Source organism: Hetaerina americana, unplaced genomic scaffold, assembly GCF_022747635.1.
Source record: "Hetaerina americana unplaced genomic scaffold, ioHetAmer1.1.p SCAF_4, whole genome shotgun sequence".
NCBI lineage: Eukaryota > Metazoa > Arthropoda > Insecta > Odonata > Calopterygidae > Hetaerina > Hetaerina americana.
Genome location: NW_027286985.1, coordinates 25,752,245 through 25,806,022, shown reverse-complemented (window position 1 = coordinate 25,806,022; position 53,778 = coordinate 25,752,245). Strand labels below are relative to the sequence as shown.

Here is a 53,778-nt window from a genome sequence, read left to right as displayed (position 1 = left end):
GTATTCGTTTGCACTACACTGCAACCTTTGATTAATGATTCTCCAAACTTCCTTTGCTGCATGCGTAAATAAACTTATCATCCTATTGCTCTCACATCAACTAACTGATTTACAATTTTTCAGGATGGGATCAAAATTGATCTAAGGCCAAACCCTGGCCTTAGTTCAATCAGGACCCTGGCCAAATACCTTCTACATGAATACAACATATAAATTAGAAGAAAACCTTTCATTTTTCTTGCAAGAATTTAGCTCTTCGTAATTCTGGTGGGATATTATACAGGTATAAACTTCATCTCCCTTAGCACTTTTTCTATCTTGATATCTTCTTTTTTAACAACTTCTCTGCCTTATCTGTTACTGTATTTTTTACCTTGCTTTCGTGTACATCCAGATAATTCTCTTACCTTCTTATATAGGTCTACTTATCATTGTATTTGAAATTTTCCAAAATATCACACTTATCTTTCCACCACATTTCCTTGACCCTATTATTTTCTCTCCTAAGTTTATTATTTATCTATCTGTACATTCTTCTCCTTCCTTTTTATTTCCATTAAAACTTAAAAACTCCACTTTGGCACACTCCTACACAATCCTTTTAAACTTTAAATTGCCTTTAATTACAACTTAACTATGATCATCCACACAAGATGATGGGGTGATTAACATTAAAGGATGAATTTGATGGTTTCTGGTTTAACTTTGTGGAAATTCATGTTCATTAAATGATGAACTTTGGAAGTGCAATAAAAACCACTAAGAATTATTATACTCTATAACATTTTAAAACAACTGCTCAACCATCCCGATTTTGACTAAATACCACTCAGTAGTGGCCTGTTAAATAGGATGTCCCACTCCAAAACCATTCACCAGTCCTACAACTTGTAACCATGCAAAGTTAGGCTGGGCTCAAACTTTTCTGCTGTGTGCATACACTTGGGAGTCACTCAGCTATTTATTATTGATGATTTCATATAATTTCTTCAAGCTAAGTGGGCTGATGTGCAAAAGAATTTTCTTCCCATAAATGGAATCGGAAGGATTGGCTCTAGAGTGAGACAATAACCTTGTGAGATAGGGGATTCATGTCCAGCGTTTGTAATTCACCACCAGTAATTATGGACACAAATAATTAAAGATGGAGCTAAGCTTTAGTAAGATTACAAAAAGAGAATAAGTGAAACTATACTTATATATTCTATTGTTTCAGGCTTCACTTCGTGGAAGTAATTGATATCCATTATTGAAATAGAAAGAAAGACTCGTACTTTTCCACAGATTTTATTATACGGCACGACGCGTTTCACCGACTTGCGGCATCATCAGGTACAAATTTGCAAAACAGACAGAGCAAGCATATATACCCTCAGGACAGAGTGGGGGCGGGGAGGGTTGGAAGGATCCTTCCAACCCTCCCCGCCCCCACTCTGATGCTTGCTCTGTCTGTTTTGCAAATTTGTACCTGATGATGCCGCAAGTCGGTGAAACGCGTCGTGCCGTATAATAAAATCTGTGGAAAAGTACGAGTCTTTATTTCTATTTCAATAATGGAAACTATACTTGTTTACGTCATGTCATTTGGTAAAACATCATGGAGAACCCTCCACCCTCCTGGCCAACAATATCCATTTGAAAACATTATGGGGTATGGTTTTCATGAAGCATCTGGTATTGTGGCCCATCTTCCACAACTAGCAGTTAGATGCTGTTGAATTTATTGCACCAAGGCAGGGTTTTCAAACTGCTGCAGAGGCAGGATTCTTGGAAGTGATGCATCAGGAAGAGGTAAGATTCTTTAGTAATTAGTTATACAAAAAGTACATAGATAATGATAGAAATTTGTCATAAGAATATAAAAAAATTGTTTAATATTTAATTTTTATACAAAATTACAAGAAAACTGTTGAAGTCCTTTGTTTAAAGAAAATAATATAAGGCACTTTCCAAAAGTAAGGGTCCATCTGTCATGTATGGTGATTGGCAACACTTATTGTTGTGCATATGCACAATGATAAGTGTTGCCAAGATGTGCTTCTGGTTGATATTATGGGGCCTAAAACAACCATCACATCAAAAGTCTATAGCGAATTACTTGGTGAAAAGCACCAAGCCATTCCAAACCAATAACAGGGAATACTTGGGTCATGAATAGATATTCGTCATGATAATGCACATTTGCACATGGCTGCCCACCAAATAAAAACAATTCAATTATTCTGAAGGGATATTTTTGATCATCCGCCTTATAGTACTGATTTTGCACCCTGTAAATACCACCACTTCCTAGACCTCGACCTGACTAACACCTCAACAATTTGATGAAATTGAAAAGTTGAAATTCTCAGTGCAAATTAGGCTGCAATGCCATACAGCAGAATTTTATGCAGGCTTGAAGAAGCTTGTTTCATAGAGTCAAAATAGTTTTAAATGAATGGTGGTTATGTAGAAAAAGTTAGTATTGCATTTGGAACCACTAATGAACTTTTAATTTTTTCAATTGCAATACATTTATTACCAACCTGCCATTACTTTTAAAATGTGCTTCATACCTTACAAATCAACACTGAAATACGGGGGTATCACTAGAAATATGTTGACACTACAGAATAATGCCATCATCCTGAGCATTTAAGGATTTGAGACATACAAAATGAGTCCGTCATCAATTAAAAAATATATATACAATCAGTAGAATGAAGTGAAATGTTAAACTCCCAAAAAAGGAAAGGAAGTGCTGTAATAGATGCAAAACAAATGTTGGAGCAAGTCCATGCAGACTGGTATATCCACTAAAAATAAATATTTCTTGATACTTTAAACATTAAAAATGCATATTATATAAAATACGTGCATATTCTGGTTGACCCTGAATGGGTGCAATGCCATTTATAGATAAAAATATTCACACGGCAATTTAAAATTGTGAATCATATAAAAAGGGTATCGCCAGCAGTTGAGCGTTAGAAATTTCATAAAACAAAATTCCAGTACGCAGACAAGCTTTTTATACCTTAATGCTAAATTATTTGTATCATAATTTGATTTCACACAGAATCTATCCTTTAAGGAAATCATTTAATTGAGGAAATAAGTTACTACTACTGTTAAAATGTTACTTTGATGACTTTCAAAGGTATTAGCTGATGAACATGTGCAGGCTGGTATTCTCACTTGCCCTTTTTCAAGTTTCAAATAAGGAGGCAGCCTGATTACATTTTAAAGCAATGCAAAATGGAATCATTTCATGATACCGAGAAGTTAATTACCAAATGAGAGTAACTCAACAGTGAGAAGTACAGATGAATATGCTTCTACTTGTTTTGTTTAAAAAGCTGGTTGTGGGACATAATCAAATACTTTGAATTATTTCATCTATTCTTCTCCTCATGAAACCAAGGACTGCAGGAGGAAGGCCTCAAGCAGACCTAAGTAACTACATCATAAATCTTCTAATTCCTAGGGCAGCTCCCATTCCAAACAAAAGTGAAAGAGAAGACGTAAATGGGGCAGGAAAGAACTCCATGCATGACAAAAGAGAATGAATGGCAGGGTAGGATATTCCAATCTTTGCCTCATAATTTCATCATGGACTGCAGTTGAAATTGTCCATTTTCTTTGCAGGGTAATATTTTCTCATTCCTTTATTTTAAACTCACTATTCCAATATGCAGTTTTGACCGATCTCCTCCCTCTTTCTCATTTCTGACCATAGATTAGTGGAAGAGAAGGTGTCCCAGAAGGTGGGAAATTAGTAATGAATTCTTCAGATCCTTCTTTCTTTCACTCATTGCAATTGGACATGAATAAGAAGAGAGAGATGCTGAGGGTTCACTCACCATGCTGTTGATCTGTTCTCTCAACAAATGACATAGCACACACCACCACTGTTAACGCATGCATAGAGATCTGAGACAGAAAGGGTTATTCAGCCATACTTGCAAAAATTCCAGGTTTGGAAGGGGATGTAAGTTAAATATCCATCCTCCTGTATCTTTTAGAGGTTTTTGTTGTTCCATGAACCCTGAGGTGTCTAACACTGGGCCAGACTCAACTTTACATGGTCTTTACACTGAGTCAGCATGAAACTTTGCTGACTGGGTTATGATATTAAAAAATGGGGTATCTTCTGTAATACATACAAATAAGAATGGATGTCAACGTAAAACAGCAGGGATAGGATGCTTAGCAGCATAAAATGACAACCAGTGATCCAAGGACACTTCTGCCAGAGTGTCTAACATCTGGCAACCCCATAAACATCAAAAGCCTTTCTGTTTCTTAAAATGTGGCAGTATTTTGCTCTCTTGGATTTCTCAAGTTCCACACCTCTTGCTTTCAAGCATGGAATATGATGTACATTTTGCATTAATGATTTAATATTTGACCCTTGACACTTTTCTATTATATTGAAATTTTTGCGGTCAATTATTTCACATAAAGCTTCTTGGTTCAGTTATGTTTTCTTGGAACTACATCCAGCTGAATCATCTACTGACTCTTCATTCTTCCTTTTGTTGGATTTAAGGCCATTAATGACCCACTCGTGCAAAAAGGAATATGGAGAATTTCGATCACACAGTTCCACTTGTATGCAATTTGATTCCTTTGGATTCCAGGTAAACATCCATAACTGCTCATCATATCCAGAAGAAACCTGCTCCACAACGAGTTTTAAAAAATTTACTAAATATTCCATGCACACATTTGAATCCCAAAAGCCCTGAAAAGACAAAAAATGCAGTAATTATAGAGATTTGAAATGAGAGAGGTAATGACTTGTTGAAAATATATTTAAGTCTTATTACTGAAATAAAGACACTAGCTCAGTTTTTGTATTGATACTTGGTAAAAAAATGACACAAAATTAGATGCTATTTCCAAGGTCCCTGACCTTTTCTTGGCCATCTTAAAAAGGACTTAAGTGTTGAATCATAAACCCATTTTCATTTTACTACCTTGATCAAAAAGTTCCCGGAATAACCACCGTGTGGCGCTCCCATCGTTCCGATTTGAGTTCTGTTTTTTTTGTTAAATTGGTACATCTGTTGTTGATATTCCCTTTAAATCTTAGTGTCATAACTTGACATTTGCAAAAGTTACGTAGCCAAGAGTACATCTATCTCTGTGTGTGTTGGCGATTTTTTACAATTTCAGAAATGGATTTAAATTTGCAACAACGAACTTGTATTAAATTTTGCGTAAAAAACGGATTTAGTGGCGCACGGACGTTGGAAATGTTGGAAAAGTGTTTCGGCAACGATTCTCTAAAAAAAACGGTCGTTTACCAGTGGCACGAGCGGTTCAGAAGTGGTCGTGAGTCAATCGAAGATGATGAACGCAGTGGCAGACCATCGACATCGAAAGTCGGTGAAAAAATTGATAAAGTAAAAGAAATGTTGGTCAATAACCGCAAATTAACCATCAGAGAAATAGCGGAGGACTTGAACATTGCCTATGGATCCGCCCAAGACATTGTGGTTAATGATTTGGGTTTCCGTCGTGTAGCAGCAAAGTTGGTTCCAAAAGACCTCAATTTCATGCAAAAAAGAGACCGTGTTGACGTCGCAAAAGACATGATTTGCGAGGCTGAATCCGATCCCACATTCATCAAAAGGATCATTACTGGAGACGAGACGTGGGTTTATGAGTACGACACGCAATCCAGACATCAGGCAAGTGAATGGCGTTCACCAAATGAGCCGAGACCAAAAAAACCACGTCGTTTTCAGTCAAAAAAGAAGGCAATGCTGACGGTTTTCATGGATTACAACGGTGTAGTGCATCATGAATTTTTGCCAGAAGGCCAGACAGTAAACAAAGAGTATTATTTGGGCGTTATGAGACGTTTGCGTGAAGCAATTCGCCGAAAGAGACCAGAAATGTGGGCAGAAAACTCGTGGATGTTGCACCATGATAACGCACCGTCGCACAGTGCTATCATTATTCGTAATTTTTTGACGAAAAATGCAACAAATACCATCCAACAGCCACTGAATTCACCTGATTTGGCTCCCTGTGACTTCTTTCTGTTCAATCGAGTTAAAAAACCATTACGGGGAACGCGTTTTAGCAGCCGAGAGGAAGTAATGGAAAAATCGCAGGAAGCACTGATGGACATACCGAAAACCGAATATAAAAAATGTTTCGAGGATTGGATCAAGCGCTGGCATAAGTGTGTTGCAGTCGATGGGGATTACTTTGAAGGGGACAATATAGATTTAGATGAATAAACTTGTATTTTTAATTTTCTGAATAAATTCCGGGAAATTTTTGATCAAGGTAGTATGTCAGAAAAAAAACTAACAAGCACTTTAATTTCATTAATTTGAAAATGCTTTGAAGTATTCATGAAAATTTGGATAACACACATGAACTTCAAGGAAATGAAAAAAAGGTCTTCAATAAATCTGATCACAGAGGTGTTTTGACTTAATATACAATCAAGAAAGGCAGTTCATTCTTACTGACAACCCATGCAGTTGATAATGTACTTCAATGAACTCCCACTTTTTATTCAGTGAATGCAAATGACCTTAGCTGTTGGTGACCTCCCCTAACAACCACTTATTCAGTGAATGAACTTTACCACAGGAAGACAGAATTTTTTCATTGACCAAGATAAAATTTAAATGACTGCTACTGCTTAATGATTTGAATGTGAATAAGAATGCCTGAATTTGGACACTGCAGAGCAATGCAAATAATAGTTCAAAACATCTGATGTAATAATGTTTCCTACAAATAGACAACATTACATTATTCTTCACAGTCACATGGCTTCTTAAAAATAATGGTATATCAAACTCAACTATTTTATAGTATATATCCCATGATTTTCAATGCTTATTATACTGAGTTATTTATGAGAGTTTCAGTGGATAATAACACAGCTTAAGTTGAGAGAACACCTACATACTATTTTGAAGTAGTAGTAGTATTTAGGGGAGGCGACAGACTGCTGAGGTCATTTGCACCATAGGGGATGGACAGGAAAGGATGAAGGGTGGAGAGAAACCCGACATCAGCATTAGCCTACTCTTTAGGGGGTCCGCAGCTTAACGTCCCATCCGACGGACAGCGTGGTCACTCAAAATGCCCTCCACAAAGCACCTCAAGTAGGGATCGAGATACCTCTGAAAAATATTCAATACCACCGGGATTTGAACCCTAGCCCTCTGGGTGGGAAGCCAGCACGATAGCCACCGCACCAATCCCGATCCCCTACTATTTTGAAATACTAGACAAACCTTACAGGGAAAGAACATCACTTCTTGAATGGCAGAAAACGAAGATTAGTGGAGTAGAAAAATAACAGAAATAGTGGGTGAAATACTCAATAAAAAATAAATAAATAATGTACATTTCTGAAGTAGAATTTGTAAATTTCCCCAATATCACTAATATAATTTGATAAAATTTACAACTTTCATTAAACATGATAACTACAATAATTAACCAGAAGGTTGATTTGATAGGCTCGAGTAGAGCTCACCTAATGCCTCATACTAAGCCCAATAATGTGAGATGCACACATCAGGCAGGGGGACCAGATCCTTTATAACTTGAAGTGTACCAGGAAGATCTAGTCCCAAAAAATAGCACAGCTCTGCATATTGAACCCTGGCAATCCATCTAGTAGTCCTATCCTCTATGGATTAGAATACCTTTCTCCTGCATCCAAGTACTAATTTGCAGAAGAATGAAAACTGCATTCTTCTTCTCTGGAATTTGCCCATCTTTTAACCATATTGAACTTTTCAATCTCAAGCTTAAGTCATATTTGTTCACTTTGGGCCCTTTTTTCTTTCCTTCATTCTCTTGCTCATCTTCCTTATTTTATCCTCTGTCATCACTCTCTTCTTTCTCTTTGCCTCCTTCAATCTATTCCTGCAACTGAATCTATTCACCATTATATTTCCTTCCGCTGAGGACCTTCCTTCTGTAAGTCCATTATTTTTGCTTCGCTTAAGTCTTTCCACATTTCTTTCATCCTCAAGGGTCATCATCTGCAACCCTTTTGTTAAAATTGCTATCCTCCATTCTCTTCAGGTGTCCATAGAATTTCAATGTCCTTCTGTGAATCGTCTTAATGACCTCTACAGACTACCCATAAGTACTTGCTTATCCCTCAACTTAATCCAAATCTTGGTTAGTGTCATATGAGAGCCCAGGATCTTCTTCTTCTTTTCCAAAACTTCCTTCTCTCCTAGTTTTCTTATTGTGCCACACAATTCTTCAGGTTTCACCACAGTATTGTAGTGCCTTATTTTAGGGTTGATCAAGATGTTTTTCATGCTAAACTTGCCCACAGTGAGCCTAGATGCCATCTCAAGCTCATTCGTCCTTTCCTTGTTCATCTGCTTACCCAGCCTGTAGGTTGGATTTATTCTCCCAAGTATCGGAATTAGTTGACCCTGGAGATTTCGCCATACTTCTCCTCAGGTCTCCACCCTCACCTTTGCCGCTTTCAATATATTCCATCTTTTGGTGCCATAGCCTCAGCCCTGCATTCTTAGCTGCTTCATGGAACAGTTTAAGCACTTTCTTGGCTGACTATCTTACATAATCAATGTGAGGTCATCTGTGAAGGTCAAGCTGTTTACTCTGCGGCCATCTTTCTTCTTAGATTTATCATCTTACCCACCAATCCCTTCCATTTATATCATTTTCTCCCAAGACCTCATTATCCGCTTCAGGACTAAGTTGAAGAATGCCGGTGACACCCCATCTTGTTTCACCCCAAACTATATCTAATATGAGGTCAATATTATGAGGTCCCTAGGTCTCAACCCAGAGACAATGTCTGCATTTGTGTCAAGATAATGTTCTGGATCTTCCAATTCACTCCAAAATCCTCCGGTGTCTCTCTGCTGATGAGAGTCATATGCATTTTCAAAATCTATTACGACCAGTGCTGTGTTCATATTCCCCATCAGCCTCGTCTGCAGGATACTCTTGAGGTTAAGGATTTGTTCCGTAAACAATCTACCATCCAGATCACTGCTAGTTACTTCCCCATCAAATGGTCCTCTGTGTCTCTAGCTTGTTTAGTAGTGCCCCGGACAATATTTTATAAGTGACTGGCAGTAGCGATATTCCTCAGTAAATGTTGATGTCAATCTTCTATCCCATTTTGTGCATTATAAAAGTTACGTCAGCACTTCTTTCCAATCCATTAGGATGCTTTCTGTTTCTCATACCTTTTCTATATCGTCAGGTGCTCCTTCCATAGCTTTATCCCCACCCAGTTTTTAAATTTCTGACCTTACATCATTAATTCTAAAAGGTTTATTGCCCTTGAGGCTCATGATTATCTCCCAGATTTCTTCTGAGTCCGGTGGTTTTGAATCTTTATTCACTGCCATGCCACCCAAATATCTTTAGTTCTTTGTTTACTTAATAGTAATGAACATATTCAGATAAGTTTTCACTAAATCACTGAATTCTTTGTGAGGTCTATTGGTATACACAATATTAGACTAGGCTACTTTTAAATTTATAATGGCAATTTAAATACTACAACAAATAACAAAAAATGTCTAAATCCTGACTTCTATTAAACATGGACTTCATTAATTTTATCATACATCATGCCAAAATTGAGTATATTATACCTAAAATGCTTGTGAAATGTCATACAAAGAATGAAACTCTCAAGCTAGTAATTACAGGTAACACTTACCCTCCCTAATTGTGGCAATTTTCTAACTGAAAACTCATCCAGCTTTCTCACAATTCCTTCTTCGTCCCTATAGCCACATATAAGTTTGTCAATGCCCACTAATTGGCATTGCGCCCACCATTTGCGTGACTTGAACCTACACAATGGTTGGAGAGAATATATTAAAATAATTAACTAAAAATAAGTGTTATACATATAATAATACAACATAATGTACAGGTAATCACTAATAGCTTCCTAATGAAATTTTTCCAATGCTTAATAAAAGTTTTTTTAAATTCATAAAACAATCATATTGTTGCTTTTTCTCATTATTTAAACAAAATTTACATATTTACCTTAATAAATGCAATGAAGCTTTAACTTTTCACTATTATAGTAACTGATTACATTTACACAAGTTACTGTTCTGAAAACACACGAATAATTTTAATACAATTAACTAAAAAAGTGATGATTGTACTTAATTTTATGTTCATTTGAAAAGGCAGAATAACAGTACCTCCTATTAGGGCTAACTTTTTGTAGCCAAAATGGCACAATCAAAACAACGACTAACTATCAATTGTGAAGCAAATTTCACACAACCTACCTGCGTATTTTCTGCCATTCTCGATTATTTGTTGATGCATCAGCAGACGTCTTTAATTCCACAAATTCAGCCTTTCCATCATTAAGCATTTCTTTCAATCTCTTGGAATCATCCCCAAAACCAGCAAACTTCGGTCCTCCATTCCTGAATTGAAAATAATCCAAGGAACAAAACAAATTATTGAGCTTCTCCAACTCCTTCACACCCATAAAAGGGATTGTGTGGTAAGGTGGAAATCACTTTTTGTGTAGCCTATGGGAGACATGGGGAAAATTTTCTTTAGGAGCATATTGTCTATCAGCTCACTTTTGTAGTCATTTTAAGAGGTGATGTTCATGATGGTTTTTGAAGGGCACAATTGATATTTTTACTGGAGTATGGTCCTGATCTAGAGATAAATAAAGGAATGGACGGGTTCAAGCTTTTGGGAACGGTGGTGGGAAGAATCAGAGGCTATCACATGGTCTATATCAGATGGTATATAGTACACGGAAAACTCATGATGGCCACCTGATGTTGATGTGCAGAGGCCCAGAAAGTTAATTATTTCCTTTTGACTTGAATTCTTAATACTAAATTTAGATTTGAAGAATGTGTCATAACAAAACACTGGTTTAATTTATTGGGCAGCAAAAGTGAGAGGGAGCTGATATGGGGGAAACAACCGGCCTGATGGGAATACTATCTTTAGGCAATTCAGGTAAGCCATAAAGTTGGGAAAAATGAGGTTTCATCTGACTCAGTTCGAATTTCTCCTGCCTATTGAAAACTTTTGCTTTCGCATGCACCATTTTTCCTGCATTCTAAAAGGACAGGGTAATATCTTTTGGTGGTTTCAAGATGTTATCACCAGAATTAATGCCTTTGAATTTGCTGACGTAGCCCCTTCCATACAGAATCACATCTATTACCTTTGTCTGATTTCTGGATGATTAGGTCTTTAGAATCAGTTAAGTTTCAAAACTCTTTCAATGCCCAGATATCCACAATGGTGGTCAGGCTGCTAAGTTAAATATTTAAGAAGGGGTTTATAAATTAGAGCAGGTAGAAGAGTTTACCTATCTTTGAAATTTTCTGGCTAAAAATTATCGCAGTAGTAAGGACATAATAAGAAGAATCACATTGTGCAAAGAAGCTTTCTCAAGGAGGAGGTAATTGATATCAAGGACATTGAGTAAGGAGGTTAAGAAATGGCTTACCAAAAGTCAAATATGGAGCATAGTTTTGTACAGCATGGGAACAGGGTCAGAGAAAATGGAAGAGATGAAATAGCCAGAAAGGAAAACAAATTAGAAAGTGCTAAACATGGTCAGGGAGGAGAGATGATAGTTAGGAGAAATCCAAAGGAGGTATGAAAGATGGATTCATGGTGTTTTGATAGGGAATGGAATATTCAAGACCATTATAGAGGAGAGAATATAAGAAAAACGAGGAAGGGGCAGGAATAGGATATCCATGTTGGATGGAATGAAGGGTGGAAAGATGAATGCAGAAATGAAGAGGGGCTTCTGAGGGTGGTCTGAAAATTTCTCTGTTTCGCCCATAGAAGGCATCACTACTTGCATGATATTTTCCCTCATGTTGTCACAACTGTGAACATACGCTGTGAGAATTTATAAGCAAAATATCCCCAAGAATACTGCAAAGAACTTGTAAAAAAACTTATAAGACACACACTGATTCACCAGTAACAATGGTGCACTTAAGAAGAATAACAGGACAAACACCTTGGACATAGGATATATTCTCACACACGTGAAGCAATTAAAAGAATTTACGCTACCAAAGTTGTGAGAAATTGCAATGGCGAAGGTTATTAGGGGTAAGTTAGCTGTGGGCAAAATAATTGATTAGTAAATGGGAAGTCTACCTTTAAAATTTGGGCAATGCCTCATTGCACTCTTAGCTAAATGCAAACTGTGTGGTTTTCAGTGAACCATGTCTTTCCGATGATTCACAAGTGGTACAGGGTAAGGGTTTGATTTCTATAGTTGGTTGCTCATAGTCAGCAGCACTTCAATATGAGAAGTGATTAACTGAAGTCTCCATTCTTCCCTCCCAGGTGGTAACTCCCTGAAAGTTCTTCCTCTCCATATATTCCTATTTATTTAGCTCATGCAGTTGCTCCTCAGTATCACCTTCTATTATGTTCCCAAAATATTCATAATCTATTCCTTCTCTTAAAGTCCTTGGACCACCTATTGTTAAAATTTCTCTTAAATACTTCTTTTGGGGTAATTGATGATCCTAGGATCTTCTTAATGAGGTCAGCGAAAATCACCTTTGCCTTCTCACAAATGATGTTCTCGTTAATAGCTTTCTTGAAATTTGCGTTCTGTTTATCCATATGTGAAGCAACCTTTCAACATCATTGAGAATATATAACTATTGCACTGATACACTTTTCACTCCCTTTGAATCATCTATCTCCTTAATTTTGTCCATCTTCTAGATAATAGGGCAAATAGTTGATGTCGAATGATTGCATCTGCATGCAAAGGAAACAAATTGAGTAAAAGAAATGTGGAGGAAGATTCAGTGTTAGAATATGGAAAGTTTACCAAGAAAGGGCAGAATTGGTGCACTATACAGCATGGTGAAACCATCACCAGGAGAAATCCATGAAAACAATTGAAGTTACGTCAAGAAGGTTATTAACTGAACCAGGGAAGATTCAAGAGAGATGGAAGGAATATATAGAAAAACTATATGGAAAAGACATAAGATCAGCGAGCTAAGACATAGAAAGACAATATGATGTACATGGGGATAGCTTAGGACCAGGTTTACTCAATTGTGAGATAAAAAAGGCATTAATGTAATTGAAATGAAATGTGATGATGGGGGTTGACATCATTCCAGTGAAACTACACAAAGGTTTAGGAAAAGGTACAAGGAGGAGTTGTTATGGACTAATTCTTTGTATTTATGAGGGAGGAATTTGGCCGGAAAGTTTTGTCAGACCACTGTTAGTTCCTATTACAAAAAAGGGAAATGAAGGCATATGTGAGGGCTAGAAAACAAGAAGTTAACATCATACACATGCATAAAATATATGATCTCATCAGATAGGATAACTTAAATAAGTTTTCATTGTAAATGAAAATTGATGCAGAGTTTAAAGATAAAAACATGGTACAGGTATTGATAGTTCAAGTCATTGATGGCCTGTATTGAAAGCAGGCAATATGGCCAGCATTGAAATTATTGACATGAACAAATATGAAGGTTTTTACAGAGGATGGGTCATTGGTGAGGAAATATGAAACAGGAGTTAGTGTATAGACATGACTTAATATGAGGCTTCCTTGAATTTGCCCAACCTGAAAGGATATGACATAAAAGGGTATTGTTTGGGTGTTGTATTGTTTACTTTTATTTCTAACCTCAGATTAACTCCATCCATTTCAGCGGCATAAACCAAATTGTATGGCCCTATAGTAGCCTGAAACACACAGGAGAATTCTTCATTTTGATTATTTGGAGTCTCAACATCTGGAGTTCCTCCGGGTTGCTCTGAAAAAATGAATGTTTAAATTATAATTTTGATTACTAAGTTACACTTTTGCTAAACTCCACTCTTTCATAATCATATAGTCTGTAACCTGGGCATTTTTAGCTTCACTAAAGCTGTGTGATTTTTCAGATACAAGAACTTCCTGGTAAACCAGATGGCACCAAGAAATGAACTGACCCCCTATCCTGATGTGAATTTTGCATGCCATTGGGCCTAATACTAGGTGAGCTTTTTAAGTAGGAAATTTGTGTCAGATTAAAGAGTTAAATTTGGAGAACACGTAAATCTGTCACAGATGCATGGATTTTAGAAAGAAGTAATGAAGCCCTAGGTCAGAACTATTATAATAAAATACATGTTATGAAAAAAGCATTTTTTTCAGTACATAGAACTTCATCCAACTGCACCCTTGTCTTCCAGGATTATTACACTTTATTTTGCATCATAAAGTACTATACAGTACTGATTATCCCATGTTTGGTTATCTGAAGGATGGATTATTCATTGGTCCCAGTGAGATATCACTCCCCTGCTGTGAACAGCCATTTCTTCCATTTCAATGTCAGCAACTAATGGCATTTAATCCATAAAAATTATAATTCCACACTCAGGTAATTTACTCACATCAATTATTATCATATAACTGTCAAATGATGAGCCTTCTAAAATATTAAGCTGAATTAGATGGATCCAATCGAACAACTGTACATGTTTTTCAACCATGAATCTTATATTAGTTTCCCCAAGAAAGATTTTTTCAAAAGGGAATTCAACACTAATTTGTCGAAATATTCAGCGAGGGGGAAAATAACATCATCAAAAACTAACAAGAAAACGTAATTGACCATTAGTAAGAATTAGCAGTCTAACATGTTTCCATAATACCACACAAAATGCTGACACTATGACAAAAGAATTAAACTTTGCAATCTGTTGCTGATGGTGTCAATAGTGATGTGCTGAACACATAGCTTAAGTCTACAATGCTTTTTCAATCCTAATTTCTCAAGTTATCTCTCTTTGAGAATATTCTGAGCTTGTTAAATTCTCTTATAAACATCTTACAAGTCATACTAAGACAAGGTGGCAATTTTATTTCCTGCAATGGAAAGCTTCATTGCATGGCAGCTGTTGGTCTCAATGCAGGGAGAGAATGTCTTATCTATATTACTCCATTCTAGTCTAAAATACATCAAGTGTGTGTGCCAATATAAAAAATTTAGTATGCAGATTTCCTACATTACGGGGAAGTTACCAAGCTATTCATTCACATTCCATAAAACATAACCACCAGAAAGAAAGCACTGAGAAGAAATTGATGCATTTTTTTGAGTTACAGTAACAAAAGGAACCACAGTTAATTTAGGTTATAGTTACATTTTTGATAATTGCTTTCAATACTAGGAGGTTTAACCTAATCTAAATTTTGCAGATGTTGTCCTTTGCTTTTAATTTTGCTGTTACCCTGCATTGCTAAATTTTACCCTAAAAAACTCAGATACACTTTGAAGACATTCTCAGATGCTCCACTATGGTTGTCACTAACTCATGACTGACTGCCACCTGCAGTTTTTGAAACAGTAATGCCCAACTTCAGCCCTAAAAAAGTCATAGCACAGTATTTACATTGTATAAGATCCCATAATGTCATTGAGATCACATCCCCTACCATCACAAATCATCCACACGCTCCTTTCCTAATAGCACAAAATCTTTTTGGGCCAGCTTCATTAATATCATTTTGCTTTTTGGCTGATTTGGTCATAGGCACTCTGGCAAATTGCAGCCCAATTTCTCATTTAACATTCTTTCTGCTCCTTTTCTCCCTTCTCAATAAACTCTAATGGGACAGGAGTTGGCCACTCCATTTGGTTTGCCTAAGCCCTCAAATTATGTCTCTGCATGATAAAATATGGTTTTGACTTGCAGTGCTGAAAAAAGCTACAAGTCTGAACTGTGAGAATGTTTATTAATTCCCAATTAAGACTAAAAATTTTACTTTACCAAAAGATAGGTGTTTCTCATAGAAAAAACAAAGAAGTGCCACAGCTCTGCAATACTTATTAATGAGCCACCACTACTAATTGAGATGTTCAAACCAAATAGACAATATTTAACAAACCAAACGGTATTAGGGTTAACACTGTGAAATTTATCCATGATGGAAAGGAAACAAACTATGCAAATTCCACTAGAATAGAGATTTATTCACGACCTGGGTTTCAAACACTTAATGTCACCTGAAGATGACATTAAGTGTTTGAAACCCGGGTCGTGAATAAATCTCTATTCAAGTGAAATTTGCATAGTTTGTTTCCTTTCCATCAGACAATATTTACTTTTCTTCGATTGATTGTCCACAATTACATCTTTCTTTATTAATGTTATTGGAAATCCCTACATTTTGATCATGAGTTGATAGATGAGCCCATTTCAGAAGGTTATTATTGTAATTGAAAGAGAGGAAATCAAGCCAATGCAAAACAATTTAATGTTCAGGCTGAAAGCAGTGCATTGACAAGTGGGTGCTTGAGCATCCAAGAGCAAAAAAAAACTCTTTTGCTCTCATTCACCCTTTTATTTTCCTTTCAACTAGGTCGGGGACGACCATGGTGGGATGAAATGCGCTCACCCTCATCGAGCGATAGATGTAAGCTAATGAGGTAAGATTACAAGTCCTTCATGAAATAAAATGGTTGGAGAAAGCGAGAATTCTCTTCAAAACAACGAGGAGTTGTCAATAGAATGCTTGCCATACCTGAGGACACAATTTAATATGGAATGCATTTACTTTTATTTGGCGTCAATTGAGCATGTGATGAAATAGAATCCATCACTTTCTAAGGCTTGCCATTTTAACTAGCTGCACTTGAACCTTCCTTGAAAATATATAGAAATTTATTTAAATGAAATATGAAAAATACACCTGCAGATTTCATGAGGGTAATTTGTTTGAACAAATTATATTGGTGGCTTTAACTCTGGTTATTTTTTTAATTTTATTTCATCAAAAAAGTCGTTTCTTTGAAAGAGACCAACTGGGAAAATTTTTCCCTTCCTTCGCGGTACAGAATAGCTTGTGGATAATCATTGATACACTTGTATTTCCATGTTGATTTCATCAAACAGTACAATGATACAAAAAGATGGCGATCAAGCTAAGAATGGGACAACAAATAAAATTCAGTAGCTTCTAAGTCCAGCTCAAAATACTCATTGATAGAGTGCAGTGGTTTGATGCACAACTTTTTTTCAATGACATTTTTGTAGCTTATTGAGTAGGCCTTGCCTAGGACCCTGTACAAAACTTTTATTGCAAAATTGTCAGATTGACAGCAGGTCTTAGACAATGGTTTATATCAAGATTGTGATCTGATCTTGTGTCATGTAAGTGAACTGATGACTGGATTGGGAATAGATTGAGTTTCTTTAAATATCCATGAGGCTGCTGCATAGCACAAACAGGATGTGGTTAGAATTTTCAGGTAGGCAGGTTCAGGCACACAATTTTCAGGCATAATCTAGAAAATTCAGTAAAGAACAAGGCAGAGACTCCAGGTCTCCCTCTGGCATTCAACTCTGCAAATTCCTTCACCTGCATTGTAAGTCACTGGCATGTAAAAAACTTGATTCATATTCATGAACAGCAGTAATAATAATCACAATTGTGCCCACCTTTCAAAACTCTAAATCAGTCAAGAAGCAAACATACTTAATCCTATGATTTAACCCACAAAAAAAGTTCACAGTCCACAGAATAAATGTTATGAACTTAAACAAAATAATATCTACTAAAAGAGAAAATACTTACCAGAAAGTAAAAACTGCTCAAATTTGTAACCCCAATCACACATATCCTTTTCTCTAGTTGTCCTGGATTCTTCATTCTTGATCTTTTGTGGAGTGTCATACCTGCATAGGTAGATTGTTCCTGAGATATCAAAATAATTTTAATAAGGTAAATATCCTGATGTTTCAACTACAGGGTGCGGCAACATAACCTCCTTTTTTATAAAGTAAAACCCCTTTAAAAAAAGAAGTTTGTCTGCAACATCCTGTGCATATGAAATGTTTGCTCACAGAAATGTAGCACAATATTCAGTGATTTAGTCAGAAAGCATCATTATCTTTTAACATGTGAATTGAAAGGTTAAATGAGGTAAACGCCTGGAGTATCACTGAAAAAATGGTCCACAGGTAAGCATTTAACCTTTCAAAATTTACTTCATCAAAAATACATTAACAGATAAAATTATAATTGAAACATTTTTAAGAAACAAAACGATTATGCAGAGGTAATTTTTATGCATTGGTAGTTGTTCTACAATTGCATTAAAAAGGATGATATTTAAATGAATGATTAAAGGAGAATTTTTTATTCTGGCTAAGAAGGTAAAAGGACAAAATTAAATTATATCAACTGTAAACTATAAATTTCAACTGTCGCACTGCTGTCCACATAAACCTTTTTCACCATGAAAATGACCAATTTCTATAGTTGGGCTTGGATGGAACTAAATTTTTTCAAAATTTAAAACAATATTATGGAAAAAAAGAATGAGTGCTTTTCATAAGAGATAAAACTTATATTTGTAGCCATATTGAAACTTATGCATTACTAAATTTCATGGACCTCTGAAAATGTGAAAATCAGGGCATGTGAATTGTTAAGAACGTCTCTTACAGAGTTGAAGGTGGCAGGGAAAAATTTCAAAATTCTTTTGATATTTTCAAATATGGAACCACTTATAAGTTGCCCTTCAGGAAACTCAAAAATTCACATAATTAGTTTTGAAACAGATTTGATGATTTCACATTGAAAGATCCAATTGTTGAATGAGGCATTCCTCATTCAATTTGTTTTCAGGGTAATACCTATAAATGTAAGTTTACTCATTGAAAAAGCTGATAATGTATCTCTGGCATGCTTAAAAAGTAATGGCCAGAGCTTTCTTCTATTCTGTACTCCCATTACCGAAGTAGCACGGAAATTTTTCGGGTACCAGATCTTTCGGGGAAACCATAACCGGCACAGGGAAAGGAACTGGCCCTCCAACCTTGATGTGTGAATTTCACACACCGTCAGGTTTAGTAATAGGTAAACTCTACCATCACCTACCAAACCGACCTTCGGGTCGATTACTCTGTTTATGGCTTTACAAAGTTGGAAGGGAATTAAAGGGTGTTGTCCTTAGAAATTGAGGTATAAAGTAACCAATTTATTGGTTAGCTTGAGGCTTTATAGTCAGAAAGGAACCCCATGTTCCACTGGGTACAAAATAAAAGGATAATAGGGATAAGATTTAGATTGAAAAATTGGGGGACCACCCAACTGGAGTGAGAAAATACATAAACAGAGAAAAGTGCATCCACAGGGTTATGGATGGTGGGTCAACCTATAGATATGGAGGTTGCCTATGACATGTCCTCTCTAACCTTCATTCTCAAGTAGTTTACCTATGTGTGTATCAACTTTACTCCCTGTAGATTTTGGCATTTCAACGGGCGAAGCAATGTAATTTATTATTATTTACTCAATGGCCATTCCCAAGAAATCTGAAAACAACAACACTAATGTTTCGTATTATCATTACTTTCAGTCATTAAGTGACATTGAGATATTATTATCATTAGATTATTTCAAATCTCCCATAAAAAATACATAGGTATGTAGGCAGGTTCGCAGACAAATGCGAGACCATATTGATCGGTTGAAAAAAATTTTTCCTAGGGGTAAAACTTTAATATGAAAGAAGTGAATTACCCCTCATGGCCCTTTTTGTACAAATACATTTGCTGGGGTGCTATTGAATACCCCAGGTATATAATGAGTAGGAATAGCAGTTCAATTACGTGGAGAGGGTTAGTTATTACCTTTAAACTTGGTTGCACAAACGATCCAACCTTCAAATTTTTCGTACGGAGTAGACATTATCATCGACAGCACTCCCCTAAATGTCACGAAATCAGGTGACCTAAAACGAAAACGGCTGTTGTTATCAGCGGGAATAGAACTTTTGTTTTTAATTAGAATTAATAATAAATATATTTGCCTTTTGTCCAAATGCATGTGCTCTTGGCCGTGGGAAATAACCCATCTGAAAATTGAATCCAATTTCAACTCGTTAGTTGTTAATATCTTTCGTATAATTCTCTCCGAATTCATTTTCAAATCGAAGAAAACACTAGGATCATGAGGTAGGGTAAGATATCGCAGCTGCGATATATCATCGCAAAATTTGTATTCAGAGTTCATCGAATAAAAACCCAATATAGACAATCTCTTAATTTCTGTGGGAGCTCTTGAATGCCTATTATTCCAGCTTAGTCTCACCGATTTTCTTTTAACATTAGAGGTTACTCCAAAATCCTGTTCAAGGGAAGTCATGGTGTACCACCCCACTTAAAATGCTATTACAGATTGTGTCCGTATATACTATAATTTCCTTGCTCCACAATCAAAAATCAGTGTATCAAATAATTTTAGTCCCATGCTTCAATTAAGGACATTGACAATGTTCATCGTTATGCAATTACGGTACCACATGCCCGATGGCATGAAGTACAACACAATACCGCATTCAAGTTCTAACAAATACAAATGAATGTGGTAAGGCGTAGCTACCGGCGAGAATCCAGTTCCTTCTTTTAACTGATGACAATCAGTTTCGACTTATAGTCAGTTAAGTCCTGTTAGCAGCTCAAAAAAATCAAAATAAACTTTCCAAAACGTAAGTACTTTTATGGTCCTCGGTAGAATCCTTTTTCTATGTGGGTCGCTAGATAAACTAAGTGAGCCCAAATTAAAATCTAGCTGCCTTGTGAAGTCATTACCCAATTAATTCTAACAAAGTATAAATACAAATAGAGGTAGTTAAATAGTATGGGCGGGAACAGTATTTGAAGGAATGAGTCTATTCAAGATAGTCATGTAGTTCAGAGGTATCCCTCGTCAGTTTAGGTGACATTATAAGGGGGGGGGGGGGTTATGGTGCATCTTTTGCTCAAAGGGTTTTATATCGATATTTTGGTAATTTTAATAGCTACTCTCAATCCTTCAGGCACATAAAATTTCACCAGACATAAAAGCAAGTTTAGATCTGAAGCAATTCACCGCAGTTGTTTCTATTACAGGTTCCACTAGGACATGCATACACAATAACTTATGCCAACCAGTTCTCCATAACTAGTTGACTATTGTCAACAACTAAAATGTATATGCTTAATTGGAATACCGAACTCTAACATTATGTTACCAATTCATATTAATCATTGTGGCCTTTTCCAAAAATATTATCCCGAATCTCGTTTTATCCTGCATTTTTATAGGGAAACGAGCCCGACTTTTTCCAACCAAGTTGCCACCTGTTTTAGTATTTCCATTTCTCTGTATTGTACAATATTTCACGATCTTCCCAAAAGGTAAAATTCGAGATCTTGCTGGAAATACTGGTAATTATTTAAGGAACTAGAAAGAAGACACTTGATGCAAGCATGCTTTCTAAGAATTTTTTGAGGTACCACAACTTAACGCTTCCGACTGAAATATTCACCTTTAGTAAAGAAAATAAGGCAATACTGGCCCCTTTTAGAAACCAATTTTAAAACTGGAAGTGGACAATTTGGAAATAGGCAAAATAACAGCCTAAAAATATGAGTGAGATCAGAATGTAACTGTGACTCTACTGTGCCCACACCCAAATTAAAACCACTAATTACACTATTATATAATCTTCTCTGCGTACTAGTTTCTTCCATACTGATTCCAAATTTGTTGCTATAGGTGTCCCACATGACTAAAGGTTTCCCCACAAGGAAATTACCATGATCAATTATTAGCAAATGTACACAAAATTACTACTTTTTCCATATAGGATGAGTGTGAATACATCCTAAGAAATGGTTGATATTACTCCGCTCATTTCAGGATCGATGCTAATGCCATAACTAGACATGCATGATTCATTGCATTACAAAATATTTATTGGCACAATTTTATTTCAATTGAGCCTTAAAGCATGGAATATTAGTTTTACAAGTTTATCGTCAATGACAAAAGACTACATTTATTCACAGTTACATGAATTCAGAATGAAAAACTGATGAATAAAAAGTGTTACCTCTTTGATAAAATAATATTCATAAAGAAAGCTGCTCTGTGCTTAAATTAAGTTACATGAGCTGTATGTATATCGATAAGATTACAAAAATACTTCACAAATCATTATATATGCATATAATTACCTCATTATAACATACATCAAGATATAAAAATACCTCTAAATCAGTTATAAAATCACATAATTTGCAAATGGTAGAAAAATAATTTTTTTGTGAACATACCAATGTAAAATTATTTCTCACACAAAATAACAAGAAGCAACTCCACTGAGACTTATGACTCCCTTAAGTGTAATAAAATTAAGCCTCTACTAATTCCTTTTGAACAAATGTGTCAAAATTGAATTTGGAGATTCCCTTAGAACAAATGTAACAGGGAACACGCTCATTCCAACAGTATCTAATGCTTATGGCCAAAAGCATTTCATATAACCACCAAATTGAAATTATAAATTTCAGCTAAGAAGAGCATTTTTTCAAGGAAACAGTACAATTTCAACATTTATGAAATGTTGGTTGGCAGCGATGACACTTCGCATGCACTGAACACCTTTTTAAATTAAAGAAATAATGATAGCACAAGTCAAATAAATTTTTATCTTTAGACAAAATTTAATTTAGGAATTGAAAGCTTGTTGGCACCGTAAATAGTAGTTAAAAAAAATTAGAAGCCCAAATTATTTATCTTATATACTACTATAAGTTTAGAATCTTGAAGGAAAACAATTTATTTATTTCAAGAGCATAATGGTACCATTAATTTTATTAGCATTACTGACGTTTTTAACGTCCTCAAATGGCTTTTAGACTAGATCAATATGTCTACATCTTAAAAAATAACGTTCTCTGTTTATGACAATATATTACAAAATAAATGGAAGAATGAAAGACACTGAGAATAAGTCACAAAAAATATTGTAAGCTTGCATGTTTTGCGTACAGAAATGGCATACTATGTCCAATCAATGTGGAAGTCCCATCTGTTTTTTCTGCAAACTGATTTGAAGGAGTTGACATCCGAACGAGTGAGTTGTCTGCATTCCCAAAGTTTAAGAGACTTCAGAGGTCCGGGAAGATTTAGCAGGGAATAGACAAACTGAGAAGTTATATTGTGACACTGTTCCAACTCCATTTCCCTGAGATGGGTAAATTTTTGACCCTTGCTCAAGACTTCCCTCAGAAGTTGATCAGTTAGAACTGACGATTCACGAATGAAAACCGCTTCCAGGGCAGGAGATGATAACAAGCTCTTCATGTGCACAGGAGGAAGATCTATTGAAGGCAAGTCGGGAGCATTCGCCTCAGGATTTGGCTGGCTGAAAACAATGATTTGTTAAAATGTGACTAAAGCACCAAAAACTTAAAACTAAATCTGTTACAAGTTTTAGTTCCATAACAGGCCAATATATTTACAATACAGAAAGCCTAAAGCTCAAATAAAGTGTGCACTTAATGTAATCTAATAAGGTGTTGTGACACATTGGACATACAAAAGTTGACATCCAGAGCCAAAGTCAAATAAACTCACTGCCCATTATCTTGCCCCATACCTCACTGGTATATCACATTACATGCAGGCAATAAATACCATCAGAGATTCAATATTCACATCCTTACCAAGTGATTTGCACAATGTTCTCCTTAACACTTTTATCACCCCCAGTTCCACTTTCTTCAACTTACTCTTCAGTCACTACTGGCATTCCTTACCCAAAATATCACATAGTGCACCCCTGGTGATCTCTGTAATATTCATTATGATTATTATGTTTTCCACTAAAAAGACAATCCTTTTTTGACCTCCTGAAACCCTACTTGTGTATTCCCATACATGCACAGGCAGTCCCCAAGTTACCTAAGCCTCTACATCCTTAAATCTGCACATAAATTGCACTTGCCCACAAAAATGCCATACTGCTTTATCAAATTGAGTATCTTCTGGCATGATGTGGCGGAAGTCGAACATAATGGATGACTGATCAAAGCACTTTTCCAATTGACAAAATTTTTTATTTTATGACCAGGTTAAGATGTATTACATCATCATCACCTGATGATGATGTAATACATCGAAACCCGGTCATAAAATAAAGCGGAAGTCGAACATAATGGATGACTGATCAAAGCACTTTTCCAATTGACAAAATTTTTTATTTTATGACCAGGTTAAGATGTATTACATCATCATCACCTGATGATGATGTAATACATCGAAACCCGGTCATAAAATAAAAAAAATGTATCAAGTGGAAAATTGAATCGGTCAGTTATTCATTGCTTTATCAGTTTCAAACACCTATTCTACAAATATCTTTGGTGCATATATTTTTCCTTAGTTATGTCCAGTGGGTAGAGCGTTGGACTGCTGATTGGAGGGTCCCAGGTTTGATTCCCGGGCAAGGCCTTCTGGGCACCTGCAGCTCCACCCAAGCTAAAGTGATTTTTCGGGTACCAGGTCTTCCTGGAAAACTATAAGTGGCACAGGGATTGGAACTGGCCCCCCTACCCTGATGTGTGAATTTCACACGCCATACACGGCTTAGTACTGGGTGAACTCTACCATCACCTACTAAACCGACCTTCGGGTTGATTACTGTGTTTATGGTTTTTTTTACTATGTAAACACAGCAAAATACATCACAGCACCCTAGGATGAAGTTATAATTCAAATGAATGGTTTCTCATAAAAATTGTCTTAAGTTTGTGAGTACCACAGTATATTGGCAAATAACTTTGACCAAGTCCCATAAATTGTTGAGCTTACTCAAGTGCTTGATATGGAAGATGTAGAGACTTTGTTTGCATAGAACCATGTCCCATGTACACATTTTTTTCAATTATCCACAAAAAAAAGGTGGGCATCTTAACGAAATGTCCAACCCTTCTTTCTATCTGCCCCCCTCAGGCTATCCATTCAAGAACATCAGGCACTAGATAGCACTCTCTGATACCCTTCCAAAATACATCATCTATTCTTGCATAATATTAGGGGCAGTCAAATGAAAACCGAACACCTGCCATTACATACAGTCTCTGCATAAGGTAGCAACAATGTAGTCACATATCTACACAGCCATTGCTGTGGTAGAACTGTATAATGACAATTCACAGGTGCACACAGTTGTTGGGTTATGCCCTTGTCGGTGCGAGGACTGGCCTTGTGCATTCGACCAGCTTTAGAAATGGAGGCAAGCAATGAAGAGCAGATGTGTGTGGTTCTTTTCTGGTGGCTGAGGGTGCTGGCATATGCAAATTTCATTATCACATGTCTGCTCTGTAGAGTGCACACTGCATTTCCTAGACTAGTGTGCACAAGTGACATCAGAGATTCCATGAAGGGCGCACATCACTGCCAGATGATGCATACCTGGTTCTGTTCGGATGAGGAAGGTCAAGAGTTGGTGTGGTTGTGGATCTGTCAGCGACCTACCTCATTCTATAGAACGAATTCAGCATCTTGTCTCCCAGTAGGATGAATGTATCAACGCTTTTGGTCATTACTTTGGAATAAAACCATTCCACCGTCACTTTTTAGCAAGTGTTTGGTTTTCATTCGACTGCCCTTTATACATATATTTCAGCAGCATCATTTGCCCATAATTCCTGGAATGACTTGGTATAAAACTTTATGAGCTTTTATGGAAAGGGAAAAACTAAAAGTAATCAAAGACTAAAGAAACAGGAAATCATCCAGCAGGACAAAAATGATTCAATTAAAACATTAAACATTATTGACAACTTTTGATTTTGAGATCAAAATAAAAATTTTTAAGGGATTTCAGGCTTTTCAAACTTGAATTTTTTCACAAGTATATCGAAGTTTCAAAGCATTTAATTATATTTACAATTGTAATTTTATCTAAAAATCTGAGGTGCCAGAGAGAATAGCATGGATAATCCACCAACTGGAAAATCCACACATGGATTTTTGATGCAACAATTTCAGAGCGTAAAAATCATTTGCCTTGACCGGGATTCAAACCCAGATCCCTCGATGTCCGGCCAAGTACTTTGAAATTTTTGCATTGAATTGTATATTAGTGGATGACTCCAATAAAAACTACTGCTGCGGCATCTCTCGCAGTTTCTTGGAATGGATTTTCAAGTTCACTGTAAATATTTTCTATGAAGTACAAAACACCATGCTGATGGAAGCCTTGCTTTGGTTTTATTTGCAAGTTACTTATCTCAATTACAATTAATAGTGAAATTATCAGGAATTTTTAATGGTTTATTTAAATTTTTTATGAAGGGAACACACAATATGAGATCTTGAATTTCAAATTTTGCTGTGAGTTATTCTTCTCAGCAATTCTCTGTCTCTATAATTACTGGAGTGCTTTTCAACTTATATATTGTGACTTTCTCAGTCTATGTTGGAATGCATTAATTACATAACTCTGGGATCACCAGTATCTAAATATTTTTCAATAATAAAAAAGCTAATGCAAAGAAATTCATAAAAATTTTCCTTACCTTAGGTCTTTGAATATTACAACGTTGGAGCATATGAATACTAAGTTGAGCCTTTTCAGAGAGGAGAAATGTGTGTCACACGATGAAGAAACCTTGCACGCACTATTTTTATATCCTTTGTTGAAAGCTAGGTTGAGCTCTTGGAGAAATGGACAGCACATGCCTATGATTCCCACATCCACACCAGGAGGAAATTCACCAAGGGAAATGTAAGTTATTGATTTACCACAAGACTGTAACACCGGGGTGACTGCGTGAGAGAAGAAGTCCATATGTGCCTTGCTATCATCTTCTCCACCATCATCTACAATTATGTTGAGAACTCTAAGGTACTTAAGTTTACATAGTGAAAGAATGCTATCGGGATTATCTCTAAACCTGCAAAGAGAACACAACTGATGTAAGTAATTCAGCTAACCGAATAAAGAATGTTTTAATTTAATGAGCTTAAACCGAAATTTTAATGCTTTCGGTAATTCATGAGCATCACACAGAATGTTTTGCGAAAAAGGAAGAATTTACAAATAAGCATTTACTGTGAAAATTTGAATTTACGTATCCTGATTTTACAGAATGCTTGAATATATGTAGATGATTTATTACAGACTGGTCAACATCAATGCAGGATGGGCACCAAATCTATGTTCCTTGACACAGAAGTTATTGAATTATCACTGTCCCTGATTATGAAATGATTTTAATTCTACATTTCTAAAGTTCTGTTCATTACTGAGACCTATGCCTATGTTATTTCAAATGGTTCATTAAGTTAGTTTATAGTAATAAAGCTTGGTTTAGAAGGCATACATTCAACAATTTTAAGGAAGAATAACAGAAGAAATTAATTTAATGCTCAGTAATATGAATTGAATTGAAAATGTATTTTTGCTTTTCTGATGAAGGTGAATTAAAAAGAAATACTTCTGAAAGTGTTTCTTTTTAATTCACCTAAAATAGCATCACAACTAGCCTCGGCATGTAACTTTATTTTAATGCCAATTCATTTTGTTTGAAAAATGTTGAAAGAAAATGAAAACAGATTTAAAATTATGCAGAAACTTGAATTTCACCAGGAAGGTGCCGAAGAGAAGAACTTGCAAGGAAATTGATAATATTACTCTCTCAGATAACTGGGAACTAGATCCAGATTATTTAGGACATCTAAAATAAATTTCTAAACTACATAATATGTAACTTGGCATCAGATAAGACAACCCCTTGAAAACAATGCACTAATGTCAATCCTACACTGGTTTTTATATTCTGGTTTGAAAATTTATTTATCACCACAAATGAAGTTACAGGTTTTACCTTAAAATTGCACTTAATTAGGATTAAGAGCTGGTTTTTAAGTTGAAAAGTTCCTAAGTTCAAGTTCAATAATCCCCTGATGCCAAGCAATTATCAAAACCACAATTTTCTGCAATGAATGTAACCTGAGGTCATGGCTTTTTATAATCATAAGCAATGATTAATGGAAAGGATATATTGAGCTTCTTACGGCCTCTTTTCAGACTGATTATATTAAATAATATTTTCTTAAGCCAAATAAGGATTTCTACAGCACTGTGAAAGTAAGAAGGGGGGAATAGAGATTTGTGTGGTGATTTTTGGGGAAAGTTAATCCCTTGCCAGTGATCAGACAAATTCAAAATATTAGAATGATTACACGTACCCAAGGATATTTCTTGAAAAGGTTTAAAAGGAATTAATCCTATTGCCAGGAACAGTATTCGTAAACTTACAAATACACACACAGTCACACTGGTTACGCAAAGTGGTTTATGGGAAGTTCATTCCTTACCAGGTCAGGGATTGGTTCTGGAGACCACATAGGTTCACAAAGAAATACAGATGCCAAAGACCTACTTCAGAGGAATAATACACTCACACACACACTCAGTCAATTAGGTATTGCAGCAAAGCAATGCAAACACTCGGGTGTATGAAGTGATCATTTGATCATGCTGCATTTGACATTTTGTATTGCTAATAAACTATGAGGGGCTCAAATATGTTATCTATTAAGGCACACAATTAAGCGGAAGCTCAGACAAAAATCACAATAACTCATGCCATTCATTCACATTCAATTGAATGGACAAGGAGGTTGAGGAAAATTTGAAAAAGAATATTACCTGTAAGCCAATAAATGTGCATCAGTGGCATTTGGGCACACATCTGTAGCCACTGACAATGATACATCAGGCAAGTCACTGGAGGGGTAGTTATTTCCAGAACGATAATCTGCAAAAAGTGACTTGAGACGATAGGGAGGTATTGTCACTCCTGCTTCCCAATCAGCTCTGTGCATTATGTCAAGTGCTGTCACCACCTTTGGATGATTCAAATGCTGAAGGTTTGGCAACTGTCGTAATGCAGCTTCAACTCCTGATGCTGATACCTAGAGTTATGAAAATGTAATACCATAGATCCTGAATTACTTCTAGCTTCTTAATGTAGTTTCTTGGGCAAAATATACAATTGATTTCTTGAAAGATGCATACAAGGTTTGTATAAAAAGTATTGGGAAAGGTTTCTGAAAAATAGATTTATTTAAGATATTGAAATGAGACTCAAAATTCTTCTATGTACATCCTTTGACCATTGACACACCTTTGCCAGCAGCTTTTTCAAGACTCGAAGGTTCCCTGGTTGGTAGATTCGAAAAGGTCCGTATGTGTATGAGTGCAAGCTTCTTTGATGGCACTTAGGTGGTAGTGGGCACCATGGTGATCTCATTTGAGGGAGGATTTCACTTTTGGGAAAAGGAAACAGTCTGCTGGTGCCAAGTTGGGACTAAGGGGGTTGGGGAAATTCGGTGATGCCATTGCAGAAGGTCTTTGAAAGCAGATACTCAACTTGGCTCTCAATTGTTCATCAAGACCTTCGAGATGAGTTTAGTGCAGATCTTTTACATCACCAAATTTGCAGCTATAATGGTGCACACCGTCATCTTATCAATGCCAATATGATCTGCGATCATCCACACACTTAATGGACGGTCTAGATTCAGCAATTCATGCATAAGTTGCACATTGTTGTAGGATCTTGACACTGACAGGCATCAAGCACAGGGTTCATCCTCCACACTATATTGGCCAGCTTTGAAGAGCTTGTGACACTGAAAAACTGCAGTTTGTAACATTCTTTCATCCTTGAACAATTGGCAAATCATGCCCAACATCCCCTTACCTGATTTTCCCAGTCCTACACAAAATTTGATGGTGTACCACTGTTCAATTATTCGCTGCATTTTGCGCTTGCACTGAGGGACTTGACAGGGACCACTAAAACATGCTGTAGCCTGAATGAATTCTCTCAGGCGATCAGTCACATCAGGAAAAATTTGTTCTCAATACTTTTTACCCATACCATGTGTGACATCAAATACAAAATTAATTTTTATTCACATTCTAGGTTATTTAGGAAAGGTGTTACCTACCCTGGTATCCTGTATATGCAATTTGGTGAGTGCTTTACACTTGCCGAATCTATGATCCCAATCTTCATCATTAAACAGGTGGTTAATTCCTCTGTCGGATACATAATGTGATAATGAAACATCCAATTCCCTGAATTGATAGATATTTAAAAAAAAATTAATTGATTAACAAAAGTAAATTATCATAATTACAAAAGCATTAACAGCATCATGAATAATCACCTCAATTTTGAACAATTTGCTCCAACAGTTTCCAGTATATCGTCATGGACATTAATCCAACTTAAATCCAAAACTTCAAGATTACCAAGCACAGAAATCATATTTTTTAAAACTAGCCGAGGTATTCTAGAGCAACGAGCTAAACTTAGTTCTTTCAAAGAATCCTGAAACAACAAAGAAAAAATATATTGAAAATAGTTTTACATGCATACTTTAAAAAACTCTAGTAACTCAACCAGTTGACACATTTCAAATCTCCATCAGTCAACATTAAATAAAAATATTTAGCGCATATTCTGGGAACGGCAGCAGCTGGCTATGGCATGCCTGTGCCACTTGATCATTTGAGGTTGACAAAGGTTGATTGATTACACATATGTCACTAATAATGCTAAGAGTTTCATTGCTGTTAAAGTAAGGAGTCATTTTGTCATGATGGATGAGACTACTATCATTGAGAGTCCAAAACTATCAATTGTAAAAATAGCTACTACTCTTATCTCATTGTATTGGGCAATTTCCAATGTTAAACCAAAACTTTCAAGAAAGGTTTTGATTTACCTCAAACAAACTCTGGCATTTCAAACAAAACTTTATGGATTCAATTCATATTAAAATGAGAAATTAAAACTATGCGATTCCACAGTATTTCATTTATACACTAGCTGACCCGGCGAACTTAATACCACTTAATAATCAATGAACATTTTAGTTACAACATTTATAAATAAAGAATGACTGTAGCGATTTTAATCATCCTGTCATCGCCTGGGTACCTGCTGCTATCAATCAGTAGTTTTTTAAACTACTAATGACTTTGCGAAATAAAATAACTAAACATTTATGGAAAAACATCTTTGGAGTAATGTGCTACTATTAGAATATCTTCTCAACTTCAACAATGAATTTATGGAATTCAAGTCAAAACCATATTTATAAAATTAGGAATGTCCCCGTTTTCGTAGTCGGAACCAGAGTTTTGGATGATTTTCTGTGGATTAGACTATCTGGAGGTATGTAACAATGGATTTTAAAAGCCTGATGGAGGTATTCCATCTAATGGGCTGATGGAGGATTGAATGATTATGAATTGGGTTTCCTTGGATTACAAAAATTTTATATTTCTGGAGTGCACTAGTTCTGTTTTTCAATCACTTGGTTCATGTGCTACAGTCAGTGCAAATTTAATCTAGAGAGTAAAAAGTAGGCACTATCGTGATCGATGTGGTGATGATGTTTAAAGGTTTTGAATGGTGAATTCAACGCCCATAACTTAGGTATTGTAATTTTACCGTAAAAATTATTTACAATTCAAGTGAGCTTGCTTTGACACTCGACAACATTTAACTGTGAATACTCTACCAAATAGTGCAAATTCTATTTATCATGAAAATACAGAGGTCTTTCTAATACCTTGGTGCGTACGTATATAGAAAGCTGAAAACATTTTTATCGGGAGATTGATAGGGGTGCTTTTACACAGTGGACTAGATGAGCTGACAGACTGGGACTGCTGCTTTAATATTGACAATTATATTTACAATAAGTGTTTAAGTGCAAGGTAGAAGGATTAGGACTGTTTCAAGGTAAATACTTAATAAAAATGGTAAAACCATGGTATTTACTCACCCTAAACTTCACTGGACAGTATTAAAATAATACAATTATAAATTAATTAAATTAAGAAAGAGAAAGAATAAATTATTAAGTTAATAAAATATGAAAAGCAATACACCCAACTTTAGCCAATGCATTTGCGGATTCCATGAATAAATAAGTATGGCTTCAACTGCCTCCTGAGAAAATATATCTTCACTCAAATGAAGGTAAACGGGAAGCTTTCTGTTAACTTTGCAAATGTTTGAGGGGTGACCTGATAAATCAAACGGGCTATCAAGAAAGCACAAGGAAAGTGAAGGTGTCTTCAATGTTCCACTGAAGTCCATATTTGCATTGTTCGTTTATAATTATTTTTCATAGCAAAGTCTTTTATTCCATAAAATATTTTTGTTTCATCTTTAAAAAAGCATTCAGTTCCATGCTCACAATTGTTTTATTTCATAAGTGCAAATCAATTTTCCTATCAGTATCATCCCCGTTTCCCCACACAATGACTTATCTTACTACTAACAGTTTAGGGGCAGATTGAAGTTCTTGTAGTTTAAATCAGGAACTGTATGAACCTGACCTGCAACTAGCAGTGTTCATTGAAATGCATTCATATGTGATGTGTAGATTACCTATGCACAAATAACCTTGGACAGGGAAGTGAATTGGAAAATCTATAGTTTATTATCTAAGGATATACTATTATTGGCATTATAATATAACTAGCGGATATGCCTGGTTTCGCCGAACCAATTTACCCATCCAGCTCTAACTACATTTAATTCATATTAGAGGCTTTTTTTACATATGTAGGCAGTTTCTTTGTCATGGTGTCCTCTGCAAGTATGCAATTTTTTAGATGCTTTGAACAAATGTGATTTGATTGCTGAGAGCTCTGAATCCATCTTTCTTGCCTCCTTTTGATTTCTTCCAACAATCGTCTCTTTTCTCCCCTACCATGCCTAGCACTTCCTCATTGGGTTCCCCTTCCGTCCAATTCACCCTCTCCACCCCCGCATTTCAAAAGCTTCCAATATATGCCTACCATGTCCTTTCATACCCTTTAACTTTCCTTTTTCTTGTTTATAGCCTTTGATGGGCAAACACTAAAAACTAAGGGTATTTGATTTACCTTTGAGAGAGTGAATGTTTTTCTATAGTATGTATTTATAAAATAATATTCATATTACCTAATATACTTCAAATTTCTTTGAAAATATGTGGTATTTTGCCCAGTAAGTCTTTATATCCTTTTCAGTATGGCATTTCTGAAAGAAAATGTAGGCCAGTTGATCTATGGCTTCTTCTGAGCAATGATTTTTTCATTTAAAAACTTGTATGGTTTGCTGTATCACTGTCACGTCACCATATTGCATTTATAACTCATCAGACTAATGTTTTAAGGTTTTCAAAATTTTCAGCTGTTTTCTTTTTCGGGAAAGATGTAGAAGGTAATTTAAAAATAAATATCACCATGTTACCCTTTCTATTTCATTTCCCCAATAGCCACTAGAGTTTGAGATATGATTTAATTTGTACTCATGATTATGTGTGGGTCACGGTAGTCCAGGGATAGAGAGCTAGACTACTGACTGGAGGGCCCAGGTTTGATTCCCGGGCAACCTCAGCTCCACCCAAGCTGTGCGATTTTTTGGGGACTAGATCTTCCTGGGAAACCATAACTGGCACAGGGAAAGGAACTGGCCCCTACCCTGATGTGTGAATTTCACACGCCGTTGGGCTTAGTACTGGGTGAACTCTAACATCACCTACCAAACTGACCAGCGGGTGGATTACTGTGTTTTAATCCCACAATTGAATTGGTAACCAGGAGAAATGTGCAATATATTTCACTAATTTATGATAAAATTAGGTACCATAATACAACGTCTTGATATAAGTAAGTTGCAGGGTTTAAAAGCTGGTTTCAGGGCAAAGAAGTCTACAAAAGAATATAAATTAAAGTTATCCAATGATAAATAATGAAGTAATTACCTTGCAACGGAAAGATATCAAATTTAAGATAGGAGCCATATCAGCAGTATCCTTTGATAAGTCCAACCTCTCTATGTTCGAGGTAATTAGTAAATGCAAATGGTGGCGTTGTAGCAAACGCTCTTTCTTCAGTATGCGGAGTAAGTCACATACCAAGAATCCAGCTGCAAAAACAATTTTAAGATTTTAACACACATAAAAAATAAATCAAACCTTGTAACCAGGCATGGAAGTACACTGCAAATAACTCCTAGTTATGGAGCATGGAGATTAATATACTGTTCATCAAGGTGAAAAACTGGATGATTGTGGGAAAAGGCTTCAGATGGGGGGGGGGGGGGGGGATGGGACCCTGACTTTACGGAGAGGCCAAGCCCCTGGCTAGTATATCAGTTGAGCATTCCAAAAAGCCTTAAAATCTAAGTTTTGCCAAAAATCAAGGAAATGGTGACATGGTTGATTTTGGGGGTTGTTGAAAAGAAAAGACCTTCGCTAAGAAGTGATTTTTCACTTGGGGTCTAATGAGTTGAAGACTTCATTATTAGATGCATGTTTGGAAAGGTCTATTGTATGGTCAAGAGGGGCTGGCAGATTGAGGAGGGTTGAGGAGTGAATTTTGAAGGAAACAAGGCATTGATGATGATAGAGATGGTAAATGAATGCGGGGCACGAGGTTAGATTTGGAATGGTGAAAGGGAAGGAGGAGGAGGGTTGGGAATTGAGACATACAATGGTAATGACAGACCATAACGTAGATAGGTGTAAAGAGTAGAAATTTTATCTCATGAGTTTTTTCAGTTACTTTTAAAGGAACAAAGTGCTCTCTTAATTTTTTTTTGACATTTGGGAGGAGCTGGAGAGTACATAAAGTTATAATTTTAATAAGGGACAGTACAGATGGAGAGATTGTGTTTATGTGAGATTATTGTATTGTTCGTGAACAGAAACGGAGTGATTGTTGTATTGTCAGTATGGAAGAAACAAGGTAGTTCAGGCAGCAGACCAGGAAGTGGGAACTTTATAAATTGAAAATCATGAGGAGAGGAATTATTCAAAAGTTTTAAATACTCAGTCACTGAAAGAGATCTTTTAAGACAGAAGTTTTGCAAAAATGTAACACTTATTAATTTAAGTATACGTGGGAGTACCTCCAGACTAGGAGAGGAGAGTTGTGTAGAGTTCTGAGAGAAGATGGAGTTTGGAATAGTCTACAATATTCAAATGAATTTCCCATCTGACTTGTCTATACAGAATTAATGCCAATCAAATATTTCCTATAAGTGAGGATGACAGCAGGACTAATCACATGGGGCACAATCAGATAGTCCAGATGTCATGTGGCCCATACACTCAGGCGTCTGACACCAAATTGCAAGCGGGAATTAGAACAAATCTGGTGAAGCAGAAAGTAAATAAAATGTTTGCATAGCTATTACACATCCTGAAAATTGTAGCAACAGAGTTCCTAAGTTTGCTGTAACCCTTTAAACTAATTCCAACCTAAAATAAACAAAAAATACAGGAACCCATGGAATGGTCAACAGACAGGGAATTTATAGAGATGTATGGTGACTGCCCATTTTTACCACAAAACATGCATGTGAAATACCTTGATAAAAAGGTTGGGAGGAGGGATATGACGACTTAATCCAGCTGAAACGGCTCTTTTCTCAATGCCAATACAAAGATGCTAAAATTAAAAATCTAAACCTGGGTTATCAGATTGAAATCTATGCTGTTCATTCACAGGTAATCCCTGAAATATGCTTTATGTTCCTGCAACATATATAGAAAGGTCATGCACCCATAAATACTAATCACTTCCCAACATTCAGTGTACTTGGTACAATACTTTCTTTCTCCTTATTCAGAGCATATCATGCAGACAGTACCCAGAATGACAGAAAAATGCTTTACCTTCGAGGAGAGCCTGTTTGGAGCACAAAAGCACAGCAAGTGTCATTTACATGAAATCTCTACAGATATTTCATACCCATACACAATATCTATGCCATGCCATCCCACATACACAATACTTAAGCCATGTGATGATGGTCCAACTGGTAACTAGATATATTGGATTGTACAGAGTTAGGACACTAACAATAAGATTTATCCCTCTGGCTGTATTATCTGATAAGTGCACCATCTGGTTCAAAAGTGCTAATGTCATTATTCTTTCTGGGGCATTTACAGTTATGACCACTGCCTGGAATGGGGTATTGAGTTGCATCCAAGAAATGTATTCGGTATCTTGAGTGGCAATCATTACTAAAATTTTTACATACATGGCTTTCACATTCCATTGTCTATAATTTAAGGACACACACAAAGTAGATTAAAACCTCATATGAATGCCATTTACAGTTCCACTGTATACAAGTCATTAAAAATTAGGATAACATATAAACATTTCAAATTCAAAACATGAAGAGATCTGCACATGTACTCGGGAAGAATTAGTGTCTAATGTGGTGCTTCTTCCCCTTTTAAGTCTTTCTATTTCAACAATGGATATCAATTACTTCCACGAAGTGAAGCCTGAAACAATAGAATATATTCTTTCTATGAGGTCTGGAACCTCTGATATACTGTCAATGCCTTCCACTGGTTCCAGGTAAGGGCTTCAGACCTACTATCACAAAGGAACCATAGTAAAAGGTATTTTTGACACCTGCCAAGTGCAACCCTGATTATATTTTCCTTTGGATTTGTCTTTGAGGAACCAGGTAGCTAAGGATTATCTTTGCTATTGGTAGGATTTTCCTTTGCCTTAGATTGCTCGACTGATTCTGGGGGCAATGATGGTTCATCATCTTCATATTTAGGACCTAATTTATTTGCATGGAGATGGGTGCAATTTCAGATAGTTAGATACGTTCATAAATTACTCTCAATTCACAATCTGCATTTTCTATCAATCCTGGTACTGGTAGCCAGCCAAGTAAATAATCCTCAATTTTTATTACTAAATAGTTTTTGGTATCACATTTCACTATTTGTTTACATTTAATATTTTATCAATGATAATGCTTCATTTGATATCAATGATAAAATTCATTTGTTCATTTATGAATAGGTTCCTTTAGTAACTTAATCCTCCTAAGCAAGCAATATATATAACTGCAGTAATATTCCACAATGTATTTCTTTCTCAAGTATTCAAACGCATGCACAAATGGCCTTTAACAGTGATTAGCTAAGAAATAAATAATTTGGCAAAGAAGATATAAAAATATTTCCATTAATGAGTACAATTAAAATAGAAAAGCAAGTAGTTTAAGCGTCCGCTATACTCACGAAGGAATTCAAATGGTCCATCAACATAAATAAATGCTCCTTGGCCCAAAAAATTATCTTTATAATTTTTACACCACACATTATCCATATTTTTAGTGATATTATGCAGGCATGCTGCTTTAAGAGATTTCACCGGCTTACACTGAGGCATTATTTCTGGAGAATTGGCACCTGGAAAGAGAAAGCATATTTTAACATAAGTATATTACCATGACACAATATACACCATAAGAAATGTAAGATTCCAGTAGACACTATATCAAAAATCGCAAAACATACTTGAGGTCGGCCATGCCAGCAACTTTAAATTACAAGTGCTAAACATGTTAACTAATGGAAAGTCAAACATGCTGGAACAATTGTAAATTGTCCAACGTGTGAAGAATAACACCCCTTCCTTAATGACAGTTCTCCTTACACTTTGTTCCTGCGGCTGATAAGGTGCACCGAAAGTCATTCAAGGGTGGGAGGATATTGTTCTGCCATATATACAAGACTTTTTTAATTGTAAACTTTTGCTACACATTGGTTTTTTGCATTTTTCTCAATCCTACCCCAACCCTTCCCTCCCTTCATCATACCACAATCTCTCACCTATTTCCCAGCAGTTACTTCCATCTCAGATAGAAACTTATACAAGACAATTACATACTGATTCTGAACTCGAAGATCACGTAGTATATTGACCCCTGGTCCGTAATATTTTTTTATCTCCTGCGAAAGTGCTATTATTTGATTGTTATTCGAAGTCATTAATTTCAAAATGTACAAACCATTCCCCTTGACCAAGATTTGAACCCGGATCCCTCGATTTCCAGCTAAGTGCTTAGCCAGTTAGGCTACTGAGACATCCTCTTCCTTCAAGCCCAGGTCAAGGAAAAATTTTTACACTTACAATATTTGTTCACCATATGGTGGGTTTTCATGTTTGAATTTCGTATTTATACATCTCACTAGTAAATGACATAGAGGCCCAGATGCTGATAAGCCATGCAGAGCCAAATGAATCCCATTTCAAGAGTTTTTAATTCTATAGGGTTATCCCATGTGGGGAAGGGACGCTATGATGGAAATATTGTAGCACTGGTTGAAGGGGGTTTTATGATGGGAAGCATGTTCAGGGATGGGAAGACCTGCGGACAGCGAGGAGGGATTGCACGAGGCGCGGTGTTTGTTAATCCTAAGGTTCAGGAGTGTGGAACATTGGCATTCAGTCCCTCAAATTCATCCTCAAAGACCTGTTCCTCATCCTCAAAAATCACAACACTTCCTCCAACCTTCTCCCCAAATGCCCCTCTGTCACCTTCAAACGGCCCGCCAACCTAACAGAAATCCACCAAGCCGCTCTCAAAATCCCCTCCACACCCCCAGAGCCATACCCACTCCATGTCATCGAGGAAGATGTAAAACCTGCCCTATTTTCACCACTCCAACCCACCATTTAAGTCTCTCCTGCCCTTCCCCCACACCTCTTGCACTTCCAAGAATGTTGTTTATCTTCTAACCTGTAAACTCTGCCTGGCCTTTTACATAGGCCAATGTTTTGTTGCTGGAAGGGCACGAACATACAATTGGATTTATTTTATACCCACTAATTCACTTACAAATATAATTAACTTCACTGGATTGTTGGGAGAAATCCTAAGGTGGCAGGAAAAATGGATGAAGGTCATAGTGATCGGCAGTGGAATGCTGAAAACTGATAGAGGGGAGAATGCTAGGCAAACAAGGAAAGGGCAGGAACAACATAGGGATGTTGGATGGGATGAAGGGAGGAAGGAAGTACTCAGAGATAATGAGGGACTTGATATAGAGTAGGTGGCTGGATTGTGTTTTGTTAGGAGTCACAAAATATTTATTTGGTGGATGTGTCCCACCAAAACCTACCTTAACCGGTAGATTACTTAAAAAAAATGGAAATAATCCCATTAACTATCTTGACTTAACAACTAAATTCATGAAAGGTAAGCATTAATTTAATATGTATCACAAAGCCACCACCACAGATGAAATTATCCCAGCAGACTCATGCCACCTAACCAACATGGTTACCCCATCCTTAAGTTTGAAGTTAGTCAAATAACAATTGAGGACACCATCGTGGACTAACATAACCTAGGCTCGGATATACTAAAAGGTGACATTTGAATTTGACTGAGCATTAACACTGAGGGCAAACAAAATCAAGATAAAATACCAAGATGTTTGAGGGTAAATCTAAAACACAGCTTGCACAGTACAATGGAAGTCAAACACTCAGTTATGAAAAATTAAGCATTTTGATGACCTGAAAAGAGCATATGGCAAACGTGTCCAAAGAAAACGAGGATCAGCAAATACCTATAGCCTGGAGTCACATACTGCAAAAATGCTAACAGGGATACTTAAAACAGTAAAATATGAACACACATCACTAAAACAAATTTATGTTCCAGGATAGAACTGGGGGACAAGGGAGAATGTACTCTAAATAAGGATGATGTTAAATATAGAGCACATGTCAACAAGTCTTGTAGGTGGCAATCGTAGACTCACAAAAGATGGAGGACAACAACATGAGAAATAATACATACATTCAATTTTCTGGACAAACTGGTGATGACTAACAATTTCAAATGAATATGAGTATCTCACATGAATGACCAAGACAAGTATGCAACCCCTCATTGATACATCATCATATACTTTGAGTCAATTAAAAAAGTACATGGAATTGGGGTCAAAATAAAACTGAACCAGAAAAATTACAACACTTTATTTCCTAAGATACGATATCTCAGCTATAGAGAGAACACAGAATAATGACCTGCGGTCAACGATGTATGGAATTGAACAAATTCCAAGTTAATACATAAAACTCAACTGGAAGAAAGCTAGTCCTGAAAAACAGAAGACCGCAATTGCATTCACTCGTAGGGATTCAATTAAAACATACAAAATCTTTCCCCTATCCAGGAATTAGCACAACAAGAAATGGAGGGTACTCTTAAGAAAGTTAACAATAGAATAGCTGAACATCAAACGGCCTTCGCGACGAAGAAGAAATTGCAACGCTCAAAGGGATGCGATCGTTAAATTGGAAGCAGTAAGTAAAACATTTAACCTGGAGTGTAATACTAGCTGGATCAGATGCATGATCTGTTTGAAAAAAAAACATGACAACAGAGAAGCAAAGTATGCTAAAAGATACGTACACGAAGAAAAGCCAGGCCAATTGGAGAGAAGAAAAATAATTTGTATCCAGAAAAACTTGAAATGCTGTACACAACTTAGGACCGTAATTTAGTGAAAAGTAAAGAAAAAAAGGAACGACAAAGACCATTAAAAACTGGCCATGATCATTGCCCAATAGAAACTGACTGAAAGACGGTAGACCTATCTGTAAGAAACCAGAATTGAATAAGGTAGAATAATGATTGACAATCAACTAATCGTCAGATTACTCATTGAGCTAATAATATGAAATGGAATAATTGGTTTAGCTGAAAGTGGTGCCACATACGCCCTTGAAAAACAAGAGGAGAGATGTGAAAGCTAAGAGAAAATATAAAAATTAGATGCATGCATACCTGAACATCACAACTATTGACAAGACGATATAGGATGAGGACACCATTGACAAACACAGTTACAGTAAAGGATGGGAGAAGGAAATGCCACAAACATAAACAATGACGCATCATTGTAAAATCACACCTTAAAGTGAGTACCAGAGTAAATATTTGTAATACAAATTTGAAACTTATTTGAGCCTAGAACTGGAAGCTTTAAAAAATGTACGCTAGGCTATACCTACTGAATTAAAGAAAGCTACTGGCAAGTAGCCGAAATCCATTAATCAAACAAATCCCATTCGTGTTCTTTTCTGGTCACGATGACTTTGGTGAGAGACGGCAGCTATTCATTTATCCGTCTCCGCATAGGAAATCTTAAGGGCCAGTTGATCACTTGATGGATATTACCCACGAGTCATGTAAAATATATCAAATAAGTTGACATGAAAGACTTCACTTCGACATAAGCAGTGTGAAGGGAGACAATGAAACTTATAATTCAACAGTCACTTGTTTGAAGTATTTCAGTGTACAGGATAGCCACCGTTGAAGATTCAAATTATACAAATACAACGATTATTAAACCGCAATCATAATTGTAAAATTGCGATTTTCAGTCTATGGGGAAGAGCGTGATATTATTTGGACATATTTGGGGCACCTACATTTCTTTGATTGTGGATTTTATGTTCCGTCTACGTTTTCAGTGCCATTAAGTTCTCAATAGAACTAACGTTTTCATGGAATATTTCTAATTTTATACCAAGTCTGTAATAAATGTTCATCAAGGCATCCAAATAATGCGTATATTTCAACTAATGACATCATGGTATTATTTTCAACTACAATTTAACGTTCCCCCCTCGAATAATAGTACTTGTCATTAAATATGTTAAACATCACTCCACTACTACTAATATGTAGCTAATCCAGAATCCTAATATGCGTATTGAAAGACCCAGGCCTAAAAGATCTCAAGATATATTGACAGATATTCATAATCCCTTCATATACAGTAAGGCAAACCCTACCACCTGCCAAGCCTGAGTATGAATGGAGTTAAGCGCAATCGATTTCAGTGTTTCGCGCCAAATGTATAAGACGTATAATGTTTTGTAGATATAAATTGTATATTTCCAGCATTTTCGAGGCTGAGAAAAGTTCGGAGAAAAATGGTTATTATATTCTTGGGAAAAATGTTATCAAAGATGTAGATGTAATGGGTTGCGTCACAGAGGTTAAAGAATATCCGAAGTTCATGGTGATCAGTGGTACAAGATTTTAATCAGGTTGTTTAATGATTTATATTGATGTCATACAATTTTACCTGATGTCTAATTCCTTCTTTGCAGTGGATGACGGTACTGGCGTTATCAGTTGCCTACAAAATCTTGATCATATGGAGTTATTTGATGGGAAAGAGAGGGAAATGAAAGAGGTACTGGATCACAACTACTGCTACGTTATTGTTAGCTGTTTTGACTTATTTTCGTCGTCATAGCATTCGTCTTTCAGTAATGTATCGTCATCCAATACGGGTGAAATCGATGCTGCCGTACCTACAGTTACAGTTCCGGTCAAAAGTCTGTTATGGAAGTTAAAACCAATGTTTCATTTCAGGAAAGCAGGGTTATTTGGAAATATGTGCTGAGAGAGACACCTGTACCTTTTCACGCCAATAAAGGCGACACTATTCATGCACAAGGTACCATCTCGGAATATAGAGGGAAGAAAGAGTTAAGAGTGGAAAAGATCAGTATCCTTTGAGGATATCAAATATGATATCAGATAACGTTAGTCTCAGATTAGTGCCTATATTGGGTCTATAGCTTTCTCTTGGAGTATCTAATATTATTGTAGTCTGGTCCATTGGAAAGGATGTACTGGTGATTTGAAATGATGCAGAGAAGTGTGTTATATATTATACCTTGCTACAGTTAAGCGCTTGTGCAATTTTTCGTGGACCTTTTGTATATATAATCTGTAACATGGAGGTGTGATGGATTTTGCAGTTGTAGCTGCATTTAATGATGCCATGTAGTCATCAATCTTTGGGTAGATAATTGAGTCATACCTATCAACCGTCAGCAGTAATCACTGCTGCATAAACTACATTTTCACAGTCAATTGATTCCAGTCGTGGCGGTTTTAACCCACAGTTATCATTACCAGGTACATGATGTCGCAAATCAGAAACCAGCATAAGGTTGAAATGTTCAGTTTACTTTTTCAGTGATCACAAATGTGAGCCTAAGAGCAGCAAATTCATCTTCAGGAATCAACTCTGAGGTTGGTTTGTCAGGTGATGGTAGTGCTCACTTCATTCTAAGCCCCATGCATGCGGAATTCAGAAATCAGAATGGAAATGGGGGTAGTTTTTTTCGATCTGCCAGTTGTGGTTTACCAGGATGATTTTTTATCCAAAAAAGCCCGACTTGAAAAACGTTTGAGGATTCCAAAGATAACTAGAATTGTACCCAGTCCCTATGGTCAGTAATGAAACACAATTGAGGTACTACTCGCCAATATCTATCTCCAGAACATTTTCACATACCTAACCAAAGGGGCTGTCTTCAATTTCTGGTGTGTATTTACCCCCTGCCACACACCCTAGCAGTGGTGGGCATGGTTCCAAAATGACCAAGTATTGTCCACAACACGTAGCTGTGAGTAAAATTAGCCATGAGTGACTGTATAAATTGTAACAGAGGTAAATGACCTTCAGTGAATTCTATTAGCCAATTACAGTTTATTGTGGGCCTACTAAGCTAAATGATGTCAGATAATATTTGTAATGGTACATATTTTTATATTGTACTTTTTTTTATACTAGCATACCTCACACGATTAGGTGAGCATAGTAATGTTCATAGCCCAACCTTCATTTACATATTAACCAGAAATCCAGCCAGTCAAATCACACTGAGGATCAAGATGGTGCGGTGGCTATCATACTAGCTTCCCACCCTGAGGGCCCGGGTTCAAATCCCGGCGGTGTTGAATATATTTCATAGGTATCTCGATCCCTACTTAGGTGCTTTGTGGAGGGCACTTTGAGTGAGTACGCCATCCATCAGATGGGACATCAAGCTGCGAACCACTTGGCGCCTTTCATTAAGAGTAGACTAATGCCAACGCCAGGTTTCTCTCCGCCCTTCATCCTTTCCTGTCCATCCCCTATGGTGCAAATGACCTTAGCTGTTGGTCACCTCCCCTAAATACTACTAACTCTCAAATCACACCAATGAGTTGAGTGGATTGAGTCACCTGGATGTTAACCTAGGCCCTCACATAATTAGCTGAATGCTCTACCTATGAGACTCTATACCCCTGTTCCTCATCTGTTTCTTAATAAAAAATTTCAAATGCAATTTATTTGGCAGCATGAAAGTCACATAATTCATGAGAACTTAAAAAAGTGCATTCATAGTCTCCCTCTATAAAGGATTACCTAAGTAAGACAATGAATTAGTCTTTTAAAGAATGATCTGGTACTTTCCCGGCGAATAATGTTTTCCAAGATTATTCGGGTCTCCCACCGGGTCCACGTTCGTAGGTTTGCCGACGTTTCGATGGCCGAGTCGTCCATCGTCTTCTGCCCTGAAGACGATGGATGACTCGGCCATCGAAACGTCGGCAAACCTACGAACGTGGACCCGGTGGGAGACCCGGATAATCTTGGAAAAATTAGTCTTTTATTTTAAGACTGACTCGGAGAGTGAAGCGGGTTTTAAAGGCACATCCGATAATCAGCATGTTGCTTATTAAGTGCTCCTCATGAAAAACACAGTAAATCTTATGACTTCTGAAAAACAGAATCTCTTTCTTTCAAAAAATGTCTCAGTAAAAAAATGTTACATTTAGGATTTTCTAATAGTTGTGTAACAAATAGTTTCAAGCCAATCTATATATTTTAGCTGCTAATAGAGTATTACTTGATCCCAGTTTCCAAAAATTGGAAAGAAATATATTTTCTACTAATTGCTCTCAGCAACTGTTCAAATGTTAGTTTGGGGAACATATATATGACCCCTCTATGATTGCCAATAGCCATCCATCCATGAATAAAACCAGTAGTAGCCAAAATTCCAAACCAGAAGTAGTTCGATACTGAGCATTAATTTGTGAAGAAAAGGGGAGAAATAATGCAACAATTTCGAATACGAATACCTGTGACATTGTATGTATGGTATTCACAACATCTTGTTCCTTTAAAAGCCCCAAAATTTCAGAGTTTAAGAGGACGCCTCGGTAGCTTAAGTGGCTAAAGCACTCGAGCGGATATTGAGGAATTTGGGTTCGAATCCCAGTCAAGGCGAATGATTTTTATACTCTAAAATTGTTGCATTGAAATGCACATTAGCGGATGACTCCACTAAAAGTTACTGTTGTGGCATCTCCCGCAGTTTCTTTGGGAGAAAAAATATTAGAGAAAATACCAATTGGGTTAAAGGACTTAAAGGAAAGAATTTATTACGTTGCTAAGCATATCATAATCTGCAAGAGAATTTTCTCTGATTCATTATTCAAAATTTTTGATGGTGGAATTCTCCAATTAATCTTTATTATGTGGATATGAAGGGGAGGGGATGTGGTAGTCCAGAGGTAGAATGTTGGACTACTGACTGAAGGGCCCAGATTCAATTTCCTGGCACCATGAGATTAACCTAGGTTGTGTGATTTTTCAGGTACCAGAACTTCCTGGAAAACCATAGGTGGCACAGGGAAAGGATCTGCCACGATGTGTGAATTTCACATGCCATTAGGCCTACTACTGTGTGAGCTCTATCCTTGCTTAACAAACCAATCTTTGGGTTGATTACTGTGTTTGTTGTTTTATCTGGATATGAAATATTGTAATGTCCTAATTAATATGCAGGTAAAAAATATTTTATGTTCAAACAGGAAAGTTTTAATTTAGTCCCATGTCTTTGATGTAATGTCATTGTTGACACCTTCATATAGAATTATTTCCATTTTGAGATTGTATGAGAATGGTAATCCTTGTTTAAAAAACACCCATTCACCATAGATTACATAAAAACTGAATGCTAAGAGTGAAACACCTAGCAGTGTAAGAGCAAATCACTGCATTTCATTAATTACAAAATACCGACAAATGGCAGGAAACTTCTGATTCATGGTGCATGTTGGAAAGGGATGAGATAGTAGAGGACATTGTTTCATTCTTTCAAGAATTCTTAGCTTAAATTCCAACATTCCAAGACGAAGTATGTGATTGCAATATGTACTTCGGATACTAACACATTTTGATAATAGTTTAAAAAAAATCAGTTATGGAGTTGTATGATGAATGAAACCCTTTTAACTGACAGGATTACAAGTGTAACTTCTCTACAGGGGCAGTCCTCTAGACTTGGGAATGATTTAATGGAAAAATAGATGTAGCTAGTTTGTGGCACTCCCTTACTTCATAATGTTGAACATTTGTTTAAATGGAATGATGTTGTTCTTGTCACAGATGACTGATTAAGTGAGAGGTTTTACCCAATTGCATTCTCAAAGTCAGAGGGGAAAGGTACACGTGATGCCATTGCAGTAATGAGATTATTAATGGAGAGGAATATAGAACACAACCAGGAGGTATTTGCCTGTTTCGTAGATTTCGAAAAAGCATTTGATAGAGTGAATTGGGAAAAATTAATGAGCACATTGCAGAAAATAGGAATAGATTTGAGGGAAAGGAGGCTAATCCGCAACCTGTACATATCTCAGACTGCTCAGGTGCGGGTGGGAAACGGGGAGTCAGGATGGGCAGTGTTAGGAAGGGGTGTAAGGCAGGGTTGCCCATTATCACCGTTGCTGTTCAACCTGTATGCAGAGGAAATGATTAAATAGGCATGGGAAGAACTGGAGGTAGGAATGAAATTGGATAGGGAATTCGTGAAATCAGTTAGGTTTGCTGATGACCAAGCTTTAGTTTGTCAGTCAGCCAAGGGGCTGCAAGCATTGCTGAGTGAATTGGAAATTCAGTGCGACAGGTATGGGATGAGAATCCATATTAATAAAACCATGGTTATGCAATTTTCTAGGAAGAAAAAGGCTAAGCTAAACATTAAAATAGGAGGGCAAAAACTAGAGCAGGTAGAACAGTTTACGTTATCTCGGAAGTGTTTTGGACCAACACGGTCAAAGTAATAGGGACGCAAGGAGGAGAATTGCACTAGGCAAAGAGGCTTTCACAAGGAGGAGGGAGTTGATGACAGGGATGTTGAGTAAGGATGTTAAGAAAAGACTCGTAAAAACTTTTATATGGAGCGTAGCTATGTACGGCACGGAAATGTGGTCATTGAAGCAGGAGGATAGATGTAGACTGGAGGCTTTTGAAATGAGGGTTTGGAGAAGAATGGAGAAGGTGAAATGGACAGAGAAGAAAACAAATGAGGAAATACTTGGTATGGTGGGCGAAGAGAGGGGTTTGTTGGGAGCAATCCTATGGAGGCATGAAAAGTGGATGAAGGGGGTATTGACTGGCAGTGGGATGTTGAAGACTGTGATAGAGGGGAGAATGTTAGGCAAACGAGGAGAGGGAAGGAACAGGATAGGAATGTTGGACGGGATGAAGAAAGTACTCAGAGCTGAAGAGGTACCTGATGTAGAGTGGGATGAAGTGTTTTGCTATGGGTCACAAATTATTTAATTAGTAATTATGTCCATCCAAAAACCTACCTTAACCGGTAGATCACCTAATAAATAATAATTCTCCAAGTCAGTGGTATGGAACATAAATATCCTGAGTATGATACATCAATGAAGTGAAAATCGTGACAGCAAACACATGCAATAAACTGGAACTCTGTTTAGCATTATGATATCAGAAAATGTACAATGTTTGTCCAGAAAGGATATGGCCATGAAATATTTTGAGAAAAACGACCTACCAAGAGGCCTTGCATCTCTTCTGCTTTCGGAAACATTTGGTGAAGTCCTTTTTTGGAATAGTCATCAGCTCCCTCATCTTGTCAACGGACTGTTGGGAAGACAGGGCTTTTGTTTCAGGGTCATAACCATTGGCCCATCGCCTGGTATGACCTTTTTAGAAAACCGGGGTCATCATTTGCAGCTGGTAGCAAGTTCCCTGCAACTGCAGCTTAAAATTCTTGATATTGATGAGATATAAGTGAATGTGAAGAGGCAGCTGATCATTCCAAAAAAAAAGACTTGCTGATTGTTTTGATCAGTGGAAGACACCTGGTTTGAGGTCCCAATGGGAGTACTTGTAAGGGGACTAAGGCTTCATTGTTCTAGGTAGGCCATTTTTCTCAAAATATTGCATGGCTTCGTCATGGAGATATCTTGTATTCATATAGTGCCATATAGTTAGTCATGAAACTGCTTGTCACAATGTTTTCTTAATTGCCCATTCAAATGCCATAGCTATTTGAGGAGGCACCCACTAATCTATCCCACACAGCACAAGTCAATCTACTATATATGGATAAAAGTACATATGATACCCCTTAACGCCAATAGATAAACAGGAACTCTCTCCAGGTTTTGAACAGTATCACATGATGAAAGGCAAGGAAGTTATTAACTGGAATTAATATATAATCAAAGCAAGCAGTAATAACTAATATTTGGTCATTTCCCTTACACCTGTCCCCACCTTGATGATGAACTCCAATTCAGATCCTTATTTGGTGTGGCGGAGGTTATAGTTTGATCTTCAAGGACTTGCATTGACCTCCTTCAGTCTGACCTATTTACCCTTGCCTTCACCTTAGTTAGGTCATTCCCAATGTTGACAACTTATTTCCTTTCAGTTTGAATTGTGCATACATGTAGTTACCAACCAAACCACCACTTGCGAGCAACCTTAGCTTTTTATTAATGTTTAAGTTAAAATTCCTTCCTTCACATTTAATGCTTACTCTTTCCTTCAATGTATCTCTCTCTCTTCTCCCACCCACTATTGGTTTAAATGTTGACAAATGAAGATTGTAGTGAACTGCAGATAACTCAACGGGCCACATGGTGCCCATCTTTTTTCTTTCCTTGAGCACTAACTTTACTTCAGCCACTGGATTTACCAGTTTTTTTTCATTAGAATTTATAACCAAGGCCTCCTTTCTCAGCTTGCACTGCATTCATGTGCTCATTTCAGCCTTAACCACTCCATTTGGTTCACATCTCAACTTACATAATGTCTACCCTTTGAAAATTAAAGTTATCTTTCAGCAGATGTTTCTTACTAATAGTTACATTAAGATAAAAATTTTAAGAGTTAAATATTGTGTCTAAACTTTCCTTAACTCTGCTTTATCGAGCTTGTGAAAGATGTGAATGAAGAGATTCATAGAACCTTTGAACTTGAATTGCTGTACAGAAATATATATGACCTTTCACAATAAAATAATTGACTTCAACTGACATTTTATTTACCACCCATTTGGTTTCATTATTTAGAGCAATACCTAGGAAGAGTAACTTGAGCAAGTCTCAAAAACATGAAAGATTATCTAACTCGGTTATTCCAATATCTTATTGCCCAAGTTAGCATCCTTCACTAGTAGAATGCTGGCAATGACTGAACTACAGGAGAATCTATTTTGGCTACATATTTTGGCAATGGGATAAATAATACACTAGTAGTTAAAATTTAATTTTAAATTATTTATTTGAAAATGTGACTAGTTAATATATACAAATGTTTGAACCTTAGGACGCAATTTAATTATTGATTAAATGAGAGCAACACAACATGATTTAAATAATGAACAGAAATGCATGAGAACTGGATCACAATACTGTTTAATCAACCTCTTCAATTGTTGGTCCAGCACCTGGGGCAGCTCCACCAGCACCAGGTGGCATTCCCCCAGCTCCTGGCATACCACCAGGCATCCCACCTGCTCCACTCTGATACAACTTTGTGATGATAGGACTGCACACCTGCTCAACTTCCTTCTGCTTATGCTCGTACTCTTCTTTTTCTGCCAACTGATTAGCATCCAGCCACTTGATGATCTCATCGCACTTATCAAGAATGGTTTTCTTATCAGCTTCTGACAGTTTGTCCTTGAGCTTATCATCCTCAGCTGTGCTCTTCATGTTGAAGCAATAAGACTCCAAGCTGTTCTTTGCCTGCACCTGCTGCCTCTGCTTCTCATCTTCTGCCTTGTACCTCTCTGCATCATTCACCATCCTCTCGATCTCCTCCTTACTCAGCCTACCCTTGTCATTGGTGATAGTGATCTTGTTCTCCTTGCCTGTGGACTTGTCCACAGCAGTTACATTGAGGATACCATTGGCATCAATATCAAAAGTAACTTCAATTTGAGGTACTCCACGAGGTGCAGGAGGAATGCCAGTAAGCTCAAATTTTCCTAAGAGATTGTTATCCTTTGTCATGGTACGCTCTCCTTCATAGACTTGAATCAACACACCGGGCTGGTTATCAGAGTAGGTAGTGAAGGTCTGCGTTTGCTTAGTTGGAATGGTAGTGTTCCTCTTAATTAAGGCCGTCATCACTCCACCAGCTGTTTCGATACCCAGAGACAGTGGAGTAACATCAAGAAGCAGAAGGTCCTGAACAGCTTCAGATTTGTCACCATGAAGAATGGCAGCTTGCACTGCAGCTCCATAAGCAACAGCTTCATCAGGGTTGATTGACTTATTTAACTCCTTGCCATTGAAGAAGTCCTGCAGGAGCTTTTGGATTTTGGGAATTCGGGTGGAGCCTCCAACTAAAACAATGTCATGAATCTGAGACTTGTCCATTTTGGCATCCCTCAATGATTTTTCAACTGGCTCCAAGGTACTACGAAATAGGTCTGCATTCAGTTCTTCAAACCTTGCCCTGGTGATTGATGTGTAAAAATCAATCCCTTCGAACAAGGAATCAATCTCAATGCTGGCCTGGGTTGAAGATGACAAAGTACGCTTTGCCCTTTCACAGGCTGTTCTCAGTCTCCTTACTGCTCTCTTGTTTGGTGTAAGATCCTTTTTGTACTTCCTCTTGAATTCTTGGACAAAGTGGTTGACCATCCTGTTATCGAAGTCCTCTCCTCCCAAGTGCGTGTCTCCAGCAGTTGACTTGACCTCAAAGATGCCATCCTCGATGGTCAAGATGGAAACGTCGAAAGTTCCACCCCCCAAATCAAAAATCAAGACGTTCCTCTCACCTGATCCCTGTAAGTAAAAAGTTCGGAGTTAATACGGAAATTCATATGTCAGTGTTAGTTATTAAGCACTAAACGGTTGATGCCTTCATGACCTTCAAATTTCTATAGAAGCAACTTCCCGAGATATTGCGTACTAATCGTGCATCATTGCTCAGCTGCGTCTTAAGGCTCATGATATTTAGGATCTAGATCTGGAATCGTTCTCCCAGAAAAGGTTTTCCTACAGATTAGACCTCTCGCATAAATTGTAAGAATTAAACAGCGGAGTGAGTACTACTGCACGAGAGATCATGTCAAAATTTAAAAATTAACACCATGAAGATATCTTGGAGGAGAGATTAGAATAACATTAGCCAACAGCAGGTTGAGTCATTCGCTTGTCAAAATTTCTAGTCTTGCGTTTCCATACACTGCAACCTACCATAGCGATAGCTTAAGGGGTACTGAAATATTCATCAGAGTTTTCAGAAGCTTGCTATTGAAACCGCAGATGTTCATGTTAAACTATCCCATATGAAATAACAGTAGGTTCTGCGAAACCATTCGGTGTTAGAATCAAGTTTTAGGCAGCAAATTTACGAGGGAATTTACAAGTGCCTTTTAATATAAATAGTAATTAGAGACATTACGAACCTTAAGGGTTCGACACTGCCCTTATCAAGGCTGGAGTGACTCAAAGTCTAAAAGACATCGAATTGCGATTCTCCCCTAGCAGCAGAGAGAGAGGGAGCCAATTTATACAATATTTTTTTCCCTTGGAAAAACAAGGGCGCTTTTACTCGAGGCGTTCAATTTACGTTAACCTGTATTCACGAGGATCTCGGGTACTATGAAATTGTTGTAAGAATCCTACCTTCTTATCCAGTCCGTAAGCAATTGCCGCAGCCGTAGGTTCGTTGATGATTCGAAGAACATTCAAACCGGCGATTGCCCCAGAATCTTTGGTGGCTTGGCGCTGCGAGTCGTTGAAGTAGGCGGGTACCGTGACAACGGCATTAGATACAGTCTTCCCCAGATACGCCTCCGCAGTTTCCTTCATTTTGGTTAGCACCATGGATGATATCTCTTCGGGGAAGAAAGTTTTCGTTTCTCCTTTGTACTGAATTTGAATCTTTGGTTTGCCTCCATCACTAACGACGGTGAATGGCCAATGCTTCATATCTGACTGGACCGAAGCATCTTCAAATCTTCGGCCGATTAACCGCTTAGCATCTGAAAGAAAATAAAACTATTTTTAAAAGCTTTTCTTGGGAAATAATTAAATGAGAAACTTAATTTTAAATTAACTACTCATTATCGCCAATTCCCCGATAATGTATAACACCATTGGAATCTTTGAGGAATTTGCATGAAGTTACAGGATTGGTTTACAGGCAAATTTGTGATAATGGAAAAATAATCTAAAAATAAAATCTCAGCACCGCCATTTTAATTCTGATATCGATCTCTCTAACTCGACAAAGCGGCACGTAGTGACCTCGACCTAATTTCAGATCATGACTAATTTGATACTTCCAACGTTACGTCACCCACAGAGTTATCGAAATTCATTAAGGGAGTGGCAACTCCGGAATAGTAGGTTTAAGAAAGATCCCGCAAAAATACAAAATGGCGACCATGACTCAAGAGATTAAAGGCTCGTGCTTTCGTGCTGCTATGCTCTAATTGGATTCAACAACTGCACTAAAGCAACCAACATTAAGAGTAAAACTTACCGAAAACGGTGTTGTTAGGGTTCATGGCCACTTGGTTCTTCGCTGCATCACCGATAAGCCGCTCCGTGTCTGTGAAAGCCACATAACTAGGAGTGGTTCTGTTTCCCTGATCGTTGGCGATAATTTCCACCTTACCATGCTGAAACACTCCTACACAGGAGTAGGTGGTCCCCAAATCGATACCAACCGCTGGTGCCTTAGTAGCAGCCATGACTGAAAGCCACAATAAAATTAATGATTTACTTTCGTTAATCCGCATTTAACGATTAAAAAGTAAGTAATAAGAGGTCAACATGGAGATAATCCAACGCTATCTTTAGTAAATCGTTAAGATCGGAAATTCACTTACAATACTATTTAAGTACTAAGCGACTAGTCTTCAATATTTCCTTACCTTTCAATATGGACTTAAACTTAAATTAATATAAATAATACTGCAGAATATCACAGTTATCCACTAAGGAAGTAGGTCCCAGTATGATCAGCTCAAGTTGACAGTCGACTTCGAATTAATGCAACCGACGTGGCGCACCGCTATATATGTAAGTTGCACGCTTCCCCGAAGTTCTGCACGGTTCCAGAACCTTCGGCCGGTTTCTCAGCCAATCACAAGCGAAAGCGGTTTTTTCCACTATTCTGATTGGCCGACTAAATATACCTTCCAGATATTTCTGGACTACTGGATTCGAAATTACTAGAATATCCTGATACTAAAATTACAAGAATATCTAAATGCTAATATTGATGATTCGATGGAAGCAAAATAAGTTTTTTAAAAAATGAATTTTTTTTAAGGGAATTAAAATTTGAAATTGATGTAAATTATTTTACATCAATTTCAAATTTAAATTTTTTATCTTGTATGTAATTTAAACGATCATCACCCGATTATTTAATGTGAATGTTCTCTGGATAAATGGATGGATGTTGCCAGTTTCCATAAGAATTTCTTCTTATTACTTTGATTGAATTAAATGGAACAAACGAAGTTGTGGGTAAAAGGCGATAGCATTCGGAAAACGTGCATGACATATTTGGCTTTTTAATCAATATTTATGGAAATTGCCGTAGTGGAGTCCCTCTGGCTGCATGTTCCAAAACATAATTTGCACAACAATTTATTTCAGATACAACGTTCCTGCAAATCAATTTCAAATATTTAGGAAAGGTTAATCCACAGAGCTTAATCAATTGTATGACTACTATTTCCGGTCATCTTATATCCAGTAACGTTATCTCAGTTAATTCCAAATTTTCACGTATTAATAATTGTGGAGCACATAAAGAGAGCCTCATTGCTCTTAATTCACGAGAGAGAAATTGTGTGTGGTTTCCTTTAATGTGGAAGTAATACCCAGCTGGTTATGCACATGAGCACGTGCATTAATAATACTAAA

General features: G+C 36.9%; 4 protein-coding genes across 5 annotated transcripts; 1 reads left to right on the top strand and 3 right to left on the bottom strand.

Annotated features, from left to right (window-relative positions):
- Positions 1-1,923: 1,923 nt before the first annotated feature.
- LOC139691916 (decapping and exoribonuclease protein-like) lies at positions 1,924-20,362 on the bottom strand. Of its 2 annotated transcripts, XM_071589857.1 has the most exons (8): positions 20,132-20,362; positions 19,851-19,895; positions 19,672-19,772; positions 17,609-17,728; positions 13,667-13,796; positions 10,281-10,424; positions 9,689-9,824; positions 1,924-4,726 (listed from the first exon to the last, which is right to left on the bottom strand). In XM_071589857.1, exons 1-8 carry the CDS (start codon positions 20,146-20,148, stop codon positions 4,460-4,462), a joined length of 960 nt encoding a protein of 319 aa, XP_071445958.1. In that variant the 5' UTR covers positions 20,149-20,362; the 3' UTR covers positions 1,924-4,459. The 2 variants fall into 2 exon arrangements, with proteins under 2 accessions (XP_071445958.1, XP_071445957.1); XM_071589856.1 differs by having other exon boundaries at positions 19,851-20,362.
- Positions 20,363-21,813: 1,451 nt separating this feature from the next.
- On the bottom strand, positions 21,814-41,005 carry LOC139691919 (uncharacterized). Its single transcript, XM_071589865.1, has 8 exons — positions 40,761-41,005; positions 36,965-37,135; positions 33,665-33,828; positions 30,062-30,225; positions 29,840-29,969; positions 28,533-28,798; positions 26,395-26,772; positions 21,814-23,234 (listed from the first exon to the last, which is right to left on the bottom strand). Exons 2-8 carry the CDS (start codon positions 37,113-37,115, stop codon positions 22,871-22,873), a joined length of 1,617 nt encoding a protein of 538 aa, XP_071445966.1. The 5' UTR covers positions 37,116-37,135; positions 40,761-41,005; the 3' UTR covers positions 21,814-22,870.
- A 537-nt stretch (positions 41,006-41,542) lies between these two features.
- On the top strand, positions 41,543-48,893 carry LOC139692119 (CST complex subunit STN1-like). Its single transcript, XM_071590155.1, has 5 exons — positions 41,543-41,565; positions 41,638-41,789; positions 41,871-41,956; positions 42,139-42,274; positions 48,820-48,893. The coding sequence occupies exons 2-5, from the start codon at positions 41,738-41,740 to the stop codon at positions 48,891-48,893; spliced, it is 348 nt and encodes a 115-aa protein (XP_071446256.1). The 5' UTR covers positions 41,543-41,565; positions 41,638-41,737.
- Positions 48,894-49,134: 241 nt separating this feature from the next.
- Hsc70-4 (Heat shock protein 70 cognate 4) lies at positions 49,135-52,894 on the bottom strand. Its single transcript, XM_071590450.1, has 4 exons — positions 52,776-52,894; positions 52,382-52,594; positions 51,520-51,878; positions 49,135-50,673 (listed from the first exon to the last, which is right to left on the bottom strand). Exons 2-4 carry the CDS (start codon positions 52,590-52,592, stop codon positions 49,294-49,296), a joined length of 1,950 nt encoding a protein of 649 aa, XP_071446551.1. The 5' UTR covers positions 52,593-52,594; positions 52,776-52,894; the 3' UTR covers positions 49,135-49,293.
- Positions 52,895-53,778: the final 884 nt, after the last annotated feature.

Excerpts from the sequence above, each read along its gene's own strand:
- LOC139691916 (XM_071589856.1), bottom strand. The coding sequence starts at position 20,185 with ATGACTTCCCTTGAACAGGATTTTGGAGTAACCTCTAATGTTAAAAGA. Across the intron at positions 19,773-19,850 it reads CACATGCATTTGGACAAAAG|GTCACCTGATTTCGTGACAT; the intron begins GCAAATATATTT and ends TTTTCGTTTTAG. Across the intron at positions 4,727-9,688 it reads AATTGCCACAATTAGGGAGG|GGCTTTTGGGATTCAAATGT; the intron begins GTAAGTGTTACC and ends TTGTCTTTTCAG.
- LOC139691919 (XM_071589865.1), bottom strand. The coding sequence starts at position 37,115 with ATGCCTCAGTGTAAGCCGGTGAAATCTCTTAAAGCAGCATGCCTGCAT. Across the intron at positions 29,970-30,061 it reads GCAAATTGTTCAAAATTGAG|GGAATTGGATGTTTCATTAT; the intron begins GTGATTATTCAT and ends CTATCAATTCAG. Across the intron at positions 23,235-26,394 it reads GTAATATTCAAAGACCTAAG|CCAGCCAAATCCTGAGGCGA; the intron begins GTAAGGAAAATT and ends CATTGTTTTCAG.
- LOC139692119 (XM_071590155.1), top strand. The coding sequence starts at position 41,738 with ATGGGTTGCGTCACAGAGGTTAAAGAATATCCGAAGTTCATGGTGATC. Across the intron at positions 41,790-41,870 it reads GAAGTTCATGGTGATCAGTG|TGGATGACGGTACTGGCGTT; the intron begins GTACAAGATTTT and ends CCTTCTTTGCAG. Across the intron at positions 41,957-42,138 it reads AAGAGAGGGAAATGAAAGAG|GAAAGCAGGGTTATTTGGAA; the intron begins GTACTGGATCAC and ends GTTTCATTTCAG.
- Hsc70-4 (XM_071590450.1), bottom strand. The coding sequence starts at position 52,592 with ATGGCTGCTACTAAGGCACCAGCGGTTGGTATCGATTTGGGGACCACC. Across the intron at positions 51,879-52,381 it reads CCCTAACAACACCGTTTTCG|ATGCTAAGCGGTTAATCGGC; the intron begins GTAAGTTTTACT and ends ATTTTCTTTCAG. Across the intron at positions 50,674-51,519 it reads CTTACGGACTGGATAAGAAG|GGATCAGGTGAGAGGAACGT; the intron begins GTAGGATTCTTA and ends TTTTACTTACAG.